The 60,948-nt window shown below is 34.7% G+C and overlaps 10 protein-coding genes across 13 annotated transcripts; 4 read left to right on the top strand and 6 right to left on the bottom strand.

Annotated features, from left to right (window-relative positions):
• The first annotated feature begins 6,569 nt into the window (after positions 1-6,569).
• Positions 6,570-8,569, top strand: LOC110775086 (elongation factor Tu, chloroplastic). The gene has a single exon (XM_021979689.2). The coding sequence runs from the start codon at positions 6,765-6,767 to the stop codon at positions 8,220-8,222; it is 1,458 nt and encodes a 485-aa protein (XP_021835381.1). The 5' UTR covers positions 6,570-6,764; the 3' UTR covers positions 8,223-8,569.
• Positions 8,570-12,821: 4,252 nt separating this feature from the next.
• On the top strand, positions 12,822-13,638 carry LOC110775097 (pectinesterase inhibitor-like). The gene has a single exon (XM_021979703.2). The coding sequence runs from the start codon at positions 13,033-13,035 to the stop codon at positions 13,564-13,566; it is 534 nt and encodes a 177-aa protein (XP_021835395.1). The 5' UTR covers positions 12,822-13,032; the 3' UTR covers positions 13,567-13,638.
• Positions 13,639-22,139: 8,501 nt separating this feature from the next.
• LOC130460821 (uncharacterized) lies at positions 22,140-22,532 on the top strand. The gene has a single exon (XM_056828421.1). The coding sequence runs from the start codon at positions 22,140-22,142 to the stop codon at positions 22,530-22,532; it is 393 nt and encodes a 130-aa protein (XP_056684399.1).
• Positions 22,533-23,566: 1,034 nt separating this feature from the next.
• LOC110775092 (protein DEHYDRATION-INDUCED 19 homolog 5) lies at positions 23,567-27,354 on the bottom strand. Its single transcript, XM_021979695.2, has 6 exons — positions 27,199-27,354; positions 27,009-27,089; positions 26,240-26,382; positions 25,660-25,737; positions 25,350-25,570; positions 23,567-24,011 (listed from the first exon to the last, which is right to left on the bottom strand). The coding sequence occupies exons 2-6, from the start codon at positions 27,073-27,075 to the stop codon at positions 23,906-23,908; spliced, it is 615 nt and encodes a 204-aa protein (XP_021835387.1). The 5' UTR covers positions 27,076-27,089; positions 27,199-27,354; the 3' UTR covers positions 23,567-23,905.
• A 5,894-nt stretch (positions 27,355-33,248) lies between these two features.
• Positions 33,249-35,230, bottom strand: LOC110775096 (F-box protein CPR1). Its single transcript, XM_021979702.2, has one exon. It carries the CDS (start codon positions 34,953-34,955, stop codon positions 33,375-33,377), a length of 1,581 nt encoding a protein of 526 aa, XP_021835394.1. The 5' UTR covers positions 34,956-35,230; the 3' UTR covers positions 33,249-33,374.
• Positions 35,231-36,526: 1,296 nt separating this feature from the next.
• LOC110775091 (disease resistance protein RGA2) lies at positions 36,527-43,886 on the bottom strand. 4 transcript variants are annotated; one of them, XM_056827856.1, is made up of 4 exons: positions 43,195-43,886; positions 41,131-41,246; positions 40,183-40,622; positions 36,527-40,062 (listed from the first exon to the last, which is right to left on the bottom strand). In XM_056827856.1, exons 3-4 carry the CDS (start codon positions 40,352-40,354, stop codon positions 36,989-36,991), a joined length of 3,246 nt encoding a protein of 1,081 aa, XP_056683834.1. In that variant the 5' UTR covers positions 40,355-40,622; positions 41,131-41,246; positions 43,195-43,886; the 3' UTR covers positions 36,527-36,988. The 4 variants fall into 4 exon arrangements, with proteins under 4 accessions (XP_056683834.1, XP_021835386.2, XP_056683836.1 ...); XM_056827858.1 differs by having other exon boundaries at positions 36,528-40,062; positions 40,183-40,266; XM_021979694.2 differs by having other exon boundaries at positions 36,527-40,622.
• Positions 43,217-45,101, bottom strand: LOC110775088 (uncharacterized). The gene is made up of 2 exons (XM_056828422.1): positions 44,122-45,101; positions 43,217-43,421 (listed from the first exon to the last, which is right to left on the bottom strand). Exons 1-2 carry the CDS (start codon positions 45,099-45,101, stop codon positions 43,217-43,219), a joined length of 1,185 nt encoding a protein of 394 aa, XP_056684400.1.
• A 111-nt stretch (positions 45,102-45,212) lies between these two features.
• On the bottom strand, positions 45,213-45,890 carry LOC110775077 (uncharacterized). Its single transcript, XM_021979677.2, has one exon. It carries the CDS (start codon positions 45,888-45,890, stop codon positions 45,213-45,215), a length of 678 nt encoding a protein of 225 aa, XP_021835369.2.
• Positions 45,891-45,939: 49 nt separating this feature from the next.
• Positions 45,940-46,614, bottom strand: LOC110775078 (uncharacterized). Its single transcript, XM_021979678.1, has one exon. It carries the CDS (start codon positions 46,612-46,614, stop codon positions 45,940-45,942), a length of 675 nt encoding a protein of 224 aa, XP_021835370.1.
• Positions 46,615-49,775: 3,161 nt separating this feature from the next.
• On the top strand, positions 49,776-53,015 carry LOC130460822 (plasma membrane ATPase-like). Its single transcript, XM_056828425.1, has 5 exons — positions 49,776-49,838; positions 49,958-50,114; positions 52,472-52,596; positions 52,739-52,834; positions 52,956-53,015. The coding sequence occupies exons 1-5, from the start codon at positions 49,776-49,778 to the stop codon at positions 53,013-53,015; spliced, it is 501 nt and encodes a 166-aa protein (XP_056684403.1).
• The last annotated feature ends 7,933 nt before the right edge of the window (positions 53,016-60,948 follow it).

A 60,948-nucleotide genomic window follows, 5' to 3' on the forward strand; every position in this document is an offset into this window, starting at 1 on the left:
GCTACACAAATTCTTTGACGATTCAAGACTCCGAGAAATGGCTCGAAGCCATGAGATCCGAAATGGATTCGATGTTTGAAAATCAAGTATGCGACTTGGTTGTTTTCCCTGATGGGGTTAAACCCATTGGTTGCAAATGGATTTTCAAACTGAAACAGGACAAAGATGGAAATATTACTAGTGGCAAAAGGTTTTAGACATATTCATGGTATTTACTATGATGAAACCTTCTCACCAGTAGCCATGCTGAAATCCATTAGGATAATCCTTGTGATTGTTGCCTTTCATGACAATGAGATTTGGCAGATGGACGTCAAAACCGCTTTCTTGAATGGGTTCTTGAAAGAGGATGTGTACATGACACAACCACAAGGTTTTGAAGATCCGAAAAGTCCAAGGAAGGTTTGCAAGCTTAAGAAGTCCATTTATGGGCTAAAGCAAGCATCCCGGAGTTGGAACTTCAGATTTGATGAAGCAGTAAAATTTTTTGGCTTTCTCAGAAATGAAGAGGAATCTTGTATATACAAGAAGTTGAGTGGGAGTAGTATTGCTTTCCTGGTCTTGTATGTGGATGACATACTTCTCATAGGAAACGACAAGACCATGCTTGAATCAGTCAAGGAATGACTTAAAAGTTGTTTCTCTATGAAAGACCTAGGAGAAACTGACTACATCTTCGAAATAAGGATCCATAGAGATAGATCCAAAAGGCTGATTGGACTTATCCAAGAGACTTATATTGATAAGGTTCTTGCATGGTTCAAGCTAGAAAACTTTCCTTGCTTATCGTTCTTTTAAACAGTTGACTTTCCTTGACCGCCCTTTGAAACTTGTAATTCGATCCCCGAACATTCGACACCTACACAAAATAAAAATAGAAACTAGGAGAAAAACAAAAAAATAGAAAAATAAAATAATAATAATAATAATAATAATTATTATTATTATTATAATTATTTGTAAACTTTTAACTTTGTTAGAATTTGATATAATAATAATAATAATAATAATAATAATAATAATAGTAATAACTAAATAAGAAATAGAAAGAAAATAAAAATAAAATATAAAATTAATAACGAAAACTATAATAATTAAAATATAAAATTATAAAACAAGGAAAACAAACAAATTACAAACTTAAAGCCTAAAAACAAAGAAAAATCACTAAGTACGCTAATTAAGCTACAAAATATAAAATAAAATAAATAAAGGCTAAAATGATAAAATTAGATAAATATATAATAAAATAAGCTAGAAAAATACCTAAAAACTACCCCTAAAAGTGACATAAATGTCACTCATCAAGAGGAGCATCTCTATATTATGAACCATCTTCTAGAAGGGGTGGTAGTTCTTCTAGCTCATACACCCCATCTATTTATTCTCAACTCTCAACACGTTTGGAAGAAACTCAACAACAACTGTCTCAAAAATCCATTGATCTTGAAACAACAAAAGTTGAGATGATAAAATCTATGTATGATGAGAGACTTCTGAGGCAAAGGGAGAGAGAAGACGAGCGAAAGGAGAGAGAACAAGAGCGACTTGAGCGGCAGAGGGACGTCGCCGGCAATGGAGTCCTATGAGAGGATGTTCAGTCAGTGTATTGGTTTTCCTTTCTCGCAGTCGCAGGACCCTCGAGATCCCACAGGCGACGGGACACCTTTGTGCTAGGTAGTTAGTATTTATGTATGAGTTTGAACTAATTGTGCTAGGTAGTAAGTATTTATGTATGAGTTTGAACTAATTGCAACTTTTCTTTATATATGCAACATCAGGTTTAACAGGTTTGGACATCAAGTTTATTATGAATTTTGTTGGTTGAGTTTGAACAGGGTTAATATAACTTTGAGCAGTTTTCATACGATTTTACAGGCTATATATTAATTCGTATATATATATATATATATATATATATATATATATATACACGACAATAGATCATGCAAAATGATATTTGCATACAAATTTACCGACCACTACAGGCAGATTAACGACCTCAAAAACAAATCTTAGCAGAAACTATAATACCCAAATTAGCGACTAAATATGTAAGTTAACGACTACTATAGGCAGTCACAAAATTTAGCGACTGCTAAGCCGGTCGCTAAGTTAACGACTGACTAAGCAGTCGCTAATTTAACGACCGCCTAAGGTAGTCTTTAAAACATCCACTGTAAAGGTAGTCGTTAATTTAACGACTGCTTAAGCGGCCCTTAAAGTAACGACTGCTAAAGCAGACGCTAATTTAACAACTGCCAAAGTTGTCGCTAATTTTACGACTGCTAAGCAGTCGGTATTGCAGACGGTAAACTTTAGCGACCGCTTTTCTGTCGGAATTTAGCAACATACCGTCCAAGTGAATACTGACCGACCTTTTGCGACCGTTGGCAGTCGCCAAACTGTTACCAACCGTTCTTCGTGTTTTACCGACCACTTTTGGCGGTCGAAAATTAGCCAATTTCTTGTAGTGATATGATTTCTAAGGACATCAATGGCATCCTTCTGAAACCAATTGCAAATATTTGAGTTCGACATTTATCTCACAAAAAGAGTTATTGCGAGGAAACGGATCTTGGAAAGTAAGTCAAATGAAAAAAAATAATTTTAAAAATAGTCTCAGTTTTCCAAATCCAACCATAGTTAAGTTCATATTGAATTTATTTTTGACAAAATTTCAGAGCTTTTTAAAAATCAAATTCTCATGGTGAAGTAGACGAAGTTATCGGTTAAAGAATTTAAATGAATGGATTAACTTCGAATGGGTCAAAGAAACATCAAGTAGATTGTAGTTCAAGCTTCCGAGCAAAGTGTTACAGTTTTATTATACCTAAAGATCATATATACACCAAAAGTTTAATACGGAATTGCAGAGCTGGGATCGTTCCCGCTCTGTTGCCATGATAGATTTCGTGATTGATCTAAGGTGGAAGAAAATCATAAAGAAAGAGTAGAGAAGACATTAAAGGAAGCTTCACCAAGTGAGGGAGAGAGAAAGAGCGGGCTAAATAAAATGTTTTATTATTTTTTTTTATTATTTTTCAACTAACTAATGAATACAAAGAGAGTATTGTATATATACAAGCTACTAATAAGAGGGCAATCTCCAACCAGAAATTTGTTGCATATTTTACTGGTAAGTTATTTTTCGATTTTCTTTTTTTTAAAATGGTCTCTTCAATTAAAGTAATATTGTTCGATAATCTTAAAGTAAAGGAAGTGCGTGGAGCAAGAACAGAACTCACGCTAGCAACTTCAGCAATGCATCTACCACTCAAACCAACTAAGCAACCTTAGACTAAAACTAGTCATACATCTAAACCTAAATCTTTCAGAGTTGAGTGCTCCTCCTATTTGATTTGTTGGAGGAATTCTTGTAAACTTTTGCCTCTAATATGTTGATTTCTTTTAGCAAAATGTTTGCTCAAACATTAACTTTTCCCATGTATTTGGCCAAGATCATATAAATATGTACATATTTGACTTGGATATAAGAATGATAGTCTTTTGCCAACGTAAACAATAAATTTAATAGTAACTAATAATTATGCTATATTATGTTGGGAAAAAAATATAACAATTATGCTATAGCAAACAACTTAATTTGAAAATTATATATACTTTCTCTATTTTCCCAAGTTCTACCCATTTACTATTCGTGGGTAAACATTAAAAGTTTTGACCATGTCTCTTCATCTATGTAAATGAAAATAAATATCCTGAAATGTCTTATTAGATTTGTTTCATTATATATATTCTCAAAATGTAATTGCCCCGCATAGTAGAAAATGGATTAATTAGATTCTTATATAACTTGTTTCGAATCTAATTTAATTTGCCACATTACAATATATCTTGCTTTGAGTATGCTTTAATAAATTTTAACAGGTAAGGATTCCTAACTCGTAAAAGTAATAATTAATTAGTGATGTGATCGAGATTATTAATAAATGATTCAGATCATTTTTCTCATTATATTGACTTAATATAATTGTGCACGTACAAGAAATAACAAAATAAATTGTGGTGAAATTGTTAAAATATGTGACTAACAAAGGAGAGGGTCACATGTATGAAACCTATAACTAACATTTTTTCATGATCAAGAAAATTATATGAGATGCATGACATGTCAAAGATGACGATGCGGCATGTCATCGATAATAGGAAACGACATGTGGCGAGATGACATTCATTGCCTTGGAGTTTTAATAATAGTATTAGATTTACAGAAACAAATGGTCAAAGTACGTACTACGTTGGAGACTGCACAAAATATAAGTGATAACTTAGAAAAATGGAGGAAGTAGTACTTAACCCGATACGTACAATGCAGGTGCCTTTAAGTCTCTGTTATGTGCGACTTATTTTGACTTATTTCAGACAAAATAAGTTCAGATAAATTAAACAAAAATAAGCTTTTTTTCCAGACATTTCGCACACAAATAAGTTTATTTCAGACAAAATAAGTTTTTTTTAAGATAAAATAAGTTAAGATAAGTGTAGTTAAGTTTAGATAGATAAATTTAAATAAATACAATTAAATTCATATAAATTCAGATAATATAAGTTCAGTCGTCCAAATCGAACGGAGCCTAACTAGTTATTAAAAAAAGTCCACGAAGAAGAGGTGATTTGGGTGGATACGCGGCATAAAAAGGGACTTAATTTAGCATCTCCCTCCACCATGGGATAAGTTGTGTAATACGTCACTACCGGCCCATAATATACTACTTGCAGACTTGCAGTTGCTTCACATCATTATTTATATTTAATTTAATTCTTACACCAAAAAAAAAATTATACTTATTGAATTTACTCTGGTATTTTTTTTTGGGGGGGTGATAAACAAAAATATTTTAATTTGAAAAAGGGCTGATAGACACAGGTTTAGTAGTTTCTTCATTTTAATTTGAAAATATTTTTTTTTTAAGGCAAATTTATTAAAAAGGACATTTTATAACCCAAATTTTGCGAGAAAAGACCTTATATAATTTTTTTGTGAAATAACACCTTAATGTAATTTTTTTTGCGAGAAATGACCTTATATATATTTTTTTTTGTGAAATCACACATTAATGTAATTTTTTTTTTGCGAAAGACAACCAAAAGTAAATTTGCGGCATTGCTGAGTTTTTTCGGCCATTGACTTGCACGTGAGAAGCACGTGTGGCTTAGTTTGCTAATCACACCCAATTTTCCTCCAAAATTCTAAGATTTAAAACTTAAAGTTGAAAAAAAAAATCGAAATAAAATCAAGTTTGAAAATTCAAGAGTCGAGAAAATCAGTGTCTTTAGCCAACGTAAGCCACACGTGCTGCTCACGTGCAAGTAAATGGCCGGAAAACCTCGGTCAATGCCGGAAACTTCTCTTAGGTCCTTTCTCGCAAAAACAATTACTTTAAGGTGTGTTTTCACACAAAAAAATTATATAAGGTCCTTTCTCGCAAAATTTGAGTTATAAAAAGTCATTTTTGACAAATTTGCCTTTTTTTTTAGTGTAAACTGAACCGGGTGGGCTTGACTCTTGAGCAGTCCAAAGCCCAAGACTATAGCTAATTCAGCTGTTACAGAGCCATATCGGCCCATATGTGGAGGATCTAATGCATACCCCACGAGACTTGTATAAAAAAATTAAGTAAATTAAGGCACAATAGTTTGACAAGTTGGGCTAATGTGCTTCATATAGAGCTTCTCAGGACCAGATGATCACCGGTCCGGCTTAAGGCACGACACAATCCAACACAGAAAAAGCATTGCAACTACACGTCTACACATTACTGTACTGGTAAGATCGCCCCTGGTACAGTAAACCACAACATATAATACGTATGTGAAATGCAACCAATGTACTTCGTATCGTATATTATAAAAGGTCGAAATCTTGTATTTTCGTTTGGTTGTCTTCGTTCCAATAAGGTCCAAGACCTTTTATATTATATATGTAGGTTGGAATGTGATGGGTTGGATTCGACCGACACAACTTGGGTTCGGATGCGGGTTCCTCGATCGAGAAACAAGTTTATGTGTTTGATTGGATTTGACCTAGTTCGTGGGTATAAACTTTAGTCCGTGGACAACATTGCTTAGTTGCTTCTAAGCAAGGTCGGGTAGAATCTGGATTGTCAGGGGGTCAAACTCGATTGACCCATCTACTGAGGGATGATTTATAAAATCGGAGATAACCTAGCCAATTGACGAGGAAGTCATTTCGGCATGCTGTGATGTGTTTCAAAACACATCACAGAGGCATTTCTGTAAATAAATTGAATTTCAATGGTACATGTTTTAATCGTAATGGTACATGTTTTAATCGTAATGGTACTCCGTTTAACGAAATGGTACCTTTTTTTTAATGAATGGTACACAAAATGCTCTGTGATGTACATCACAACATGCCGAAATTTCGCACCCGCCAATTGACCATCTCTACGACTCTATCCATTCGCAAAATGAATTTTTTTAGAAAAAAAAAACAATGAAAAGCAAACTCAACCCAAGAGTTAGAAATGTAACTATAGTAGAGTTAAAAAGGCCCATATCCACAATCCACAATCCACAAAACTCAGAAATGGATAGAAAAACACCACCACACAACAAACAATTGAGAGGCCCTCCTTCCTTTTCATTTTCACCCCCAAATCTCTTCTCCTACCTTCTTCAAGATAACACTCCCCTCTTTCTTTCTCTCACCTCAATCTCTTCCCACTCCTAATTTCCCCCAAAACCCCTCTCTCACTTTCTCTCTCTACCCAATTTCCATGGCGTTATCCGCTACTTCTTCCGCCATGGCAGCCATTGCCTTAACCCACCAACCACCCCACAATCAACCTTCTATGTCTCTCCTCCCAAATCTCACTTTCCACCCTAAAACCCCATCTAAACTCATCCTTTCCTCTTCTTTTACCCCCTCACTCGCCACCTCCTCAAGCGCCACTTCTACCGCCGCCGCTACCACCTCCACACGCCGCCGTACCTTCACCGTTCGCGCTGCTAGGGGGAAATTCGAGAGGAACAAACCCCATGTCAATATCGGCACTATTGGCCATGTTGACCACGGTAAGACCACCCTTACCGCCGCCCTCACCATGGCTCTTGCGTCAATGGGAAACTCCGCTCCGAAAAAGTACGACGAAATTGACGCTGCCCCGGAGGAGCGTGCTCGTGGTATTACAATTAACACCGCCACCGTCGAATACGAAACCGAGAACCGCCACTACGCCCATGTCGACTGCCCCGGTCACGCCGATTATGTGAAGAATATGATTACCGGCGCTGCCCAGATGGACGGCGCTATCCTGGTTTGTTCCGGCGCCGACGGGCCTATGCCGCAGACAAAGGAGCACATCTTGCTTGCTAAGCAGGTGGGTGTCCCTAACATGGTTGTATTTCTGAACAAGCAAGACCAGGTTGATGATGAGGAGCTTCTTCAATTGGTTGAGCTTGAGGTGAGAGAATTGTTATCTAATTATGATTTTCCTGGTGATGATATTCCTATTATTTCTGGGTCTGCTCTTTTAGCTCTTGAGGAATTGATGAAGAACCCTACAATTAAAAGGGGGGATAACACCTGGGTAGATAAAATTTACCAATTAATGGATGCTGTTGATGAATACATCCCAATTCCCACTAGGCAAACCGATTTACCCTTCTTGATGGCCATTGAAGACGTGTTTTCGATCACCGGTCGTGGGACCGTGGCCACCGGGAGGGTCGAAAGAGGGACTGTTAAAACTGGGGAAACTGTTGACATTGTAGGAATGAGGGAGACTAGGAATACTACTGTAACTGGGGTTGAAATGTTCCAGAAGATTCTAGATGAAGCTTTAGCTGGTGACAATGTTGGGTTGTTGTTGAGAGGTATTCAGAAGATTGATATTCAGAGAGGTATGGTTCTTGCTAAACCAGGAACTATTACCCCTCACACTAAGTTTAGTGCCATTGTTTATGTGTTGAAGAAGGAAGAAGGTGGTAGGCATTCACCTTTCTTTGTCAAGTACAGACCTCAGTTCTATATGAGGACTACTGATGTAACTGGAGAAGTGTCGAAGATTATGAATGACAAAGATGAAGAGTCTAAGATGGTTATGCCTGGTGATCGAGTTAAGATGGAGGTTACGCTTATTCACCCTGTTGCTTGTGAAGCGGGAATGAGGTTTGCTATTAGGGAAGGTGGAAAGACTGTTGGTGCTGGTGTTATCCAGTCTATCATTGAGTAAGTTGGCAATGGTAGAAGTAGTTTGAGTCTCTTTGTATGTTTTCTGGGGGTGAGGAAAGAGGAGTGAAAGGGGGTTTTACTTATTTGATTAGGTGATTCAGGAATGTAATGAGATTGGGCTTAAAAGCTGTAAAATTTCAGTCTTTTTTACATGTCTTTTTGGGGAGTAGGGTTGAACATTTTGAGATATTCTCATAAATTGTGCAATTTAATTTACACCTTTTACAGAATAACCTTGCCAATTTCAGTCTTTTTATCTAATGTTCATATTCAATTAGCTTATTTTGGATTTGTGCTTGTAATTGTTGCAGTACTTCAAGTTATATTTGAATGTAATTTTTCATGGAATCAATTGTATGATGGTTGATTAATATTTCCCTGCAGAAACTGTTTTAGTCATTTTTATGATTCAGTGAGTAGCTAATTGGTTGTTCTTAGATTCTCGGATGCTCTGTTTCATGGTATTTGATTGATCAGCTTGGAAAAGTTGTACATGTTATTGCTTCGTCAAGATTATAAATTCCTTGTTAAGAACGGTGGTTTATGGTGGTTGTTTGTGTACTTGCATTAACAGATTTCAATGTCTTAGTGTCTACATTACAAAGAATTACAACCTGCTGCAGTCTATGATACCTGAATGTAGCTTGATCGTAAAAGTATTGTGTTTTGTTTACCCGGGTGCATCAGTTTAGAAATATTAGCAGGTTCTGAGGGCTCTTTAGTATGAGAAACTTGTCACGACACACTGTATGTCTTTAGTCTGCATGATAAAGTCGTTTACTTCGTAGCATATTTACCCCATTTCTCTGCCTTCTGTGACATGAAAAAGAATGAAACTTGTTATACACAGATGCAGAGTTTTTTTTTTTGGCAGATAAAGAAAGAGATGGGAGTTTTACCATCTGAAGCACCATAAACAGAGTGTGAGAGTTTTAGGCAATTCAAATTGATACTTCTCTTAGTTTCACTATTTCTTGTTTCATTTCCTGTAAGCTCTTGAAAGTCTTAGGCCCTGTTCTTTTGAGCTGAGTTGAACTAAACAGAATGCAACCGAACTGAATTTCCCTGAAATTCAACTACTGTTGCCGGTTCGTTGAAAATTTATGAACATCCTTGAGAGTCTGCACCATCTTTGGCATCTTACTACCCAGCAAAAATCCTCATTGTACACAATAAAGTTTCTAACTTTCTACAATACCCAGCCCCCTACCCTCTTTGGAGGTGTAACTAGCTAAGTACTACCCCCACGCGAACACTTCGAAATTTGAAACTTAAAAGAAAGATATTCAAGACCACACTGAGCTCCAGTTTTATCACCAAATTAGAGCCTTATTGTTAGCTGATAAAAGTTAACAACAAAAATCAATGACACAAGAAAAAAAATAGCAAAAGAGTCTTAGGTCTTAGACGAACTGTAGCAAACACTATATTAAATTATTAATTGACTATATCTTTTCTCCACCGGTTTTGTCGAGCTAATATACCTAAAGACAAACAGTATATTAATTGACCATATACCTAAAAATGGTTGTGGGTTGTGTCCGGGGCTGTATTTTGGTCTAGGCCCATGGGTCTAAATTGGTCTAGCCCATGTCAAATGCTAGGTTGTGCAGCCCATGCCGAGTCTCGGGCTAGACCATTTCACGTATAGGGCGGAATAAGCCTAATTCAATTTGACGTGCTTTGCCATGTTTTTTGTGCTGTGCCTCAGCCCGTAGTGATCCACCTAACACAAGTTAACCAGCCCGTACTTATCTGCAAGTCTATCGCTTGAGTCACTCCTAAGCATTTCGCAGTTGATGGAGCTCGATCGAAGGTGAGTTCCCCACCAACACCACCAACTTATGTTAGGTAATATGTGTAGTATATACTACGTGTATACCGTAAAGGGAAAGGACGCTCGTATGATCAAAAACTAAAGAAACAAGTTCTCAATGGATTACAAATGTTTAAGGAAATAAATCAACAATATGTCTGAATCAATGATTAAGTATGTCATATGAATCAAAATATTAACTGATACTAGTGCAAAATAATCACATCGTACTACCCATTGCAAATGCAAGTTCAACACCATCATGCCTTATAATCATAATTCATTGTAATTCTTCCGAAAAGATAATTAAGATTGTCTGTCCTAGTTTTCTTTCCTTATTAAAAAAAATCATTATAATAATACTACTCCGTAGTTTAATTCGATGAAGGCAGAAAGTTCAACACCATGATTATGAAAAAGAACATCACAAAGCAAAATCTTCCAAACTTCCTGCATGGATCACCAATGACGATCATCATCAAGAAAATCCTTTGGCAAACTCTCTACAACCTTCCCTAACCACTCATCATGCTCATAATCATCCTCTTCCTCTTCCTCTTCGTCTTCGTCTTCGTCTTTGTCGTTGTTGTCACGATCCACAAGATGAATGGTGGAGACATCAACTACCGCCGTTATCTTGTACCCCAAGGTACTATCAAAATAAACATGTCTCCTTAAAAAAGACAAGACTTTTTCTTTGACAAAACTCCAAACTTTAGGAGTTACGTAATTAGGCAAACCTTGTTTACTCTCGGCATTCAAAACATTAACCTCAAGTTTAGTGGGATTAAGTGGAAATTTTAGGCAGACTAAATCTGAATGATAATAGTTAGTAGAATCATCATCAATAGTTTCCCTTGTAATGGCGAAACGATTACTTTGACAAGGGCAGTTAATTGTATGGTGAACTTCACGCCAATTTGTAAAATAGAGGTGAACTAGTATGCAATTTGAATGATCAATTTCGTCGTGGTAGGGTTCGGTTATTTGGAAGGTAGTGGTGCATGTTGCGGTAGGATGAACGAACACCATAACTGGCTAGGTTGCACGGAAACAAGAAACGTGGAAAAAATCAGGAGATGCAAGGTTATGGAAATTGAATCAAATGATTAAGCTAGTTAATAATTAAGGTACTTGTATTGTATATATAATAACGTAAGTAAAAAAAATAAGGAAACAAATATTCTAGTTCATATTTTCTACTTTGATTAGGAGTAAGTTAACAAATTATACTAGTGATGGAATTCCGAAGTGGTTAGATCTGTTAACGAATTAGGAAAGTTAACAAATTATACTAGTGAGTACTAGACCTGGTTATCGGGCGGGGCGGGTCAGGGTCGGTGCGGGTCAAAAGAGGGTCGGGTATTGAAAGGGTCATTTTTAGCGGGTCGATAGTGGGCGGGTCAAAAGCGGGTCGTGGGTCAATAGCGGGTCATTAGTGGGCGGGTCAATAAACGAGCAATGAAAAATGAAAAACAAAAGAGCCATGTGCAAGTACAAGTAAATACGAAGCTATACACGTAATTTTTTGAATCATTACTATTTTAATGTTCAAAATAATTGTAGTATAAGTTTGACCCTATAATGACCCTGTCCAATAGAGGCCCTGTCCAATAAGAGCCCTGCCCAATAAAAACCCTATTAACTTGACCCTAACCCAATATCTATTGGAATACCCTGTCCAATAACCAGGTCTAGTGAGTACTGAGTTAGTGACACGAGTTTGAAAAAAATAGGAAAGAGTTTACATCTTTGACGAACTGTGGCAAACAGTATTTTTTTTTATTATTATTATTAATTTTTTTTTTTTTGGTAATAAAACAAGAAACAGGAAAAACTGCTTTTCTCGCCTGAGCGGCTAGAAAATGAGTCTTAGCAACAGCCGATCTAGGAGCTTTAGAATAACAAAAATACGCGAAGGGCGGAATAAAAGAAAGGATATCTCGAATTAGGGACCTGACTTCCATCTTAGCCATTGACGGTATCTTTCCTCCACGGGTTATTTCGAGCTAATATACCTAAGGATTAGACCTGGTTATTTGACAGGGTAGTCCAATGGATATAGGGTTAGGGTCAAGTTAATAGGGCTTTTATTGGGCAGGGCTCTTATTGGACAGGGTCATTATAGGGTCAAACTTATACTACAATTAGTTTGAAAATAAAAATAGTAATGATACAAAAAATTACATGCATAGCTTCGTATTTACTTGTACTTGCACATGGCTCTTTTGTTTTTCATTTTTCATTGCTCGTTTATTGACCCGCCCAATAATGACCCGCTATTGACCCGCGACCCGCTTTTGACCCGCCCATTATCGACCCTCTAAAAATGACCCTTTCAATACCCGACCCTCTTTTGACCCGCACCGACCCTGACCCGCCCCGCCCGATAACCAGGCCTACTAAGGATGTATGTGTGTTGAATCGGGTTGAGCCATGTGACTTGGGTCTAACAGGACCGACAAGTGTCAGGGTAGGCCATTTTTTTTTCAAAAGTGCAGCCCATGCCGAGTGTTGGGCTGGACCATGTCAAGTGTTGGGGCAGAGGGGTGGATGTCTTGCCTAAGCCTAATTTTCTCCATTTAGTGTACCATGCAGCATCTTGTTTTTTCCAAAACAAATGCGGCCAAGACCCCCGCCCACAGCTTCGTGCTCGTGTCGGATTGTACTTTTTTCGTAACCATACTAGATCATGCTCTTTTTGGTGAATGGACCTCGGCCCGGTCTGATCCAGTGTCATCTTTATAAACGGTATAATGTAAACCAAAAAGGAAGAAAATCACACCCTTATGATGAAAAACCAAAGAAACAGAATCTCAAAGGATTACAAACATTTAAGGAAATAAATCAACAATATATCTAAACTAATTAATGATTTATTATCCCATACGAATCAAAATATTTATTGATACTAGTGCAAAATGATGTATATTATAAATATATAATCTCATTAATTTGTTCTTCCCCAAACCCTCCCTAGAAACCAAAAACAAAAATGTCTTCCAAATCTGTAAAACTTGCATTCCTCTGCATCATCTTCTCCATCCAATCCTTGACCCTAATCAAAGCAGACGAAGCACTAATCACAAAATTATGCTCTTCAACCTCATCCCCAAAAGTCTGCACCAATTGTCTCGAATCAGACCCGAGTAGTAAAACTGCAAATGATGTTGGTTTAGTTGACATTTCCATGATTTGTGCTACAAAAGACATGGACATCTTATACCAGGATTCATTCAGGTATCAAGGTAATACTACTGATCCTGCAACAAAAGAGGCTCTTAATCAGTGTTTAGATCAATTTGAGGATGCTAAAACCAAAGTTAATCAAATTTCAGATACAGTTCATAGCAGAGATTTCAATCTTGCACAACAACTTAGTAATAAAGTCTCACAACAGGTTATGAGTTGTAATCAGTTTTTTCAGGCTAAAGGGGTTCCAATGCCAGATGTTGTGGCTAATGACTTGAGTACTGTTTCTGGTGATTGGATTATTGTTATGGACATTTTGGGTTCTCTCAAGTCTTGATACTTTATGAACTAGCACTTTTATGTAGTTTGTAATTTAAAAACGCAAACACAATAATATTTATTGATTAATTATTTCTTGCCGTTTTTATTGATATGTTTTTCCTTGTTTTAATATTTAGTGATTTTAGTAAATATATATTTTAATTAAATTGATGCCCTTTTATTTGTAACATAAAATGATTTAATTTTTTGGTTTTAGGGTAAAATAAGCAATCACTTTTTTGACACAAGTTTGAAAAAAATAGCAAAATTGTTTGATCTTTAACGAACTGTGGCAAACATGCAGTATATTAACGACAATGTTTGTGTAAGATCGCCTTACTTAAAAGATCGTTTTGATTGCTTAACTAATTGATTTCATTGCTTAACTAACTAGCTCTTTTTTTTTTTGACAAGTAAGAGAGCTTTTTTCTATATTAATCAACAACTATTACAAACTAAGCACAACTAAAGGGAGACAAACCTTCTAGGAATGACCCCCTCCACTTTAGAATGCTAAACAAAGCTCAAAAGAGCAAAAACTAGTGCTATTATAGGGAATACAGCCAATCCCTATCTCTAGCACTCACTTTCTTACCTAGGATACTCTTAATTCTATGCCTAACAACAAATTGAATACAACTTACACTACTATCCAGAGAGGGGACCATGACATCCCAAATAGCTGAATTTCTTGCCTTCCAAATCTGATAGACCACTCCTGCAACAGCAGCATATATAGCAGACTTTCCTCCTAAAACCACCCACACAGTACCTATGAGCCCACTTAAGGATCATGAACAAGCTTGTTCTGTGAGTGCTGAATTCCAACCAGTGAAGAACTTTCCTACAACATTCTGTGCTGTAGTGGCAAGAGAAAAACAGATGAGAGCTATCCTCTGTATGTAAACCACAGAGGGCACAAATATCATCATCAGTAACCCCATAAGGGAAGAGCCTGGCTTTGGTTTTTAACCTGTCCTGTAGAGCTAGCCAAAGGATGGCCCTATGTTTTGGAATGGTGAACCTGTTCCAAACAAAATGAGACCAATTGGTCTTATCTTGTTGCTCACTCAGTTGCCTATACATGTCACCAATAGAGTATTTTGTGGTTGTTAACCAAGAGTCAGAGTCAAGTCTGTTGGTGCAATCTAGTTTGACTTTACAGATGTACTTGACTGCTCCACTGACAACTACAGAGGGCATGTACACCAGCCAATTCTTTTGTTTAACATAAACAACATGAACCCATTTTACCCATAAATTATCTTCCTTTTGAGCTTATGGACCATGCCAATTTCCCAACTGCTGCTTGATTCCAGATAGCAAGGTTTCTAAATCCAAGTCCACCTTGTGTTTTTGAAACACAAAGGTTAACCTAAGCCACATGACCAGGTCTACTATCATCATAGGTACCATGCCAAAGATAAGCTCTGCAAACAGAGTTTATTTTCCTAATCACTCTTAGGGAGGATGAAGATTTGGCACCAGTACACACTGATACTCATCAGAACGTACTGAGTTGACAAGCTGCATTCTTCCTGCAAATGATAAGTGTCTTGAACTCCAAATTTTAATTCTAGCAACCATTTTGTTCACCAGTTGTTCACATTCACCAGCTTGAAGTTTTCTGGTACTAATTGGCACACCCAAGTATCTAAAAGGTAGTTCTCCAAAGCTGAATCCAGAAATAGCACCAATTCCTTCTTTGTCAGTATTGGAGATGCCACAGCAGTACACTGAGGATTTGCAGGGATTTGCTTGGAGGCCAGTAGTGTTTGAAAACGGGTGGAAGCTTTCCAAAAGCAGGCTAACTGAGGTAATATCACCTTTACAGAACATCAGCAAATCATCAGCAAAACAGAGGTGATTCAATTGAAGAGTTCTACACCTGGTATGGAACTTGAATTGAGGGTGTTCACCAACTGTAGACATAGCCCTGGAGAAATACTCCATGCATAAAGTAAAGAGAAGGGGGGGAAGGGGATCCTCTTGTCTGAGAAATACTAACTAGCTCTTTTGAACGAGCAGTTAGATATTAGTTGTTTAGCGGTATTTTAAAGTCCTAATCTTATTGGAAGTTTGTGATTTTAGTGAGATATAGGTGGAATTTTAAGGTTGAAATAATATATAAAATTAAATGAAATATTAATATTGATTGAGATGAAGTAGAAAATGTTGAATAAATATATATAAATTAAATAGTTAATTGATGTTGAATGAGGAATGTGGAGTGGTAGGTGCGTTAGAAATATAGCAAACAACAAAAAGGAAATTTAAAAAAAAAAAAACCAAAATGAAGGATGGATGGAGGGAAGACACATGTCATTTAATTATGGAAAATTTGCCAAAAATGACCTTTTATAACACAAATTTTGCGAGAAAGGACCTTATAATTTTTTTTTTGTGAAAGCACACCTTAATGTAATTTTTTTTTGCGAGAAAGGACTTAAGGGGAGTTTCCGGCATTGACTGGGCTTTTCCGGCCATTGACTTACACGTGAGCAGCATGTGTGGCTTAAGTTGGCTACCCATGAGTCACTTCATTTTAGACGGCATTCCACGCAAAACCCTTATTGAGAAAACTGTTGCTAGAGTTAGAGGTTAGGCTGCAAAAATGCGAAGCTTTCAGATTTGTAATAGCTAAAGCTATGCTTTTGGAGGGGATCATAACTTTATTCCGCTTAAGCGAAGCTTTTTTTGACTTGCTTAAGCATCGCACTAAGCGAGTAAACAAAAACAGAGCTTTAGCGAGTCAACTTCCAGCTGTGATTGAATCAGTAAGCGCTGCAGATGTCTAAGGAACTCGGCAAAATGACCCCGTAACTTCGGGTCCATAGACTGCAGTAAAAGCAGCACCAAAATTCCCCTCTGAATCCAGATCGAAGACACTTTTTAAGGATCGACGTCGATACGAGAAGCAAATTGTTGTGTGGAGGAATCAATATCTCGACATAAGCCAAGGGGATCCCGGAAGTTGGAAAAAAATGGCTCCGTCTTCCGCTAAAGACACTGATTTTCCCGAGTCTTGATTTTTCAAACTTGATTTTTTTTTGTTTTTTTTTTCAACTTTAAGTTTTAAAGCTTAGAATTTTGGAGGAAAATTGGGTGTGGTTAGCAAAATAAAGCCACATGTGCTTCTCACGTGCAAGTCAATGGCCGGAAAAACTCAGTCAATGTCGGAAACTTACTTTTGGTTGTCTTTCGCAAAAAAAAAAAGTTAAATTAAGTTGTGATTTCACACAAAAAAAATCGCAAAAAAAAATTACATTAAGGTGTGATTTCACAAAAAAAATTATATAAGGTCATTTCTCGCAAAATTTGGGTTATAAAAGGTCCTTTTTAGCAAATTTGTCTTTAATTATCTATGGTTTTGCTAGTTATAGATTGGTGTCATTGTTTATTAATTGGCTACATTGATTAACTAATTTGCTCTATTGTTTAACTTATATGACACCTAGGCGGTCTTGTATGTAAGATCGTCTTATAAAAAAAGTTGTAGTATACTAATTGACGGTATCTTTTCTCCACGGGTCTTTTCGAGCTAATATACCTAAAGATGGTTGTGTGCTGTGTCAGTTTGTGATACGGGCTGAGCCCATGTGACTTGGGTCTAAACGAGACTGGCTTATGACAAGTATCAGGCTGGGCCAAAATTTTCAAAAGTGAAGCCCATATCGAGTGTCGGGCTGGACCATGTCAAGTGTAGGTCGGGCGGGAGGCTGTTGTTCCTAAGCCTAATTTCTAAGATGCGGCTAGACCCCAGCTACGACTTCGTGCTTGCATCGGATTATGTTTATTTCGTGGCAGGTTATGCTTTTTTTGGTGTATACGGGGAAATAATATTACAAATAATCTTGCAGCGGAAATAATATTCGTTTTCCCTTCGTGTATAAATAAAATAGGCTAACAATTATATCTCTATAATATAATAAAATAACTCACAAAGTCATTATAAAATATAAACTAATATCCAATGGTATACTCCCAAAAATATAACGTGTTTCTCTATATCTAAATTATGTTACAATGTTATGTACAATTCCTGAAAATGTTATTAAATAACTATAAATCTGATTACATATTTATAATCAACCTATTATTAAGAAACTGAATGCACATTATCGCTGAATAATTTGCCAATAATATATTGTTTCATGTTTTCTCATTTCTCTCCTTTTTTTTCGCTCCTTTTATTTCTCTAATTCTTTGCTAATTACATCTTCTCCAAATTAAGGAGAAATAACCAACATTATAATCTGTATAGTGTAAACCAAAAAGAAACAAATCACACCAAACATGTCCTCCAAATCTGTAAAACTTGCATTCCTCTGCATCATCTTCTCCATCCAATCCTTGACCCTAATCAAAGCAGATGAAGCACTAATCACAAAACTATGTTCTTCAACCTCATTCCCAAAAGTTTGCACCAAATGTCTCCAATCAAACCCAAGTAGTAAAACTGCAACAGATGTTGCTTTAGTCGACATTTCCATGGTTTGTGCTACAAAAGACATGGACCTGTTATACCAGGATGCATTCAGAATACAAGGTAGCAGTACTAATCCTGCTGCAAAACAGGCCCTTAATCAATGTTTAGATCAATTTGAGGATGCTAAAACCAAAGTTAATCAAATTTCAAATACAGTTCATATCAGAAAATTCATTCTTGCACAACAACTTAGTAATAAGGTTTCACAACAAGTTTTTAGTTGCAATCAGTATTTTCAGGCTAAAGGGGTTACAATTCCAGATGCTGTGAATAATGACTTGAGTATTGTATCTGCTGATTGGAGTATTGTTATGGACATTTTGGGTTCTCTCAAGTCTTGATTCTTTTACGAACTAGCTCATTCTGCAAGCGATGCGTGCTTGTAACTTAAAAACGCATACACAATAATATTTATTTGATTAATTATTTCTTACCTTTTTATTGATATTTTTTTTCTCGTTTTAATATTTAGTGATTTTAGTATATATATTTTTTAATTAAATTGATGCCCTTCTACTTGTAATATAAAATGTTTTAATTTTTTAATTTTAGGGTGAAATAGGCAATAAGTTTTCTGACGTCGTCTCAAGCGTTGCCTTATATGACAGAGATTTAAATAATAACGATTAACAAAAAAAATTATTGTTTTGAGGAAACAATAATAATGTTTTATGAAATAATATAATCAATATAATATTGTATAGTATCAAGTAGGGGTGTGCAAAAATCGATCCGGACCGGACCGGAGGCAATCGGTCCAGTCTCCGGATTGAGAAATATTACTTTTCGGTCATAGGTCCTGTCCAAACCCCTTAAAACCGGTTTTTGGACCGGACCAATTTTTTCTTGATAGAGTATAATATAAATTATTTTAAAAGTTAATTTCCTCGTCTAATATCTATATTATGAGATTTTTTTTATCTTTCAAAAAAAGGTGTTAAACAATTATTTTTCTACATGTACATATTTATTTTTTACTGTTTTTTTGTAGAAAAAAAAATTTCCGTATAGATATAAGCGTACAACCGGTCCAAGCTTGTCCAAGTATAACCGGTACTATCTCTGTGTCTAAAAATTTCGTATAGATATAAGCGTACAACCGGTCCAAGCATAACCGGTACGGTCTCTGTGTCTAAAATTATCCAAAAATAGATCTTCGATCCGGTCCGATCCGATCCGATCCGGGTTTGGACCGGTGACCACCCCTAGTAGTCTCAACTCTTGAGTCTCAAGTATTGGAACCGATTTAGTTACATGAATTTCAAGGATAAAATCCAATTGGGTTCTCCAATTGAAGCATCTTGATTATCATATGTTCTTTAGCATGTCTATCCTACTAGAAAGTAAAGACAACATTGGGCCAGACAAGTACGATTCACGGCAAGGCCTAACATGAAAAAAAACACGGCCCAAGCAGCCTAAAATTACATGTTTTGAAGTTTTCCTATTTAAAAAATAGATAAGTAATTCGAGTTTCAATTTTTTTTTTTTTTTTTTTTTTTTTGACATTGGATAATGATACAAGGAGAATATTAAAATTAAACACTAATTAACCAGCCGCCTTATTACCCACTCCTGAAGAAAATTGCATTCCATCCGTAGATGCCCTCTTGGCCAGAACATGTGCTGAATAAATCTGGTCTCGATGTACCTTGTAAATAATACACTTTTTAAACCTCTTACCGACTTCAAAAATGGTGTCAATTGTCCACAGAAGCTGAATATTTGGTTTAACTTGTTTCCGCAAGTAAGAAACCAAATTAGTTGAATCAGTAAAAACTACAATGTCATTAAAGGATAACTCCATTGCCCATTGTAATGCTCGTAGACAAGCCATATATAGCTTCAACATGTAGTGCTGAATTACCTAAACCATAATCGCAACCCCCAAGGATTTCCATTCCGTCGGATTGTCGTTGCTTAAGAACCCAACCCATTCCTGCTCTGAACGTATCTTTATTCCATGCTCCATCTATAAGAATAACTGTTGTTAACGTTGGTAAAGTAATTTCCATACCTATATTTGCAAAGTAAAATCCTGGTGGATAATCTTGCTTATGTTCTGGAGGATGTAGAAAACCCAATTTACCATCATCTTTTCCCCTAAACATATTGTGTTGTTCTAAGGCAAGATTAAACTGAACCTGAAACACAGTAATGCCTCCAGCATTTGAACGGAAAACCCTTTCGTTCCTTGAATATCATACCTATATTTGCAAAGTAATATCATAATTCGAGTTTCAAGGGGATGATTAACAGAACTTTAAAGATACCATCAAAAAATTAAACAATCAAAACTTTGAATATATTAATACGTACATTGAACCATAATAATGGTCTTGTAAAGTTCAAATTATAGATCATTCTTATAGTTTGGATAAAAGCTAATTGGGGTACGAGTCGGTTGGTACTTCTTGTACATTGAACAATCTAAGATAGCCCCAATTAAATAATAGACTAGTCATGTTACATTTTTTATCAGATGTCTTCAAAGAGATTGTCTCATCACTTATGTAGTCATGTACTCATGTGTGATGCAGGCTTTGGTAGAAAGCGTGTCCATTGGTCTATCAGACCATTACAATACTACATGGTGGGCTAATTTGTGAAGTTTTTATTTAGTTTTACGATTTAATTTTTCTCAAATTAACATCAGATAAAAAAACTATATTTAAGATCGAATCTCGTCTACCTACCTGCCTTATAGGACTCTATTCACACCAAAATAAGGATACTACTATGTGATACTCCTTATCTTACCATATCTTTCTTTGTACACACTAACATACAAACTTGTGTAATCCCTTGGCACTTATTTCCTTCCAAAAAATAGATTCATTGAGATATTTGAGTATATTGTTTTAATATCTCTTATGCTTATATCTTACCATAACTTTACACCCAAGATGTGTTAATTAATTTAATTTTTTGGGTGAATATTTAGAAATTACAAGTTATCCCAATTATTTTTACGTATCATGTATTTCTACTTATTTAAAATGTAATATAAAAAATCCTATTAACTAGTATTTTTCATAAGTATTTTCAATCAGTTTTACAAGTTAAACTCGATGAATGCTCATATATTTATTTACTCGATTTAGTAGGTATTTATACCATATAAAGATTCCAAAGTACCATAAAACATACAAAGTACTTCGTACGTCCTAGCTAGAACGTTCTTCCATAGTTCCATTCATCGAAAGAAATCAAGTGAACTTTATTTTTAATCAAAAGAGATCAATTTGTTAATATTCAATAATTAAGTCCTTGTCTATACAATTAACGAAGGGTTAACCAACATAAAACGATCTTATACTTAATCCGACATAACTTAAATAAGTAAGGTGTCACCCCCTAATTTCCAACCTGCCCATGTGCACCACATGACTCCCAAAATTCTCTCCAAATTCCCTCCTCCAATCACCACCATTATCACCCCTTTCCATAATTTTATATTCCGTCTCTATTTATTTGCTCCATTTAACTTTTTACGGTCACCAACAACGATTTAAAATGCAAATATCTTTAATTATGTAAACATAAAAATTCTAAAATATTGATTTCTAAAAATATTAAACCGAGTCTAACAAGTTCCCACACAATTTATTTCTTATAAATTAATGATAAAAGTTCGATCCAAAAAAAATCAAAAAGGCTTATGTACCCGGGTGCATAATGATCATTGTGCATCCTATTTTTAAATGAACACTTAGTTCAAATATAAAGAACATATCGTTATTCCCAAAAAACATATATAATTATATAGTAAATGAACATATAGTTCAAATCCAAAGAACATATATAGTAAATGAACATATAGTTCAAATCCAAAGAACATATATTAAAATATTCACTTATACGCATACATTAAAATCAATCTCCATATTTATTAGGTTCTCGTGAATGTTTATTAGGATGTACAGTGAACATTGTGCACCAGGATTTATAATCCAAATTGCGCAAAAAAATAGAGTAGTGAAAACATTAAATAATGGAGGGAATAATCCATTGATTTTCCTCATATAAATATCATCGGATATCGTAATATACAATGACCCTCAAATCAACACTAATTGTTCCCCCCCTCAAACCCCCAAATGACAACAACAACAACACCAAGAAGCATTTCATCAACTTCTACTTTCCTTTTCTCTCTTTTCCTTGTAACATATTTCTTCTCCTCCTACCCAAATGAGCCCGGCCCGTCCTCAGCCCTACGGACCACCGTCCTCACCGTCGTAGGGCTGTCCATAGTGTCAATATGCTTGGTCGTGGTGGCGCGTACCACCATGGTTGCTTGGATTACTGTCCTTGTGGTGTTGGCATTTTCCGGGACACGGCGGCGTGTTTTGGTTCATGATGGGAGGAAGATTACTGTTGATGTTGCAATGAACTTGATTAAAGTCATGTTTAAGGAAAGACAGTTTCTTACTGTTGTTTGTGCTGCTGTTGTAAGTCTTTTGGCCATGGCTCAAGTAACAAGAGTCTAGAATTTTTGTACTTAAAAAATGATTGATAGGGAAAAATATAGAGCAAAGTTTTTAGATTTTAGGATAATTTTTGCTCTGTAAATGTAACTATTAGTTTTGTTATACTGAAATGATACACAAATTTTGCACAGTATATTGATTAATTCGAGAAAATCTATGTAAAAAATGGCTTGCTTTAGACTTAACTCTTAAGTGACTCTTGTTGGTAGTTTGGTACTGATTAATTTGGATTTTTACTGATTTTGTGTGTTATTGGCTAAACAATACACTACTGATTATTACCAATGAGATCCACTATTGGTTTATTGGTACTTACATGCTCCTTATTGGTATTAAAAATGGTTACATTATTTTGATTACAAACCACTTGACGTTTTTAGAAACCATTAATTTTGGTTCCTTTAAAGTCGTTAACATGTAATTCAAAAGTAGGCTTTTGAAGAATTAAAAAAAAATGTGTTAAGAGTATAACCCACATATATGTTTTAGTTGGGACTAGGTGTTCCATGTTAAAGAAATATAGTTAGATTAACCATATAAGATTGTTTGACTACTCCACCTATCACCAATTGATTTTAGGATGAGACCTGTCAGACAGGCTTATATGTGACCAGTCTCTCCTCCAGTGTGGACAACTGGTCCGGTGTGAAGTCTATACACTAACCGAGCCAACAATCTTGTCCCACATTATACAGTAACAGAACCAACCAAGCCAACTGGGGTTGACGTGAGTGGTTAAGGGTCTCTTGCTCATTAACTACGGTCTCGGTTCGAGCCTTGGGTATGGAAAAAACCTCATATGGGAGGGATGCTGCCCATCGAGATACCCATACAAACTCCCACTGGAAATTAGTCCTCTCGCCAATACAGTTACAGAGCCAACAATCTTGTCCCACATTGAAGAAATGGAGTTAGACTATTAAGAGTAGTTGCCTTCAGAGTTCAGATCTACCATTGCTTTGACATTCAGTAAAGGTGTATAAGTATGCCTGAACACTTTTAATAACTTCAAGTAAAGGACCTTATACCAGTAGTTCTAATCAAACAATTATTTCCCAGAGGCAATGTTATATATATATAATATTACTCCGTAGCATTAAAACGGGGAGAATAATGTTTTCCTACATAAGTGCAAAATAAAGCTCATCTTCACTACACTAAACAGACTAACACTTGGATAATTTACCATACCTATCCTATACATTGCCTTTTATAACATAAATACTTTTAATTTCTGTGGAAATTTGCTAGACCTTGGTGATGGAAATGGGAAGATAATCGCGCAACTGAAAACACGTGCTACATCTCTTACCATAACTTAACAGGAAGATATACTCATATTTGAGCAGTGTGACTTTCAAGGAGGGATTTTTTTAGACTATGGTTGAGAAAAATAACTGTTGACAGAATGCAGCTCTCTGCCTTAGTTCTTCAGAGTCTTCCTTTTCTTTGCTTTCTTTCAACTTTGATGATTTTGAGCTGCATTTCCACAACAAAACAGTAATATAACCACAGTTAGTTGTGTCAGATGTGATTAACATCAGTTTTATTGCATCACATTGTCAAAGTTGAGTGAGGAGTATATACATATTGATCATATATACGTAAACAGGATATGCAAACAGATAAATCGAAGGGAAGCAATTCAGACTTCGAATATGTTTGCTTCAAGTAGGAATATAATGTATGACATTTACTTATAAGACCACAGCGAAATGTATGTTTTCAAGACCAAGAAACAAGTTGTTTTAGAAACATTCAGTTGTAAACTTAGAGTATTAAACCAATTGGTGATGGAAGGAGTAGCTCCTCAAGCTTATATCTCCCCTCTTCTTCAGTCTAAGATAACTCGGTGTGCTTCTTATCAAGGGGTCTCAACAAATAAAGGAAACAAAGTCTCCTTGGTGCGAGGCAGTTCCAAAATCATCAAGCCATCATCACTTTGAGGATTTTCAATTGGGTGAGGCTAAATAGCTATATGAGCCTAACACTATAAGAGAATTAAGAAATTATATGGACCAAGTTTAACCTACACTACTGCTTATTTCAGGGACATTTTACCCAATTGAAAGTGTACTAGGTACCTAAACTGCCAAACATAATAGGAGAAGATATTTAGTACTACGGCTCCGTTTGTTTTGACGGAAAACGCCTTTTCGGAAAATGATTTTCCCATTTTCTTTTGTTTGTTTGTTTGTTTGTTTGTTTTGTAAAGGGTGGAAAACAATTTTTTCAAAGGTGGAAAACAACTTTTTCCAGGGGAAAACCAACTTTCCTTTTGAAAAGAAGTAATGCCACATTTTCCACTTCTATGTTCTTACTCTTTATAATTTTTCTTGTATGGAAACAAATGAAGGAAAACTATTTTCCCTTGAAAATTGTTTCCATGGAAAATTATTTTTCTTTGAAAATGTTTTCCTTTGAAACAAACGGAGCCTACGTACTTCTTCCTTTACTATATGAAAAATAGCTAGAGGAAATTGGCAAAAAACATTTTGGAAACTTGATTGGGCACGGTAAGTTGCCAAAACATGACATTGTAGTCTAATGACTCTTACCATATGGCTATCCTTAGCACAACAAACACATAAAGAGCAATAAATAATGAAACATGGCTTGCTTTTTAAACATACGAAAGCACTGCACGTTGCTAGGACAAACATATGGGACACCAAACATGGAACTTCAAATGCATAAAGATTCGACATTTTGTTCACTTTTGCTCAAGGATTTTGCATGTCCTCTGTTTTCATGCTATGCAAGCATAAGAAATGGCAACCAATCAATCAAGCTAGACTACTAGAGTATAATATGTACCTTTCTTTCTCTGGAATGGATGGGAGATCATCAACGGAACACAAATCTTGAGATTGATCATCCTTAATTTCCGAATATGGTGCGCTAAACAAAAAAGGGGAGAGAAGTGGATCAGGTGATAAGGCATTCACATTTTCCATGCCATTTTTAGCACTCATGCCACCGATCATTCTTCCAGCATAGAAGTTCCAGAATCCTGACTTATGAGACCTTCTCCGAGTCTGTGAATCATTGGAATTTATTAGGAAACATAACCAATGTTTAGGAAACACGATGAATGACAAATGTCAAATTAAAGTTCTTAATTTACCTTGATTGAGTTCATATGATGCGTCTTGAAATGCCCGACAACATCTTTGCCCAAATTTAGTGCACAAACTGGACAAACCTGAAACCATGGATATGGATAGATAGGAAGTTAAGTAAAGAAGTTGTATAATTGACTGAAAACTTCTCCAACATTGTCAACTAAGCACCAAAAATCTACTTATATATGCGACTAATTGCTTTTGAAAATCTCAAATAGATACACTCTAATCATGGTACTAGAAAAATATCTTAGATTCATGGACCCAATTCAACTCAGGGTATCTTTCACATCACATTTATCCTCATTCATTCAAGAATTCTATGCTTGTTTTTGGCACATGTACATAATTTAATTATGAACTGTATGACTAATTAGAGCAAACATTTGGACTCGAAACCTTTGTCGGGTAATTTTAGGCAATGAGACATTAATAAAGTTGTCATAATAAGCAATGCACTTCAAAAGCACATTGTGGTGATTCCTAATCCGAAATGACAGCAGAACATGGACATTGTCCGCCAATATAACTTCACTCATCAAGAAAAGAAAAGAGAACGTATATATACAAAGATAAACATACGGCGTTTTTGACATCAAAGCAGTGTTCTCCTTGTAGATGATCACAAAGTGCAGACAGCTCGATATCGACATAGCAGAATGGACAAGTGAAATAAGTCCTTGCATCATCTTTTACTTCTGAATCATCCAACACTAATCGATTTCCTGTCAATTTACAAACAAAATGATTCAATAATGTAAGAGAAAATTTGATCTTTTTTGCAAGGAACAGACAAAGTTTACATGTAGGACCAACAAAACCACCCAAAAAAAGTTTGTCCTTAAACCTCTGACCCCTCTTTCCTCCAAATCTCCAATCAACTTTCCCCCAAGTTGTTGGCTGCTTAAAGATTGTTTTTTTTGTGCTATTGAACTCAAATTCTACTTGAGTTCTACCTTAAAACTTCTGGGTTTTGACATAATCCACAAAAGAATCAGTAACAATTAAGGAAAATAAACCCTTGAAAAAATGCAACAAAATTATAGTGAAGAACAAAAAGGACAAGTGAGAAAATTCATCCAAGTAATCTCCATAGATTTTCTAAAACCCACATACTATATACAGTTAACAAGCATAATTAACTAATTATTATCACTAAATCTGCAAAATTTCAATAAAATTCTAAAACCCATTAATTATGTACTACAAGCAAGCAAATTTAACAAGTTGCAAACCCCAATTTTGCATAAATCAATTAAAAATCTAAAACCCACTAATTGTATAACATTAACAAGCAAAATTAACAAATTAATTTGCAGAAAAAAGAAATGAAGTTACTGAGAAAGTGAACCTGAGCTGAGATGAGAAGAAAAGTGCTTAGAAGAATGAATCTTTGATGCCCAGGAATCCATATCCATTGCTGCTACTGCTTCTGCTTCACCAGGAAAATGTGTCAGCATTAATCAAGTAAAATTAAACAAAAAGAAATCAGAAATTTGGGGGTTTTTCAGAGAAAGTAGAGAGAGAAAGAGGGGGAAAACCTTGTTTTTTTTGTTAATTTTCTTTACAGATGATGAATTGATGATGCATAAATATTGGAGTTTGTCCTATTTCTCTCTCCTGTATTTTTCTACTGCTACTTCTGCTGTTCTGAGTCACTCACTCTTGGTTTCTTTGATCTCCTTTTTAAATTGCTTTCTTTTTCATTCTCTTTTAATAAAAGAAAAATAAATATTGGAAGAATATGTGGAAATGCTTTAACTTTCCTTGGAAAACAACAAATTAGACTAAAGTTTGTGTGGATAACTGACACGTGGAATTATTAAAATAAATGGGTGGAAAGTAGGGAGAAAAATTAAAGAGGTGAAATGATGTCATTATTACAGGTGTCCAATCAGAACTCAAGGAGTCCATGTCATTTGCTCTTGTGCTTTTTGTTACCTTACTTTCCAAACTTTGTCAACTTGGAAAATTGGTTCACTCCCTTTGAGTCCATGACTGAGACTCCTTTTTTTTCGAGCTTGGCTAAACAAAACTAAAATGAAATGAAATGAAATGAACTGAACTGAAATGAACTAAATTGAATAGAATTAAAGTCTAAAAGTAATGGTTGATTATTCATTTAATTGCACGTAAGAGGTTATACTGGTTACAAAAGATGAAATTTTAAAATTTCACATTGTGCGAATAGAAGTTTCATCAAGAATTGTTTTTTCTCTTGTTTCAGTTAACCAAAAATCTTACACGCAGTAAAAAGTACGAGTATATATATGTCAAACAAACAATAACTAGTTAAACCAACATAACTAGTAAAACCAAAATTAAAATGAACTGAACTAAATTGAACTAAATGAAAATGTAACAAAATCTAAAAGTAATGGTCGATTATTCACTAATTGCGCGTAAGAGGTTACACTGGTTACAAAAGATGAAATTTTAAAACTTTACATTGTGCGAAATAGAAGTTTCATCAAAAATTATTTTTTTTCGTGTTTTAATTAACCAAAAATCTTTTTAAAATGCGTTTATATAACACACTGTAAAAAGTACGAGTATATATATGTGGATCAAACAATAACTAGTAAAACCAAGATGACTTGAATTATTATGGTTAGTTAATGAAGATGTCTTGTATTGGAAAACTGGACTTCCAATGGCATAAGAGTTTCTCTTTTTGTTTTAGGCCAATCACAGGACTTTAAATTTCACAATGATCAATGCATAACTTTTTAAAAATAATTTTTAGAAATAATCCTTCCCAAGATTAAAGTATACTGTAGTACGGAGAACAATAGAAGTCTATGATTGACTTGTAAAAGTATACAGTACTTATATTTTGCTGTCCACCATTAGTTAATTGTCATGTGTTAAAAATTTAAAATCATTTTTCTTTATTTACAAATTTTGATGTTCTGATAAAATTTGTCAATAATATTATGGAGTAATCCATAATCACTAATCAGAGCCAGGCTTATGCTCAGTACAATCACGGATAACTCGGAAAATACAATCAATAATAATACTATAAATGACAATACAAATTACAAATGGAGAAGAAAAAAAATACAAAAATGTAACACATTGTATATAAATGCTCGATTTTAACCACTAGATTAAGACATTATTAGCAGTCATGCACATACGGAGAATTATTGGTACTCATGCACATATATATGGAGAAGTATTTAAACAAATAAACTGTTGTCATTAAAACTTAAAAGTTGCTTTATTAAGATTAAGACATTTTGCTTGTGATGCACGTTCAAAGGAAAAAAGAGAATCTTTGCTGTGTGGAGTGTGCTTCTTTCTTTCTTTTCAATGGAAACTCACACTTTCTGCGTCTTTTTTTTTTTTTTTTTTTTTGGTAAAAACTTTGTGCGTCTTCATTAACAATTGTTTAGTGTGTTACGTGTTACCTAATTAATCTTCATTAAAGTTAAGCAATGTTCACCAACAAAAAGGCTTTTAAATATTTATTACTCCTAGCTTCCATTTCAAAGTAATAGTTGCACCTCATTTTTCATTAGAAAAGTCAGAAAAAGAACTGAGAAGTGATAAAAGTTTAAAAAAATTAGTTTTTGTAATTAAACACCTTACTTATTTTTTATTATATTTAAACACCTTAAAAATCTAAAAATTTATAAATCAACACCGCTTAACGATTTCCATAAGAAAAAAACGTTGATTTTTAATCATGCTATAACTTCCAAAGCATAATTTGATGGTAGAAGGAGTTGTTACCACCATATCATGCCTTGGGAACTTTAGCATAGTTAAAAACTAATGTTTTTTCTAACAAAAATTGTCAAGTGGTGTTGATTTCTAAATTTTTTTTGTTTTTTAAGGTGTTTAAAAACAATAAAAAATAAGTAAGGTGTTAAATTACAAAAACTAGTTTTTTTTTAAGGTATTAAATGACAAAAAATCCTAAGAAAGATGTTAATAAAAAATTTGTTTTTAGTCGAATTAATTATAAGCTAATATAGTAATTAGCTTTTTTCCATTAGTACCTTGATTTCACGAAAATATTAAAAGTACCGATATCTTTTGGCTAAAATGTCCCTTCTCAAACATTACTTTGTCAAATTTTAATTCATTGCGGTTTGTTAAGGATAACGTTATCCCGGAGGATAGAATATCATATGAGATAGAAGTCTATAGGACTTAGGAATCCTACGAAATGTAGGACATCTAGTTTTATATTACAAACTAGATGTCCTACACTTCGTAGAATTCCTAAGTCCTATAGACTTCTATCTCATGTCATATAACATAACTCTATCTCATATGATATTTTATCCTCTATGATAACTACGTTATCCTTAACACGGTTCCATTCAAATTCATTCAATAATAAAATTGCAAAGAGAGAAGGTGAGGCATGCTAAATCAATTGGGACAAGTGCATGTCGAATTGGCAATTGTCCATTGTCCAGAGTTCCAAACTGAAATCCACAGGCATGCCATTCAATGAAACACAATATTTTAGTCCGCAATGGTTGACTCATCATGCAGTAATTCCAGAGAAAGCAAACGATATTTTATAATTGTATAAACAATAATGCGTGTGGCAAAGACAAAGACAAAGACAAAGACGAAGCCGCTGATTCAAGTTGGGTTAACCGTAAAGTGATTCTGGACAAATAGGACCCTTTTACAAATGGTTGGTCATGAATCATGATTGTCAAATTGCTAATTTAGATGGTAAATATTCCCCTTTTTCTCTTTAAATTTGCAAAATTAAAAATTCGGACAAACTTAAGTAAACATTGAGAGTATCTAAAAAATAGACAAATTTTTTTTTTTTTTTTTTTTTTTTTTTTTGGTGCGAATGAGCCACAAGGGCAATATAAATTACAAATGGGGGCGGGGGGATTCGAACCTGAGACCTATTGTACACAGGCCCTCAGTCTTAACCACTAGGCCAAGACATCATTGGTAAAAAATAGACAAATTTAAAAGTACAGAGAGAGTATGTAATTCACATATTATGCATGTAGTAGATTTGATCAAAAGGCGGGTTGGGCTGGGTTCGGGTTGAGTCGATTGAATAAAAATCTGCCCATTATGTTGAGTTGGGTCGGTTCAAGCTTCGGACGAATTTTGTGTGCCCAAACTCGCTATTTCGGGTCATTTCGGGTCGGGCTAAATTTTTAACTAAGTTGTTGTTTTACGTTGCCCAAAATCCGCAATTTTTTAAAAAGTTCGGGCCCGAAAATTGGTCCGAAATATTCTGCCCAAAACATGCTAATTTTCAAGTCGGGTCGGGCCGGGCCCATGTTGATCAGCTCTAGTATGTAGCAATAGTATCAACTTGTTTCTCTTATTAAATACTACGTACTTCGTAATAGGGTCAATGTTTAATTTTAAATCTTGCTTACAATTGATGACTTGGATGCTTAGCTTACTAGCTTAGTGACGAAGAATGAAGGTATACGTGTTCAATACGTTACAAGTTCAAATCTTCTTCTCTATTTAAAATATGCACTGTCCTTATAACTCATTCACACCCGATATTATATCCCGCTTTAATAGACTGTATTTGTTTGCACTTTGCAACTCCCTCTTACCAACCCCAAAATAATAAATAAAAAAGATAAAAAAAACATTTATTTGTGACCGAAAGTTGGGTCATTGATTAATATTATTTGAGGCAACCTAATGAAGCGATGCGATGGCATATATATCTATGTCCTACAAAATGGAACGACGGCATGCAATAAGCGGCCAACAACATCATAATTTTGATCGCCAAATTATTAGACATCTCTTTTTTGTTCTTATTTAATTAATTATAATTAAGTAATGGGAAATGGTGGCCACTTTTCCGTTGAATGAATCCACATAAATTTATTTATATTAATGAATGTTTGCTATTATAGTCAATAATAATTATTAAACTATAAGTTACGTAAAAAAATAGATTAGGCATACTAATTTGTTTATTCTTTCTTGTAAACAAGACCGACCTTCATATTCACACGACATATTTATTTTCACAAGAACCCCTTAAAATATACTTTGTGTGAATGAGGTAAGAGAGCAATACTTTGGACACTGGTGAATTTTCAACAATTTTACAAGGAGGTCAGCAGGTCCATTACAAGAATTAGACAATATACTATGTAGTATGTAATGTCAAACAATTATACTCAGTTTTTTTTCTTTTTGGTATGAAAGAGAGGCAAAGCCCAATCCCTAATTATACTCATATTTTAGGGGATTGAAATTGAAAATAAAATGCCTCTTACGTGTTAGAAAATTCCTTGAATCGGTCAAACCCCTTACTGCAACGCCCCATCACAGGGATCTCGCTGCCCGGTCAGCGAGTCGGGGTCCAGGGGTGACGCCCCTGGTTTAGGGGTTCGAGGACGCAACATGGGTTATCGGTTATTCCGGACTAGGGTTATCTGTTTTGAGCCTATTTTCTGGATTTTTCTGCATCTGTCTAGAGAGTACTACATAAACTATCTAGGTCATAACTTAGTTGTATTATGTAATATGTACTCCTCAAGATCAATAAAAATTTTCTTCCCTCTGTATGTGGACGTAGCTAACACATTGTTAGTGAACCACGTTAAATCTATGCGTTCTTTATTTACGTTATTTAATTTTTCTTTGCATCCGTTATAACATTACGTATTTGAACAGGCTCCGGTAGAAGGAAATTAAAATATGGTAGCTAGGCCGGTAGCTGGACTGTTAAGGTGGTAGTAGTTGGCTAGTTGCCACGCAAAATTAGCATAAAATTTATACTTTTTCATAGAATATATAGTCTTCTTTAGGTTGTTACCTACCCTAATTAACTAGGAAATAGGCACAATGGACTACTCTATTCCTTGCTGGTATACCAAATATTATACCCTACAAATTCAGTTTCTACGTTATGGTTGCACCACATTAGAGCCTTTTATGTATAATCAATATATAATACTACATCACTACAAATTATGTTTTGACCTAATAATTAAGACTGAGAGTCTGTGCATGTGAAGTGTAAACTGCTTTAGGTCCAAATCTCTTCCCTCCATTTATAATTTGTATCATCCTTAGACTCCTCGTGGCTCGCACCAAAAAGGAAAATAAAGTAATACACTATTACGGTCATACACTCATACGTACATCGGTACATGCATATGTTCAATAATCGCATTTGTTGACTTTCCAATATTGAATATGTAAAAATAGAATTACGTATACAATAATTGCATTTGTTGACTTTCCACAATTCAATAAGTAAAAATAGAATGCAGATAAGCGCAAGAGCTAGAGTTATGCGTTGACAAAATAAGATAAACCCATCGCCTAACAAGAAACGTCGATATAGGATAGAGGTTGTAACTTGTAAGATTAAAAAATCTCTATTGCTGAACTTGGTAGGGAAAACTCGTGTTCGATTCCCCCGCAACAACAATTTGGAGGGATTGAAACCTAACCACCCAAAACTCGCCCCGAATTCGGATTAGCCCTAAGAGTAAACCGGGTGCTAACATAAAAAAAAATGTCTATAATGTAAACAAATCATAAAAAAAACAATGGAAAACCCATTTAGGTCCAAAAACAAAATAGCTACGAACTTTAAAAGAGATAAAAAAAAAAAAAATCAAATTCTTAGCTAAAAATACATGAAATCATGTGAAACATAACTACGTCCTGCCACGTTATGATTAAGAGTCTGTTTGCAATACGTGTCTGATGTGAATCTCCGTCTACCCATTTACACAAGAAGTTGTAATGGCCGCTTACTCGCTTGTTTAAACAAAACCAAACTCTCAACATAAGTAAAAACTGTATAATTAGAAGATCTAGCATAAGTTTTGGCAAGATCTCTAACCCTTTCTTTCTTCACATCATATGACTTTATCCCTTTCCCATCAACAGCAAACAATAACTCACCATTACTCTTGAAATGCAACAATTTATCAAATTGTAACGAAAATGTGTAACGTTTACTCCACGAATTCGACACACCGTACTCTCCCATCACCCAAATATCATTCCTAGATTGATAATGAGAACAATACACGGCGAGTGATCCTCCCAACATTGTCGGAAACTTCTCCTTTGGCTCATCATCGGTTTTTAACCCCTTAGGTAGCTCAAAATACTTAAAAACCTCGTTTTCAACATCAAATGAAACAATGTACATATCTTTATCCTTATACCATAAATCATCCTCGAGTTTCGGGCCAAAGTTTATCCAATGTATCGCGCCATTAACAAAGACTTGCCCCCCAACACTCCAGTACGGCGGAGGACTAACATTGTTGTTACTGGTCCACGAGTTTGTACTAAGTGTATACACTTGTACGAAACCCGGGCCCGTGGCCCGGTACCGTTCCCCGAAATAGTACTTAATCTCGGCTTTAGGGTAAACCATTACAACAACCTTATAATCTTTCTTAGATGCATCATAACCTAACCCTAGCTCAAGATACGTTGCTTCCCTCATAGCTTCGAACATAGGGTTAGGAACATTAATAGAGCTATTTATAGAAGGATTCCATAATATAATCTCACGAAAACCTCTTGATTTACCTTTTTTAACCAAAACTAACCCATTAATATAGCTAATTAATTCATAAGCACCTTCATAATGATCATATAAGCTTTGTAATTCCATGACTTTTCGAAACGTATCACTTCGACGAACTAAAACATGTTCATCTTTAAGCCAACTTCTAGCTGGTCGATACATGACTAGTAAATGACTAACCTCGATATTGTTTTTGTAAGTTTCCATATGTGTAGAAACGAAATCTGAGTCATCGATTAAAGACCGCCACGTGGAGGACACGGTCCGGAATTTTAGGAGGTCACGTGCGGGGAGTCTCGAGAGGATTTCTTCGACGAGGATTTCTTCCGGTAAGCCGCCGCCTTCGGTTTTAACCCTTTTCTTCCCCGCCGTGACAACCACCTCGTGTAGGGAGGAAACCTCCGTGAGTTTGTTAAAGAGGCGTTTTTTATCGGCTTTATCGAAGTTAAACTTGGTGGCGAAATATGATGCGATTGAATATAGCCACGCGTCGCTATGTAACGCTACCATGGATATCCACTCGTGTTTTGTCATGGTGTTCCGTACAAAGTTGATCCCTAGTCTTGGTTCGGGAAGGTCCGAAAAAGATGGTATGTTGACCTCCCATTTTTGGTTCGGGTGCCCGTATAAGCATAGATTCGGGCTATTCGGATCACATAAACGGTAAAACTCTTCAAATTCCTTTGTTAATGCCTTGATCATTCCTCCTCTTCTACCTTTGAAATCCTTGATGACATCCTCCACCGTTCGAGGATACGCCATCGAAAGAACAGAACAGGATGGTGCGATATTTAGGGAACAGATGAAGTATAACGAACGGGAAATCAACGAAAAACGATCATCGTTTTCGCCTTTTGAAAGAGAAAATTAGAGATTTGAGTGTTTGAATTGAATAAAAGCTTAAATTTCTTGATGAAAATTCAAAGAAGTTTGGGGAAAAACTAGGAGAAATTGGTAGAAGTTATATAATAAGGCATGATGAAGGAAAGTAGTGGAGGAAAAGAATGAGTTTTGATAGGCCCAAAGAAGTAGAGGTAGGTGTAGATGTTATATTTGACTATTATTCTTTTTTTCTTTTTATAGTGTGAATGAAGTGATTTCCATGTCCCTTAATAAATAAATATTATCCTTAACTATATACAATTATTTATTTTATTACTCCCTTCGTCCCGGAATACTTGACCTGTTTTCCTTATCGGGCCGTCCCATAATATTTGACCTGTTTCTAAAAATGAAAATATTCTAACAATATTATATTATTTCTCACTCCACCCCTATTAACCCACCTACCACCTACTCCATACAAAAAATAATTAAAAATTTCACCCTATTAAATTAAATAAGTCAATTCAAATCCCTTAAACTTTGTGCCGGTCAAACCGGGTCGAGTATTCCGGGACGGAGGGAGTATGAGTCATTGACATAAACCCAAGAAAGGTATATGTATTTTCCCTTAAAAAATAAAAATAAAAAATACTACGTATATATGTATGGGAGCCATTTGGGATTACTCTTGCCCCCCAAGAAAGAATGGAATAGGTCTTTTTGAAGTTGTAAAGTGTGTTATGCCTTGCCAATTTCCAATTTTATCTTTTTGTTTTGAATTCAAACTTGTATCAACATTATTGATGAGATTTAAGAAAGCTTAATTATCTCATCAGATGTGGATTGGATTTATGCAAACGAAAGACTGGGTATAACAAATTAAACAGAACGAGAGATATATATGAAAAGTAACTCTAATAGATAATCACAAGGATGATTAATATCCTTAACAATTACTTGTGCTCGTTTTTGGGTATTTGATAATTGATACCCTACCACAAAAATAGGGTAGTTCCATTTATTTAGAATGAATCAGATTTTTTTTTTTTCAAGGGTAAATCTAGCTTATAAATGCGGGAGGGGAAACTCAAAATTGAAATGTATCATATACAGGCCCCCAATCTTTATCACTGGGCAAAACTTTTTTTGTTGGGTGAAACAGAATGGCCACCCAAAATAGTTAAATAATTCTTCTGTTTCAAAAAAAATTGCAACACTTTGAATAGCACGTTTGCCACGGAATAAATTTGACAATAATTATCTCTAATTATCTTTTTCAAAAACATCTTAAAATTTAATATTATATATAGTGAAATCAATTCAACGACATTTACTTGATAACATTTGTTTTTAATAAATTAGTAAAAATATATGATCAAAGTTGGTGGATGAATAGTGTTGCAATTTTTATGACACGGTGGAAATATATTATTCACACAACAGTGCATCAACTATCTCATGGTAAACTTTAATCATTAACTCAACCTCGATTATTTTTGTGGTACCCAAGACTTGAAATCAAATCTTGTATACGTCGTTATGTTCTCCACATTCAGAAAAAAGAAAAAAATAATTTTGTGGTATATGACTTTTTGGACATACCCTTGTACGGTTATACCCTTAACGTACAAGACTTAGCATCTTACAGTCTTACCTTCGTATCTGTACGTTTTCTACAAAATCAATTATTGGAAATTTAACTGTTTTTCGTAGTGAGCAGAGAAAATAGACGTTTGCCCCCACTCAACCCAACACATTAGTAGGTCTATGGAATCATGAACAGAGAGTATAGGATGATAAGCAAACCAATACATCAGTCAGGCCAAGTAAAAACGAATTTACATCAGTCAGGCCATCTGATAAAACATCGGTAACATGACCGTGGATTTACTTGTGAATATCACTAAGAAGTATTTCAATTAGATGCTAACTGGACTTGCAATTCTCAATGTTTTTTAGCTTTTCAGGAATTACACCACAGAAATATCAGGGATGTGTTGAATAAGTGGCCAGTTTTCGCCATCCGGGAACTCACATCTTCTCTGAAGTTCAGGACACAGAGAGATCCGAAGTTCCTGTAACGAAGTGAGGCGATGGAAAGACTCTGGAAGTACAACTATCTTAGGACATTCACGGATTTCAAGAACACGAAGCTGACTGAGGTTCCCTATCCACTCTGGTAGGGCTCTTAAGTTGGCGAGACTGACGATTTTTAGCCTCTGAAGTACTGTCAGACTACCAACTTCCTCAGGGAGCATCTCTATTTTCGGGATGTCCCACAATTCTAAGGAACACAGGCTCTTGAGACCGTGCCAAGCTGTTGATTTGATACTATTGTATCCAAAGTCCAACTCTTCACAATGCCGAATTTCCAGTTCCTTGAGAACAGAAAGATGCAGTAGTGCACTCGAAATGTCTGTCAATCTGCAACATTCTTCAATTACAAGTCGATGGAGAAAGGTTGGAGATTCGGCAACCAAATGGATCAGTTCTTGGCATTCAGAAATTAATAGGGCTTTTCCAGTGAAAAGATTGATCGAGAGTGAAACTAGTTCCTGCACCGAGTGTATATTAAGCCACTTCATTGTGAAAAGAGCTGATTCCTCTGCAGAAAGAAGATCTTTCAGTAGCTTCCCATGGATTTCATTGGCATCCAGGGACTCAAGCCTTGGTACCACAGGGACCCACATCAGTTTCGAGCAACCTTCTATCCAGAGTTCAGAAACACAAGGGAAATATAACCTCTGCATCAGAGAATTCTGATGTTCCTCCAATCTTGACCATCCCTTTAACTCAGGCAAATCTAACAACATCAAAGATTCTAAGGATGGAAAGTATTTCTCTGCAGAAGAACTTCTTATACTGTTATCATCACCACCGCTCTCTATGTACTCCAACACACTGAGGTCACAGAGACGAAGAAATCTGAGATGAGGAAGTCTACTGAAGCTTGGGAGATGATTGCATCTATGGCAGGATCTAATAGATATATAAACAAGGTAAGGGAACTCGTTCATCCCCCATCGTGGAAACTGCACTCCTTTCCAACCCCAAACTTTCAGACGTTTTACAGATGGAGGAGGCTGCAGCCATTTTAACACATCTTCCTCCACATCGGCATAAACATCATGCTCTACATATGATGATGACCATTTTACGAATAAGTTTGTCATCTTCTTATCCTTCAAATTTGCTGCTCTGGCTTCTGATACCGCTTTCTGACGATGTTTTACATAACAGATTTTGAGCTCACCGGCAAGATTATTCAATCTAGCTAGTGCATCTAGACCATTACTTTCCCCCACTATAAATATGTCTAATGCCCGGAGAGATGTTAATTCCCCAAAGCAAGAAGGCATATCAATCAATCTCTCTCCATTATGCAAATTTCGGAGCTTGATCAATTTATTAAAACCTCTTGGCAATTCCTTAAGCTTGTAACACCTCTTGATATCCAGAGTACACAAGTTCTTCAACTTTGTGATGCCATATGGGAGAGATTCTAAACTTGACCCAAGTCTGACATACCTGAGGTGCTTCAGTTCCTCGATGGAGTTCGGGAGGCTCTTACAGCTCGCATTAAACAAGTCCAATGAGCGTAAGCACCTCATACTTGAAAACATTTTATCAGTCTTTTGTAAGACGGAATCTGACAAAACAAGAAGAGATCGCATTGTCTTGGCAGCAAACAACTCTAATGGAGCTGATCCAGCATTCAAACTCAAGTGGAAAATACAGTCAGTATTAGTAATCTGCTGATTTGGCCTTTCTATCAAAAGACAATCATCTGATGCCATATTTCGTGCCAAGTCATTCATTAAACTGTGCATCTTGCAGCTGATTACATCATCATACTCATTTCGTATAACATCTTGAAAGAAAGATCTTCGAAGCAATTCCATGAAATATGCATGACCAATATCCTCCGGGGTTTCATTCCCAGTTGATGACCTAATAAACCCTTGGGCCATCCAAAGGTAAATCAGACATTGCTTATCGATTTCATAATCCTTGGGAAACAACGAACAATAAGCAAAGCACTGCTTCAAGTGTGATGGTAGGTGGTCGTAGCTCAATTTCAATGTTGACATGACACTGTTGTCATTTTGTTCTATCATTCTGAGCTCACTATCCTTGAAACACTCCCATTCCTGCTCGGTATCTTTAGAATAGAGAAGGCCAGCAATGGTCCTAATAGCAAGCGGAACATTGGCACACTTCTTAACAATTTCTTTGCCGATGGTTGTAACCCTTGGATTCCTCTTCTGTTGTCCCTCCTTAAACGCTAGGCTTTTAAACAAAGCCCATGACTCATCCTCTAGCAAGCCTCCCAATTCATAGGGTTGAACTGTGCCCAGGTTTTGAGCAACTACTCCAGACCTCGAGGTCACAATTATTTTACTTCCTCGTTTACCTCCAAACAACAGCCGCCTCAAAACAAGCCATCTCTCACGGTCTTCATCCCACACGTCATCTAATACAAGCAGGTATCTTTTATCATCTACAACTTCCCGCAGGCATGATTGAAGTTGATCCATATTGAGCTGTTGATAATCATCTTCATCAGTAACAAGACTAACAGCTATAAGAATTTTCCTAGATAACTCTTCTACACTAGAAATCCCAGAAACACATGCCCAGCCTTTTAGCTCAAAATGTTTTTGAACATCTTTGTCGTTGTAAGCAAGTTGGGCAAGTGTAGTTTTCCCAAGACCACCAATCCCAACAATTGGGATGATTGACACACTTGCTGCTTCAACATGGTCAGCATCCAAAAGCATCTGTACAATCACAGTTTTGTCCCCGTCTCTACCAATCACCTCTTCCTCTGAAATGAAAGAAGATGTTTCTCTCCCATTCATCGAATTAATCACACGTTCCTCAAATGAAAGCACCCTAAGGTTAAGGGTACTCATATCTGATCTAATAGCCTCAAGTTCCCCAATAACAACCTTCGCCTCTCTTGCAATTTTTTTATTGATTATAACAGGATTTGAAGATGAACACAGCATAAAAGCCATAAATAAGTGTTTGGTCATCTTACCTGCAGGAATGCGTTCATTCTCTTTATCAGCCATAGCAACCTCTTCGAACAAGTCCTCCAATCGGTAAATTATAATTTTCAATCTATTAAGCCACTGTTTGACCAGAGCTTCATTCTCACCTTCACCTCGTCTCTCTGCATCCAGAAGTCGGGCTTGGATTAGCTTCATTGTCCTGTTAAGCTCTTTCAGTTTACGTCTTCCACCTAAATAAGGGGTGAGAGCATTAACAGTTGAATGACTCATATACTCCAAAAGTTTCACGACAACACCAGATATAATGGATTCTGCCATAATTGTTCCCCACCCCCTGATCCCTACTGTTTTGACTCTCTCTTCCCTCTTCTATTTCTAGCTTTGATCTTGCTAACTCTTTGAATCAGAAAACTGGGTAAGTATTGCAGAAGAGTTTTTGCAATCTCGCCATACAATTACCCTATTCTCTGAAAAGCCTAAGATATTTTTGGGTATGAAATTGCAGGGAAAGTACTGGGACCAAAGATCTGACTCTGGTGAGTGGTGAGGATCCTTCATCCTTTGCTTTTCAGTGTAGCTTCCTGGGCTATTATAAAGTCAACAAGGAAAAGTCAAAATTGGCTATTTGATTATCACTTAAATAATTATCCCTGCAACACCAGGCTTTTGCGAATTAAATACTTCTTCCTTTCTCTTTTAGTTGCAACGTTTTGACTTTTACGATTGACAATGCACATCTTTGACCATTAATATCTCTAATCGTGTACAAGTAAAAGTTATAAAAAATTGATATTGTGAAAATACATAATCGAGATAAATTATAACAAGAACCTACGTGACCCTGTTTTAGTTTATGCAAAATCATCAAAGCCGGTCAAAAGAGAAAATATGAATAGTGTAAAAGTCAAAAACGTTGCAACTAAAAGAGAACGGAGTAAGTACGTTTAATTTAATTAGATAACCTGACCATAATAGCAACTAATCATGCCGTTAAGAGTAATATCCTACGAGTATATTCTAAGAGCCAAGAAGGATAGTATATTATTGACAACTGATTGCAATAGATTAAGGTCTTTCTGATTAATACTTCATACCTTCCTTGTGAAAGTGATGGCTAACAGAATATTCTGGATAGTTATAACAGCAGTGACAGTTGACCAATCTCCCTTTCCTCCTTCCCACACGTCGTTAACAGCATAATCTGGATCATCTGAAATAAAACAAAACAGTCACCTGCTCATTGTATATTTACCATTAAACCATTTCTACAACAACTTTTTAGCATCCTATGTAACTATTAGATATCCTTGTAGGTTCATCCAGAAAACCCTTGCGTTCTGTTCAATTACAACAATGAATCTACATTTGGTCTTTTGGATGCCTTCTTCCTTCACGATTAGTTGCTTTAATCAATTTACTGGACTACTACCCTGAATCTGGCATTTTCCGGAATCACAAATGCTACCGCAAGCTGAATCAATCAAATTCTGCATAATTTATCCCAAATAATGCCAAAATCCTTCATTTCCAACCTAATTTGAACCAATAGAAGCTGGACTATGCAGACACAGATTTTGAGCTCGTAAAGTACTGAATGAAGTCCTTAGACTTGAGTAATTCATCCGTAATCACTGGTACTGTTTCCACCTCCCAACTCTAGTAACTATACTACTTTGAGGAAGGCTAGTAGATTATAAATGAGGCACATCTAGCAGCAATTTATAGAAAATAAATTTTAATTTGGAAACATTAAATATGAGGTCATTATTCCAAAAAAAAAAAGGGTTGAAGATAGCCACAACTTTGATCACATTGTAAAATGTCAAAATCCCTAGCAAGTTCCAAAAGTACAAGTACCGCTTCAGAAGGTTAAGGTTAATCCCAACTAAAGTAAAACTTCTAAACAACCTTCCTCCGAATGATGACATAACTGGCATGAACCACCATGGTAGGAGTTAGAGAAGGGTGATGAATGGATCAAGAGTTTAAGACAGATTTTCTAATGTATTTGGCTCCAAAGTATAGTTCCAAAATTCTTTCAAAAATGTATCTCTATGATGTATGAAGAACTGTTCTTTCTTCTTGGCATGTAATGACTGTTCAACAACGAACCGATTGTAAGCTACTTTTAACTCGGGCACTTAAATGTAATAGCAGATAGAGTAATGTGAGCTTAGGATGACACCAAGAAAAACAGCAACAGCAGGGTTGAATAATTCATGAAATATGCATTATAAAAGCCATAATCTTTCAAGCTACAACCTTACACTCAAAAAAATCACTTCCCTACACTTAAAGAAAATACATTGATGATATCCTTTTGAAGTAAAAGAGCTAGCATTAGAAAGTTACCCGGAGCATTTTCCAACACAACCTTTTGAACATCAGGGATATTCTTTGAAGTATATTTCAAAATTCCAAGAAAATTACACATTTTCAACAAATAATTCTCGCTTTCATCATGAAGACATGTAGGCATCAGAGAGAACCACAACAGCCTTGGCAGAGGGGTGGAACAACCTCCCTTAGTGGATGCAGCCCTGATGTTCATTAATTGCTTTTGTCCTAGTCATTCCAGTTTAATTGCTTTTGTCCTATTATTAGAAGTTGTGTTTAAATAGGAAAGGGGAAGGAAAACAGAAGTATGTTGAGAGCGAATGGTTAAGTGGGAGAGTTGAGAGCCTCTCGAAACGTTCTCTATTTTGTAAACAAGCCTTAGCTTTATCCCTTAATATTACAAATTACTTTCTCTATTTCTTGTTGTTCTCTGTTATTGTTATCACTAGTCTGCTTGGAATTCCTGAGTTGCTTGCATAAACCCAATAACAATGTTAAAATTCCTCCATTTCTTTAATTCCTTGCAGAAGCTTACACTTTACATATGCAAGCTTTGATGGCCAAACACATCAAGTAGTGGCTAACTGCTACAATTTAAAGACACTACTTGACTCTGCTTCACAGAATCACAGTTCATAAAATTACAGCACAAACGCCGGAAACAAAGACACCAGTGATAAAAAAAAACGGGTTCCACTATAGTTGCTGGGGTATCAACACATAGTCACATACATATAAATATATAAAAGCAACTAGTGAATTCTTTTGAATCAACTGAAGAATAATGTAACAAGTCAACAAAGATTAGAGAAAGGACATACCTTATTACCCCTTATCATAATATCATTCTTCAACCCATGCAACATTTTCATCTTGCTTCCCTCCACCTACTGCGTCATAGAATACTAAGCTCTTGTGCAAGCAGACTTTGTAGTCAAAGAGTTTACTGTTCCTTCTTTCTGGAAGATACTTGGTCAACTTCCTTAGAACATGAAACAGCTCCACCCCTTCATCTTTTATAACAAAAGGTAACCCAGTAGACGAAGTACTAGAACAGTTATCAGCTAAATCGACTTATTGAATAGAGCGAGTAGTTAATCCGTAATCACTGGTACTATTTCCATCTACCTGCTCTAGTAAATCTACTTAAAGGTCTTACAGCAACTGAACTAGGTCTTACAGCAATAGAGTGAAATAAAATTTTATCCGGAAACATAAAATATGAAGTCATTATTCCAATAAAAGGGTCTCATATAGAAACAACTATGACCACATTGTGAAATGTAAAGATCCCTAGCAAGATCCAAAAGTACAAACTCCCCTTCGGAAGGGTTAAGGTTAATCCCAACTTAGGTAAAACTTCTAAACAACCTTCCCCTGAATGTTGACATAACTGACATTAACCACCACGGTAGGAGTTATAGAAGGGTGATGAATGGATCAAGAGTTCAAGAAAGATTCTATTGTATTTGGCTCCAAAGTACAGTTCCAAAAATCTTTCAAAATGTATCTCTATGATGTATGAAGAACTGTTCTTTCTTCTTGGCATGTAATGACTGTTCAACAAAGAACCGATTGGAAGCTACTTTTAACTTGGGCACTTAAATGTAGCAGATAGAGTAATGTGAGCTAAGGATGACACCAAGAAAAACAACAACAGGGTTGATAATTTATGAAATATGCATTATAAAAGCCACAATCTTTCAAGCTACAACCTTACACTCAGTACTTAAAGAGAATAATATTACAATTGTTCTAGTACTTCTAGTTGAGTTCTCATATTTTCAAACTGATTTACAATAGCATCAATGCTAACATCTACAAATAAATCTTTCTCTAAAGTAGTAACCAAACAATCACTCAACACTTGATCTCCTGCACTATTACGCAATTTATTTTTAACAAAATTCATTCCAAAACATGCTCTTTCTACATTTGCCATTGCCACGGGCAGAAGCAAAACCAACTTCAAAAGCATGTAGACTTTGGAATGAGCTTCATTCTTCGTTGCCTCGACAAGTTTAATAGAAAGCTCATTAAGATTCTTCACCTCCCAAAATCTCTCATCATTCTGAATATCATCAATGAAATTCCCAAGTGCTTGTTCAAAATTTAACAAATCAACATTTGAAAATTCATTGGGATAAAACTTGGCAAGCCGGAGCAATTTTATTTTGTCAAAGGAAGAAAATCGATTAATGGGATCAAAGCAAGACATACAAATAAGTAATTCTTTGTTTACCTCATCAAACCGATTTTCAAGTTCCTGCAATTGTTGATCAATTACACTTTCAAAGACTTCAACTCGAAAATGGTGAAGATTCGCTACTTGTGGCATACCACAACCATACTTTCTTCTCCTCGGAGCAACATACATTCCCTCCATATTAGGAATCTCAACCCCATGTTTAACCATAAAAGAGGTGACTGTGTCCATATGAGAATCCCAACCATCATCCCTTAACTCTTGTAAAAGCTTCTTACATATATCAACCACAGATATTGCATTCGCAAGATTTCGATCCATCAATTGTAAAGATGCGTCGAAAGTATTTTCAATCCCAAATACAGATATCATCAAAAATGCCACAAAAACAAAATCAAATGACATCAATGAATATGTAAGTGACTCGGCTTTATTCTTGTCACCTCTTTCTTTGGAAACATCACCAATGGCATCAAGCGACTCAAGGATTGTGGGATACAAATCAATAACATTCAAAACCATTGTAAGGTGAGATCCTAAACAAGTGCTCCAACGGCTGCTCGAGCTAAGTTCCTCAATTTTATCTAAAGATAATGCCTCTACAACACGTTCACCTTGTCTTTGTCTAAGAAATTATTTCCGCTCGGGTGAACCATCCACATAATTCACCAATGTGGTAAGTACATCAACAAACAACCAATTACAATCAGCATTCTTTTTAGCAACAACAGCTAGAGTTAGCTGAAGTTGGTGAGAAAAACAATGAACATAATACGCTGATGGAGATTCCCTCATGATTAAAGTTTTGATGTCATGAATTGCATCTTGCATTTTCCCAGCACCATTGTAACATTGACCTCGAACTCTAGACAGACTTAGAGAGTGCTCCATAAGCAATGACTCGGTTGTAGCTTTCAATGTCAAAGAATTAGTATCGGGAACATACACAATACCAAGAAAACGCTCTATTATTTCTCCTTTCTTACTGATATACCGCAAAAAGAGAGTCATTTGATCTTTATCACATAAATCTGCACACACATCGACAAGGATAGAAAAAATTCCATCACCAAGTTCTTCAATGATGGCTTTAGTTGTCTCTTTTGCACAAACATTGATGATATCCTTTTGAATTAAAGGAGCTAGCATTAGAAAGTTACCCGGAGCATTTTCCAACACAACCTTTTGAACATCAGGGATATTCTTTAAAGTATATTTAAAAAATCCAAGAATATTACACATATTCAACAAATAATTCTCGCTTTCATCATGAAGACGTGTAGGCATCCCTTGAAGTAAAATCCACCTCATACATCCAACTGAATCTTTTAATTGCTTTCGATATCGACTTGTAACTTGTTCAGAATTGGAAAAAACAGATGATTGAACCCATTTGACATTGAAAATCATTTAAACTTCGCAAAGCTTGATTATGAGCACTCAAAGGTCCACCAACATGCTCGTCAAACGCATTTGACTTGCTCCATGTTCTAAATCCTTCACTAACAAAAGCGTCTCCCCCAACCGAAACCTCATTTTCAAACAGATAGCAAATGAAGCAAAAAGCTGCCTCTTTGGTAACACTATACTCAAGCCAAGGTTTATACTTTCCAAACCATCTACGGTTAAAACGGCACACTGTTTTCTCAAAAGGACTTTGACTGAAGTTGGGTTGAAAAGGTTTTCTTCGAATATATTCTCTCCTAACCATATCCCTATGATTCGGATGAAAAGCACTCATCTTCCTTCTTTCTCCCGGGTCTTGAGGAAGACTTCGAACATCCAATTTACTTAATCTTCCATGATCAATCAAAGCTTCAGTCCTAACATTCGAACTATCTCCAGATTCTGTTTCACTCTCTTGTTTTAGAGCAATACCCCCGGTTTCATCAAATGGAGGAATATGGGTAGATGATGAAGAATTTTTTTTACTTGCTTGAGTTGGGATGGGATTTGGACTAGTGGTATTTACAATTTCTTTACAAATCCGTTTCTTAAAGAAACTTGAAATATCCTTCTCTTTTGTTCTCTTCATTCTGAAATTTATTTGATGAAATTAATTAGACCCTAATTTATACAAAATCGCCAAATGCAAAACTAAAATGAATAATTCATCAATTTTCAAGTTAAAATCAATAATTTACTGAATTGAACAACTTCATTCTCAAATTAAAATCTATCAATCAGCAATTCATCCTATTCAAAACCTAATTCCTAATTTGGAAATGTACAGTTAAATGTAAATTGCAAGAGAAAGAGAGACTGAGAAGGGGGAAATTAACTGACCTAGCTGCCGGAATCAATGAGCTGGTCTCCGGATTTGAAGCTGACGTCGTATATCCTCATCAGCCGTTACACCGCGTCGCCGCCGGCAAGACCAACACGCTGCTCAGCCGCAGTAGAAAACAGTGAAGAGAGACACTGAGCTATTTTTCGAACCAAAATTGAATTTTGTTTATTTGGAGTAGCACGTGCACATAAACACATTTACAATATTTCTAAATTGAACCTGTTTATTAGGAAAACCATAAAGCATAAATATGATCTTAAACTCAATTTGTAATTATATTGTTTTATTATTGGATTGGACTATTGGATTCATGTGTAGGATCTTGCTTAGGATCCTTTCAAAGTTGGACTAGATAAATTAAGTTAACTTTTAAATTTGTCAAAAAAACAAGAGTTTTATTAAGAAATTGGAGCATTAAGTAACGGAGGAAGTGCTTCTTTTGATTTTTTAAAAGTATAATAATTTGACTTTTAATTTTTCCTCGTATTAAGATCATATGGGATATGAGATATAAAAAATGAATGTTATTGTTAAAATGGTGTTGATCATAGAGGTCGGCGAGGCGGCATGCTGTGATGTGTGAGCAAACACATCACCACACATCACAGCGCCAAACATGTACCATTTATTTAAAAAAGAGTACCATTTCATTAAAAAAGAGTACCATTTCGATAAAAACATGTACCATTTCGTTAAAAAGAGTATGATTTCGTTAAAAACGTAGTACCATTTCGATTAAAATATGTATCATTTCATTGATTTTTTTCGCTGTTATGTTTTTACAAAAACAGTAAAAATATAACAGACTGCGATTTTAACTTCCTCGTTGATCATATGCTTACTTGCTTTGGTCAAAGTTATTTACTTCAATTTATTCACTTATTCTAAACAATTTGGCGTTGATCATATGGTACTGGGACGTATTTATGGAGGAATACGTACTCCCTCCGTTTTGAAATAATGGGACACTTACACATTTCACAACAACCAAGATAAATGATGGAAAGTACTCCGTATCCCAAACCTTTAAAATGCATGAACTCAAAATACTATGCTTAACAATAGTGTATTGAGTCACATTTAGGTGAAATTCACTATTCATAAGGAAAGTTTTTATTTTCCTTCCCTTTGAAAGCTCTATCAGCCTTGCTCAATCAACCAAGGTTCGATTCTTGGTCCTTGCATATTTCCAAAAAAATTTGCTATCCCTTTTCTCCTTTCCTTTCTTTCTTCTGATCCACCTCCTGGATCGTTTTCAATTTTTCCTGTCGGAACACTAAGACTCCTTCTCTCTCCAACTTCGTCACACACAGCAAGACTTATTCATCGAAAAACGCTAATTCCTCCGAGTTCATCTTCATCAACATCAATGCGGTCCTCAATTTAGGGTTTGTTCTTTAGATAAGAATCGTGTTAAAAGTGTTTGATTATTTTCTTCTTAGGTAGTTAATTTGGTGGTAGTGGTTTTAATCTGCACGTTTTTATTGTTTATTTATGCAATTTGGGTGTTAGATTGAATATCCCATTATTTAAACCAATGTAGGGGATTTAATTAAAAGATGGTTTAACTAGCAATATTTGCTGGTATAAATGGATCAAAAGCTTGTTTAATTGTTGCTTGTCTTGACAATATAGTATGATTTATACAGTTATTGATCTGTTTGTGATCTTGTACAGATGCAAATCTTCGTCAAGACTCTTACCGGAAAAATCATCACTCTCAAGGTCGAGAGTTCTGACACGGGCTACTGGCCACTTTAATCAGGCTAATTAAATTTGTTGTAAGTTGGGTTCATAATTTTATCAGTTGAATAAGTTTATTAGTTGGGTTTATTCTGCATAAGTTTATCAGTTGGGTTTATTCTGCTTCCACCCCCCCCCCCCCCCGTTCTCATCTTCATATTAACAAGTTTCTCCTTTTCACTCTTATGCATCAGCTTCTAAAGAATTTTAAGGTGCAGAATGTTCATAATAGCATTAGTGCAGCCTTTGCGTTTCCTTTTATTTCCTGCTGATTTTGGGAGGTAACCCAACTGTCTATAAACCAATTTAATCTTATTATATCATATTCTAAAATATTATTTTATTTCTTTCTTTGGTTTTAGAGCATGAACTTTGATGGTTCATTTCTTGAGAATGTTCATAGTAGCTTATCAAGTCAATTAATTACCTAATTATTTGCATACTATCTGATAAATGTCTAAGATTTCCCCGTACCTCTTTCATAACATTATGCCTATTGTTTTTAGAATATAATCCACACATGTTTTCTATATGCCGTCATTCTGGGAGTTTTTGGTGTCTTTAGTCGGCATTGCAACAGGTTGTCAAGAGCTACATTCAAGTCCAAGTAAACTTAGAAGGTCATCTTAATAGTGATGTTGTTCTTGTAACTTCGTCAGTATTTCAGCAACAGTTTCTTTCGAGTTGCATGTGGTACCTAATCAGAAACTTATTGTTTCTTATTTGGAAATCAAAAACCATTTGAAATGAAACTTAACTTAAACATGGATTGTATGTATATTGCATAGTGTGCAGCTAACCCTTTCGATCAATAAGTGAGATAGCAGCTTTTGAATAGATGTTATGAAGATACAGTTTTTGTCAAAATTTGCAACTACATACCACCTTTTTTGTTCTTCCTGCAGGTCTGCTCCTTTTAGTTGGTGTTTGAACATGGTTGTCGGAACTGCATAAACATGGGTATACTGTTGGCTTTAGGGTATTCATAATTATGTCCACAACTGAGTGTTTCATGCTTACGCCCGACATATTTTCTGTTTATAATCATGTGCCTACATTATATGTTTACAAGACAGGCTCTTGTGCTCACCGTCCCCTGGACCACGGCGCAGAAAACGACTAAGGACTATTGAAAACACGATTCTTACGAGCTCGTACAGGTAATGTCTTTGTCTATGATCTTCTCACTTTCACAATTGAAGTTTGTGAATATCCTGGCTGGATATGTACTCATTAACTTGTGTCTTCGCCCAGATTTTTGTTGTCAAGGTTAAGTTTTTACACTGCATATTTTTTTTCCTTGCTTGCCTTCCTATCTAATGTTATGTAAACTTGTTATATGCAGGGTCCTGAAAATGATGAGCTTTCTATTGCTTCATGGCTTGAAGATGATGTGATCTTTTATCAAACCGTGGAGATTAATGTGTCAAAGCTTTTTGGGATTTACGCTGAAGCTAAACAACCTGCTTTAGTTTTGGATGTTGAGAAATTAAATCATTTTGGTGAGTTGTTCATTTTCTTTTCTTGATGATTTACTTAATTGTTTGTTCTGTTATTGGTTCTATATTTTATCTCCTCCCAGTTGATTTTTGAAGTATCATATAAGAGTAAATTCCTCAATGGTTTAATCTTGACTTTTACAGATGACAAATTTAAAAAATCCTGCATTTCTGAAATTTTATCTGCCACAAACCGCAACCAGTGTAACTTCAAACTTAAATTCAAGGAAAAAAATGTACTATATAGGCTAAAATTAGAAACTTTAATAATTAATTAAACATTAAAGCCCAATTGTGCAGCCTATATCAAAACCTAAAATCAAAATGTTAATGCCTAGACCTAGACAATTCAGTAATTGAGAGAAGATAAGAATTTGGACACTGCAAAACCCTTAAAAATATAAATATAAATTGAGAAAAGATAGGAATTGAAAGATGGCTTACAGAGTTACAGGGGACTCTGTATCAAAACAATATTCTATTATGCATTTCTTTTCTGATCCGTATCTTGAATTCATTGATGCTTACAGTTTTTTTCAATTTATGCATTTCTTTCCTCTCTTTTCTGATCCGTATCTCAGTCAGGTTAAAGGATCTTCTGGTTCTTAAAATTACTTTCCTATGGTATGTATTTACTCTAAGTTTTTGTACGATGAAACATTGAATCGCCTTACGCCTTACGAAAGGAATGAAACATGAACTAATGTATTTAATCCAGTTACTTTTTAAAATAAAACAGTGAATTCTCTTACGCCTTACAAGGGGAATGAATTATGAACTAATGTGTTTACTTCAGTTACTATTACGGTGCTAGCTAGATCACTTTCTGGATGTTTTTTTTAGTTTATGGAGCTCTCAATTTTTGGGGTTGCTGCATAATTTGACAAAAGCCAAATTCAATGTGGTTGGTACTGAGATGTGATTGATTGTTAGTAGTGGAGGAAAAGATGAAAATTGGGTAGCTTTTTCGCCTTTCGAGGTTGAGAATAAGGTGTAGTTGGTGCATGAAATAGTATTTCTTGCACACATCTATGGGGATGCGTCGATATATAGAGCATAATTTCAAATTTTGAGAGTTGGGTGCATGGGTATCCTGTTATTATTCCTGTTTTGTTGTTGATTTAAGTATATTCCAATTATTTTGGAGAAATGTATTGGATGTTTATAGCTGAGTAACCTGATTTTAATGAATTGATTTCACTGCTACTGATTAGAAAATGGTTTTTATTTGGATAAAGTTTATTTTACTAATGATGATTTGTACGTTGAAAAGATACTTATGCAAGGATCGTAAAGTTGGTTGAACTTGTATGACAAAGGACATCAGATGGTGTCATGGGTGATGGCAGCTTCAGGTAAGAATGGATTTGAATTTGTAGGCTAAATTTTGAAGCTTGGATAACTTTTTTTTATTCATTTCCTTTATATGTTTATTATATATTGAAAAATCGGTGGCCTAAACATCTCCTAGGAACTCTCTTATCGTGAGTCAATCATTCTTTCATGACGACCGAAGGGACTTCAAAGTTTGTTCCTCATAATTTCAGATAAGTAGTGAATATAAGCCACAATACTAACGCTATCATATCCAAGTCAGAGGTTCCTAATGCCTATTGTTTTTTACCAGGTCTTTTTTCTTTAATCACCCTACTAGCTCAAATGGTAGAGCATTGTGCAAATACACAAAAGATGTGGGTTCAAATCCCACGTAGGCTCTCCTATTTCAACTAATAATTAATTATATGTTGGTTATGAGAATTATGTACTGGGAATGAGCTTAGCTAAAAAGGTGAAGGGTATATTTATCTCAACTTATTTTGGTAAAGGTTAAAGGTTAAGTCTGCATGAATTTCAATCGCTCTGGAAACGAAAAGAAGGGAGTAACGTTCAAGTGCGATTCTACTGATGAAGTTACTCCAAATCAAATGAAGTAAGACTTGCTAGAAAAACCTCTTTTATTGAAACTTTCCAAGGAGATCAAGTACATGCAGTTTGCTTACTTTGATTAAAGGTGCCCCTGAACAGGTATGTTATTTGTTTACATACTAATTAAAACTAGCCATGTAAATGGAAGAGCCAACTCGCCATTGTGCTAATCATTGTAGGCATGAGACTGCATAGTTTGTATCATTTTACTATATATTTAAAGATCATCGATCTTTGTCAAAAAGAAGGTTCGTGCTGTTATTGACAGTTATGCTGATCGTGGGCTCAGATCTCTAGCTGTTGCGACACAGGTTTGTGCATCAGGCGGACCGACCCTATGTCAATGCTTCAAGTGCATGAAGCTCTCTCACGTATTTCTTCTGTGAGTTAGAGATGACTAAGTACATCTTTTGTTATTGTCTTTCTGTAAGAAGTACCGGAGAGAACAAAAGAGAGTCCAGGAGGTCCATGGAAGTTTGTTGGTTTATTGCCCTTATTTGACCCTCCCAGACATGACAGTGCTGATACAATTAGTAAAGCCCTTAATCTTGGTATCAATGTAAATATGATAATAGGTAATGCAATCCCATATTTCTTTAATCTTGCTTTTCTTTTCTTATTTCTATTGCCAACCTACAAGTGATCACCTTGCCATTGCCAAGGGAACTGGATGGCGACTTGGAATAGGGACCAATATGTAGCCCTCGTCTTCATTGCTTGGACAAGATAACAATGTCTCTGGTCTTCTTGTGGATGAGTTGATTGAGAAGGCTGATGGATTTGCTGGGTGTTTCCTGGTATGTAGTGGCTTAATTTCTACAGCTGAAAACCATTCTACCGAGATACCACATAAATTTACTCTATTTTTAATATTGAGTGTTGGTTTGCAACTAAATACTACCCGCGTGATGGTTAAAGGTTGAAGAAGAAGAAAGGAAGCTTGAAGCTACGATTGAAGAAACAGAGAAGCAGTGCTAGAAAGTAAACACTAAACTGAAAGAATTAGAGATGAAGTCCAACCATTTTAAAGAATTGGAGGAGAGGTAGCCAAATCTTAGTTCTCCATAAACTTTGAAGGAGCAGTATATCTTATGATTAATATTATTTAGTTTCCAACGGGAAGTACTATGTTTTAGATTTATGTATCACGGGAATGCAACAAAATTGATGGAAATTGTTATTTACGTAGATATATCCAACCCTAACATATTAACATACGTATTAATGAATCATGTAATCTTTCCAATTGTTATTTTTTTCCCTAAGTTCCTTTTTCCGGGGTTTCTCTCCTAATCGTTTTGCTTGTTTGCTAATTTAGTTTTGGCAATTGATTTTAATATCTTGGGGGACCACGCGCGTTAGCGCGCGGTCCAACAACTAGTATGAGAAAAGTGGAATGTTGTAAGAAAAGAATAATAAAAAAATTACGGAGTAGGTTGAGTGGAGTAGTGTAAGAAAAGAAGAATAAAAAAAATAGGTTGAGTGGAAAGTTACGAGTAAAAATAATATATAAAAATAGATTGAGTGAGATGTTGTAAGTAAAGTGGGAAAAAGAATGCATTAAATATGATGAGCCATCTATCAAAAATAGAATATAGCACATTGTCCCTATTATTTTGAAACACTCATTTAAAAAAATTGTCTCCATTGTTTCGAAACAGGGGAGTACATGCCACCAAGAGTAACACCATAGCTTGAAAATGATGTGTTTAGGACTAACATCCCAACTTCCCTTCAACCCTAAGATAAATATGTTATCCTTATATATACTTTTCATTTTCCGCACACCGACCTCTACACTTTTCAGATACTGGATTTTTCAAAAACATACTCTCTCCCTCTCATTTTGTTAATTTTGTGGATTTTTCCCGCACGCCGACAAGACAACACCGTCCAAAGAAAACACATTGGTTGCCCATTGGAACGAGCTCCCCACTCATTTCAAAACTTAGAATTTCTCCACAAAAACAATATGAGTATATATTTTCAACCTAATTTTTTTTATATATATACTAATAAATAATTAAATACACAGTATACGTACGTATTTATGTACTAATTTGTGCATTAGCTAACGTAACCCGTGAAGGTTATGAAGTTAGAATCAAATAATCAGTAGCACTATCATTCCATCTGATCGATTATTTGCAAGCATGCAAATCTCATGATTTAATGCAGCACAAGATCGATCTTCTGGTCAATTAATTAGCATAAAATTAAATTAATAGTACAACGTAAAATATGTTGGTCCCATTCTCCAACTCGTAGCTTTTGGCCTTTACTAGTCAATCAAAAAATTCCTCCAAAACAAGCAAACAAGGAAACAAAAGGGGAAACAAAGTTAAGATTCTTACAGCTAATTATGTTTTGTTTCTCATAATAAAAAAAAAAATACCATTTGAATTTACATGATTAAAAGAACACAAATTCTTATTTATAATGGGTGTACAATAAATATTGTACACCAGAGTAATAGTTGACTCAAAATGTTTAAAAGTTACATTTATATATGTAAAAGTTATGTACTTTTTAATGATAAATTTTTTCATTTGAATAAAAATTATTTCTTCAAAATCACTAATAATGTATAAATTAATCATTTAACACTTTAAAATGTTTATCTATCAACTTTTTGATTTTATGATATAAAAGTTACAGAAAAATAGGTTAAAGTTACAAAAAACTGCATAAAAGTTATCTTGGTGTACAATAAATTTATTGTACACCTTAATGTTGTACATAGTATTAATTTTAAATAGAGATCGATGTTATTGAATATCTATTTAAATGTCATGTAACTTTGATCAATGCATGCAATTTAGGGTGCGTTCTCTTCACATTAAAAAAAATAATTTCAAGTTTAAATTCACATAAGTTGTAATTAGGTCCTCTATTAGGTAATATATATAATTTCCAATCAGGTCTTATAAGTTCCAATCAGATTCTATAAGTTGACTCTCTTGCAATGAAGTCTGACCAATTTCAATCAGACTTAATCATGTTTTATCAGGTCAATCATATTTAATCAATTCTAATAAGTTCGGGTTTCATTCGACGAATTGAATAGGACGCCCCCTAGCTTCCTTTGGTACTACCTTTGGGAGGAGGGAACAGATATCAGATGTGTTCAATAACTTTAATTTAAATTGATAATTAATCTATTGATAATTGTTTTGGTTAATTAATATGCATGGATAATTGGATATATGATTCGATCACTATATTGGCAGTAGCACTAGTGTAAAAGTAGTTGGGTTGAGATCCTGCAAGGATAAGCATGATAACCAAGTTGGGGTCAATCATCAATCATCATCATGTAACTCACTATCATATTCATGTTACACTTGTGATTCAACATTACTCTTCAAATCTATACGTATTCTCTAATCTTTTACTAATTCAAATTAATTAATTTTATCACAGACATTAACTTTCTCGATCTAATATACGTATTCCCATGAAAATGATACCTATGGTAGGGGTGCAAGTGAGCCGAGACTCTCAATAAACTACTTGAGTTCGAGCTCGTTTAAACCTCGTTCATGTTTGTTCATTTATTAAACGAGCCGAGCTTGAACAACTTTTGCAGCTCGCTTAATAAACGAGCTTGAACATGAACATATGTATGCTCGTTTATTTAAGTTCATGAACAAATCTTTTTTATTAATGTTCGTGAACAACTCGCGTTCACTTATATTCATGAACAACTCGTTTATTAATGTTCGTGAACAAGCTCATCTAGTTATGTTATGTATCATATTTAACATATAAACATTTTTTAAATATAGATAAAAATCATGTTTTTGACTTTTGACATGCATAATAGAATAAAAATATTTCAAAATAAAATTTTAATTGCTAAATTAGTGCTCTTTCTAAATCATGTTTGGAGGGAATCAAATTTTATACGATTATCTCCAGTTCTTTATATCTCATACTCTTCTTTTCTTTAAAAAGTTTCACAGAATTTATAAAACATTCAAAACCCCAAACTCCAAACCCTAAAAGCGTGATATTCACTATAAGTTTGTTTATCAAATAAAGTAATATACTTTAATCTTTATTACGAAGTATTAGATATGATTATAACTTGTGACATTTTCAATTGGTTAAACCCTAAAGCGCAAAGCTCGTATAAGAAAGCTCGCTCGATCATGAAAAAAGCTCGTTTATAAACCCGGCTTGATTAATAAATGAGCCGTTCACAAACAGTTCGAGAACAAAAAATCTCTTAAACGAACCGAGCTTGAACAGATTTTTGAGCTTGGTTGAAAGCCCGGGCTCAGGCTCAAGCTCGTATAAGTTGAATGAACATGAACATGAACATGAACAAGGTAATACTCGGTTCGGTTCAGCTCGGCTCATTTGCACCCCTACCTATGGGCTATGGTGCTGGTATTATGAGATGAGAATTGAGGGGGCACAAAATGATTGCCATTAATAAAAAAAAATGAGGAGAATTGTTAGTAAGAGTAACTTTGTAAATTCATTATTTATTTTCTCTAATCCGCGAATTCTCATTCCCACGTACCAAACACACGTACCTTTAATTTATTTTATCTCGTCGTTTGACATGCAACTTTCACCTTCTCTTTCTCTCATTGAACACTCAACAATTCAAAGATCACGGTTCTTACCAAACACTGACCTTTTACATTCACTTGCCGTTTATAAAAGTCCAATACTCACGATAGTGTCAACAAAACAAACCGATTATAATAAAATACTAGTTTAGTTCAATAATAATAATGTATACATATATTTAATATTTATACTAGATTAAATCCCGTGCACGTACGGATTTTGATAAAAATTTTCACAAAATAATTAATAGAATATCTCTCAAACTACTGCATATTTATAACACTTTTAACATACTCGTTTAAATTTATTCATCTAATAATGCATATTTAAAATGCTAATATGGTAATGTGACCAAAATATGGAGTGGTATATTTCCATTAGTAATATAGCGATTTGACTAAAATATTACCAATTTAGAATAATTATTATTACGTCGTATCTATTATTGCCATAATTTGTAAACTAAATTTTGTTTACATACCTAAATAATTTATAAAAAAGGTAGAGAATAAAAATAAAATAAAACAAATACACTTTTTTGGGAAAGAGTTTTTGACGGGAAAAAATCGCACCAGGAATTGACATGTGGCATTCCTGGTGTCTCTTTTAGTATATAGTAATAGATTCCGATAATCATAGATAGTCTCATGGATAACCTAAAGAACTAAAAGATATGCATACGAAACCAAAAACCATAAATAAAAGAGGGAGTTGAATAGGTATATAAATGATAAATCTATATATCTATATATAGATATAGCTAAAACGGATACAATCTTATGTCAAAAAAAAAAAAAAAAAACGGATAATCCAAACTCAAAAATCAAATCAAGAAATATCCAAACAAAAATTTAGGGAAACAAAACTAAATCATCAATATATAAGTAATTAATTAGCATACATAAGTAATTAATAATGAGTAAATTCATGTTCACCAAAAAAAATTGATTAGATTCATAATTCGGACCAAGAGTGCTTAATTCCCCTTGCATTTAGATTCATCATCCATAGATCATCATCTTCTTCGTCATTGATTCGTCGTGATTACAACAAACTTATGATGATGGTGATGAACACTTCTACACATTTCTTCATCAAGGAGCATTTTTTGTGAGGGTGCAATGTAGCAAAATAAAATAAAATTTTTTTTTTTTTTTTTTTTTTTTGAAGGAATATACTCATATAGCAAATATAGAAGTTCCAAGATAGAATGACAAACATATGATATGAGTGCATTATTTATATAGGAACCAAAATCATTAAAAGGGGAAAGAAAAGGGTTAATAATATTTTTATTTTACTTTTTTTGAAGGGGAAAAGGGTTAATAATATTTAAGGATTTTAAGCATGTAGTAAAAATAAAATAAAAAAGAAATATTGTGGAGCACGCATAAAAATAAACAGCCCTCCCCACAAATTCTTCCGCATGCAAAAAAAAATTCACTTTTTTCCCACTTAATTTGAAAAAAGGGGTTAGAAATTAATCTGAAAGGGATCGATGTAAACAGTGGAAGTTTTTTTAAAGGGATGGTGCCCTAAAGCTGGAACTATCCTTAAAATTAAAGGGACTTTATTTGATACAATTGGGGTTTTTAATCTTTTGATTTGATTCTTGATTGTATCCATTTTGCTTTTGGTCGGTTCCTTGTTACATAAATATTGTTCTACTTTTTCCATCTTAATGTTTATGGAGTACTTGCTTATTGAACCATAATTTTTTTTTTTTTTTTTTTTTTTTGGTGTTTATTGAGGATTTGAGGACCATATTTTATTGCTCTAAAGAAAGTTTTTTAAAAAAAGAATGCAACGTGCATGAGTTTTGATACAAATTTGAAAAGAGGATGCTATTGAAAAATATATTAGAGTAATAAGGTTAGCATCGGAGGAAAGATAACTGGTTAATTTTTCAATTTTCGGCCCGACTCGATTTAAAACATTTTAAAACTGGTTTTAGACTGTGTAGGTTTATAATTAGAAAAATGTGCATGCTATATTAAAAAATAAAATCTTTCATATGTTGCACAATTAATATATAATTTACTATATTGTGAAATATTTTGCATAAAGATTTAAATACTTAAGGACTTGCACATTGCCTTTTCTTAATTTTTATCCATTTTGTTATGGATACATTTTAGAAACAATTGTACGTCGTTAAAAGTTGTAGGCACAGAAAAATTGTTAATGCGTCAATTTGGAAATTTAAGTTTGTTAGTTGCATACTTAAGTTTGTGTTTACAAATGCTTCATAATAAGATCGTAATGAATTTTTTATTTACCGAAGTTTGTTGTTTAATGCTATATACATATCACTGCATATTTAAAAATACGTTATTGTAGGACATTATTTTAAACTCGCCTCACTTTTTTTCGTTACTTAGGTAAGGAGAAGGTTCTTACTGAGCCAACACCTCTTGCAAATATATTTCCCCAACAACCCTTAGTCAATTTTTGTACCATGAGCCATGACTGTAAAATCACGATCGAGGTTAGTCCTTAACTATTGGGCCATGCTTTGCTTGGTAGTTCACCTCACTAGCTAGGAATTAGCTTGCACTAGTGTAAGTGTGTAAAAGACTAGAGTGGCCAACATCAAGCATGCATTGCACTAGTACTTGTCATTTACCAATTTAAGTGAATTCCTCGTACTAAATTTAGTAAAGTTCATTCACTCCCCTTGCAAAACAAAAGATGTCCCCTCTCGTTTATGATGAAAAGAATTGACACTATAACCTATAACAACTACAAATTGACACTATAACCTATAACAACTAACCAATTAACTAACAATTGACACCATAACCTAAAACAACTAACAAATTGATACTATAATCTATAACAACTAATAATTGACATAACATAAATTTTAAACTCGGGATATCGGTTATAAGTACCACAAACAATTATTTGCCAAAAAAGAGTACTGCGTATAATAGTATTATTTTATTTTTTATTTGTTATCAGCAAAAGGGGATATAAATAACAAATTGGAGAGTGCAAATTCAAACTTGTGAATTTGTATACAAACCTTCAATTATAACTCTAATCATGCAGTAATAAATCAGGAAAAAACTGGCAAAAATAACAAATTTCACCGCAGAGTAATTTTTAATTTTGATTTGGGATATTGGTGTATTACCCATGAATCCATGATACATTGTGACACCATCTTCGAGTGAGTGATAACTGATGAGTAGTAAAGCAACTGGTGTTCCTTTAATTTTTCTTGAACGGTCCGATTATGAAGAACCAACCATATAATAAATCAAAACCTTTTTTTGAGTTAAAGATAATAATTAGCATATCATGGCTTCAGTTGACGACAATTAGCTAAAAGTTTAAAACTCATGATTTTGGAGTAAATTACAAAATATGACTAAATTTGTCAAAAAGGTCCAAAAAAATCGAATAAAGACCATTGCCGTTAAAAGTGGGGACAGATTGAACAATGCATCATTGTTTAATTAATTTTCATCCTAAGTTAATATGATTAATTTGTCATTTTCTTCTATTGGAGTTATGTTTGACAAAAAGAAAATCAAGCTATTAAGGCTCAATTTGTTTAAAGGGAATATTTTAATCGGGAAATAATCAAAGGGAAATAGTTTTCGTTTGATTGTTTTCTTACAAGAAAAATTATAAAAAAAAAAGAACATAGAAGTGGAAACGAGAGATAAATAAGGGGAAAAAAGTCGTTTTTTCCACATGGAGAGTAGTTTTCACCTTTGAGAAACTAATTGTTTTCCTCCCTTAATAAAAAAAAGAAGGAAAATGAAAAATTAATTTTCGCAAAAATATTTTTCGTCAAAACAAACGGAGTCTAAGTATTACTTTTTCTATCTTTTTTTAAATAATGAAAATTTATGTTGACTCCAGCCTCTCACTAATTATTCTTTTTTGTAATTTTAATTGTTTATGAAGGTTCATGGGCCAATAACATGGATGGGTCCATAAGGTGGAGTGATTTTAGGGGAAATCAGAAAAGAAAATGATCAAAATTCAAAAATAAAAAAGTGTGGTTATTTTAAGGGTGAACGGCGTGAAAGTTGATACAGAGTAAGAGAGAGTTACATCTATTATTTACTAGTTTATATGCATGCGATGCGTGCGAATATAAGAAACAGAATTGTGTTATTACATTTAAACCTGAAATAACAGGTAAAAATATACGAAGTAATATAAATGTGATGCGTGCGAATATAAGAAACATATAAGTTAAACATATTGATTAAAATTGTAAGGATTTATTTAAGGGGCTAGATTGATTAAAATGCTGCTTTGGGTTTTTCCTATTGGGTAGGTTGTCATTATATTCTCTATTCTATGA

Source organism: Spinacia oleracea, chromosome 5 (genome assembly GCF_020520425.1).
Source record: "Spinacia oleracea cultivar Varoflay chromosome 5, BTI_SOV_V1, whole genome shotgun sequence".
Classification (NCBI taxonomy): Eukaryota; Viridiplantae; Streptophyta; class Magnoliopsida; order Caryophyllales; family Amaranthaceae; genus Spinacia; species Spinacia oleracea.

What these genes read in the sequence shown, in the direction of transcription:
- LOC110775086 (XM_021979689.2), top strand. Translation starts at nt 6,765, where the DNA reads ATGGCGTTATCCGCTACTTCTTCCGCCATGGCAGCCATTGCCTTAACC.
- LOC110775097 (XM_021979703.2), top strand. Translation starts at nt 13,033, where the DNA reads ATGTCTTCCAAATCTGTAAAACTTGCATTCCTCTGCATCATCTTCTCC.
- LOC130460821 (XM_056828421.1), top strand. Translation starts at nt 22,140, where the DNA reads ATGACAACAACAACAACACCAAGAAGCATTTCATCAACTTCTACTTTC.
- LOC110775092 (XM_021979695.2), bottom strand. Translation starts at nt 27,075, where the DNA reads ATGGATATGGATTCCTGGGCATCAAAGATTCATTCTTCTAAGCACTTT. An exon ending in TTCTTCTCATCTCAGCTCAG is followed by an intron (nt 26,383 to 27,008) that starts GTTCACTTTCTC and finishes GTAAATTGACAG; the next exon opens with GAAATCGATTAGTGTTGGAT. An exon ending in ATCATATGAACTCAATCAAG is followed by an intron (nt 25,571 to 25,659) that starts GTAAATTAAGAA and finishes AATGATTCACAG; the next exon opens with ACTCGGAGAAGGTCTCATAA.
- LOC110775096 (XM_021979702.2), bottom strand. Translation starts at nt 34,955, where the DNA reads ATGGCGTATCCTCGAACGGTGGAGGATGTCATCAAGGATTTCAAAGGT.
- LOC110775091 (XM_021979694.2), bottom strand. Translation starts at nt 40,354, where the DNA reads ATGGCAGAATCCATTATATCTGGTGTTGTCGTGAAACTTTTGGAGTAT.
- LOC110775088 (XM_056828422.1), bottom strand. Translation starts at nt 45,101, where the DNA reads ATGGTTTTGAATGTTATTGATTTGTATCCCACAATCCTTGAGTCGCTT. An exon ending in CTAGAAGTACTAGAACAATT is followed by an intron (nt 43,422 to 44,121) that starts GTAATATTATTC and finishes TAACTGTTCTAG; the next exon opens with TACTTCGTCTACTGGGTTAC.
- LOC110775077 (XM_021979677.2), bottom strand. Translation starts at nt 45,890, where the DNA reads ATGAGGTGGATTTTACTTCAAGGGATGCCTACACGTCTTCATGATGAA.
- LOC110775078 (XM_021979678.1), bottom strand. Translation starts at nt 46,614, where the DNA reads ATGAAGAGAACAAAAGAGAAGGATATTTCAAGTTTCTTTAAGAAACGG.
- LOC130460822 (XM_056828425.1), top strand. Translation starts at nt 49,776, where the DNA reads ATGTCTTTGTCTATGATCTTCTCACTTTCACAATTGAAGTTTGTGAAT. An exon ending in TGAATATCCTGGCTGGATAT is followed by an intron (nt 49,839 to 49,957) that starts GTACTCATTAAC and finishes TGTTATATGCAG; the next exon opens with GGTCCTGAAAATGATGAGCT. An exon ending in CCCTTAATCTTGGTATCAAT is followed by an intron (nt 52,597 to 52,738) that starts GTAAATATGATA and finishes ACCAATATGTAG; the next exon opens with CCCTCGTCTTCATTGCTTGG.